The 71,350-nt window shown below is 44.6% G+C and overlaps 2 protein-coding genes across 2 annotated transcripts; both read left to right on the top strand.

The window, feature by feature from the left end:
* Positions 1 to 1,711: 1,711 nt before the first annotated feature.
* CLSPN (claspin) lies at positions 1,712 to 27,819 on the top strand. The gene is made up of 25 exons (XM_004425940.3): positions 1,712 to 1,927; positions 4,303 to 4,408; positions 4,939 to 5,387; positions 6,251 to 6,412; positions 7,103 to 7,180; positions 7,515 to 7,587; positions 8,151 to 8,259; positions 8,447 to 9,027; positions 13,517 to 13,708; positions 15,916 to 16,178; positions 17,122 to 17,297; positions 17,396 to 17,460; positions 18,362 to 18,561; positions 18,891 to 19,045; positions 19,639 to 19,865; positions 20,443 to 20,554; positions 21,623 to 21,698; positions 21,927 to 22,030; positions 23,866 to 24,030; positions 24,138 to 24,259; positions 24,507 to 24,634; positions 24,960 to 25,065; positions 25,625 to 25,707; positions 25,970 to 26,131; positions 26,435 to 27,819. Exons 1-25 carry the CDS (start codon positions 1,712 to 1,714, stop codon positions 26,543 to 26,545), a joined length of 4,221 nt encoding a protein of 1,406 aa, XP_004425997.2. The 3' UTR covers positions 26,546 to 27,819.
* A 12,219-nt stretch (positions 27,820 to 40,038) lies between these two features.
* On the top strand, positions 40,039 to 44,174 carry C22H1orf216 (chromosome 22 C1orf216 homolog). Its single transcript, XM_087446296.1, has 2 exons — positions 40,039 to 40,185; positions 42,322 to 44,174. The coding sequence occupies exon 2, from the start codon at positions 42,327 to 42,329 to the stop codon at positions 43,014 to 43,016; it is 690 nt and encodes a 229-aa protein (XP_087302422.1). The 5' UTR covers positions 40,039 to 40,185; positions 42,322 to 42,326; the 3' UTR covers positions 43,017 to 44,174.
* Positions 44,175 to 71,350: the final 27,176 nt, after the last annotated feature.

Genomic DNA, 71,350 nt, shown 5'->3' on the forward strand with positions numbered 1-71,350 from the left:
CATCATCTGGGCACTTGTTAGCAAAAAATTCTTGGGCCTCACAACAGACATACTGAATCAGAAACTCTGGGAGTGGGGTCCAACAATCTGTTTATACCAGCCCTTCGGATCATTCTGATGCATGCTCAAGTTTGTGAATGACTATTATAGATAGTGAGGATATGGTGTTAAAGAGAACAAAGTGCTTGTTCTCTTGGAGCAACTATATACAAATAGATAAAAATAAAATTTCAGGCAGAGGTAAGTGTTATCGGGGAAACCAGAACAGGAGACGGAGGGAGAATGTAGAGGGTGCTCAGGCAAGATGTCCCTGGAGTATGAGCTCTGGAGTCAGATTGAGCAGGGTATGAATATTGGCACCACCAGTTACTAGCCCTTTAAAGGTTTAGTTTCCTCATCTGCTAAAATGGAGATAATAATATTACTTACCTTACACAGTTACTGTGAAGATTAAATAAGATAATGTTTGCAAAATTCTTGCAACTGTTTCTGTCACAGGGTAAGCCCCCAATAAGTGTTAGCTCTCCAAATATGAGGGAGGAGTGCTATAGATAGATATTTGGGAATCAACAATGTAGAAATTAATAGTAAAGTGGGTGAAAAGGTGGATAGACTGAGATGTGAGAGAAGAGGATGGATGATGGGACCCTGTTGATGGGAGCAGAAGTGGGTTGGGAAGTGGTGAGGAGGTGAAGAAATGAAGATGAGGAAAGAGAACTTTTATTTGAACCCAGCTAAAGCTGGAAACTTGGAAGAAGAGGCCAGTGGAGAGGGTGACTAACCATCCTGGTTTGCCTAGGACAGAGGATATTCCCAGGATGCTAAAACTGGGAAAGTCCTGGGAAAATTGGGGTGAGTTGGGCACCCCACCGGTGGATAGACTCATGGGGGTAGGGTGGGGTTAGTAACTACTGTGATCTTTCTTTTTTGGTGCCCTCTGATCCCTTCCTTACAGTAATCTTGTAAAGTATCTTCCGGTAGCTTGACTCAACTGGAAGGGCAAGGGAGCTCTGGCAATGCAGTGGGGAGAAGTCAGCCTTGGCTGGACAGAGCAGGATAAGGAAAGACAGAGAATAGACCTGGAGGGGCAAAAAGATAGTAACCAGCACAGGGACAAGGGATAGAATTGTCTGGGATTAGTCTGACTCCAGACCTTTTATTCTCTTACCTGCCTTGTCCAGAGAGGGTAGGAGTGGGATGGGTGGGTGTTTTCTGCATCCTCAAATTAACCTTAAATAAAGTTATAAAGGTTATCCAAGGACATTCTTTGGTATCTGAGCAGCCCACACAACTTTTCTTTTTTGATGTTCAGTGGTGTGAGTGCCTTGTACAAGAAGGGGCAGGAAGGATCTAGCTACTCCAGGGATGGAGGTCGTGAAGAAAAGCCCCACAGGGGCACTCAAGTATGGGACAAGGATGCCCTTGGGTGCCCAGGTATCTTCTTCCAGCTCACTTCCCGCCTGAAGGGCTGACTCCTCAAATTGCGCCTGATGGGAGCTGTCGCGCTATGGCAAAGGGCAAAGGTCAAAGTCCACAACTGCATGGTACAGTCTTGCAAGGCCAGAGGGCCCGACTGCCCGGCAGCCAGGATACCTCTAGCCTCCCCTAAACTCAGTTGACAAGAGGACCCTCCACCCGCCAACCCAACCCTGATTACAGTACTGTATACTTGTAGGGCTGGCCGAAGGCGCTTCGTGATTGGTAGGACGGGATGGGGGCGTGGCCTCATGTAGAAAACCTCCTCCGGATTGGTGCAAATCGTCGAGGGCGGGGCTTGCACTCCGGCTGGGCGCGAAAGCTCGAACGGCGCTGCGGGGCTGGAGACGGCGGGAGCAGCTGCGCCCCGGCTCAGGGAACCGGAGAACTGCTTTGTCCGGAGCGGAGCGCTGGGGATGCCAGAGTCATGACGGGCGAAGTGGTTTCTGAGGTGAGTTCATGCACATGCCTCCATCCGCGGCTGCGGGGGTCCGGCGCCGAGGGGTGGGGTGGGAGCGGGGTCGAGACGGGCGAAGCCAGCGGCGGCGTCTGGGATGACTACAGCTCCCGGCGTGCTCTGCGGCGGCTCGGCCTCGCGGCCCCCCGGGATCAACCCACTGTCCCCGGGGGCTCGCGACTCCGCCGTCCAGTCCTGGAGCTGGGGTTCTTGCCTCAGCCCTCTCGGTCTTGTTGCTCCTGTCTTTGTGGCGCGCCCAGCCCCTGCAGCCGCCCACCCGCCCTCCCCTTTGGCGCGTTTCCTGCCGAGGGAGCTCTTCCTCCTACAGCGCCCCAAAAGAGGAAATTCCAGGCTGAACCGGGCCGCTGGGATGCGGGGCGGGATTCTGTGTCAATGGACGGCGGGGGTCTCAGGGAATTCGACATTGGCTCTGGAAGGGGCCTTGGAGGTCATTACACGGGGCCCCGAGAGGGGACGTACAGTCTCAGGGCCTCCTGGCTGGTAGCTGACTGGTCGGTGGCAGAATTGGGCGGAGAAACGACGTCTGTTTCCAGACCTGTGTTTCACCCTGAGGCCGGGGCTAGGGTGAGACACTCGCCTTGGGAGCAAAATTTAAGGCTTCGTCAAAAAAAGTAATCAAGATAATATTTTAACGCAATATTTTTTAAATAAAAATTAATGCAAAAGATTCCATGATTTGATTTTGAACAAAATATCAAACTTTTAAATAAAGACAAGATCCGACCTTGCGCTTGCACTACTCTGCCTAACTCACCTCACCCTAATCCCGGCCCTGGTTCCAATAAAACTTTACTTACACAAGCAGGCGGCTGACCTCATAAGCCATAGTTTGCCAATTTGATTTTTTCTTTTAAATATTGCACTAAGATATTATCTTGATTACTGATGGGTTTTTGAGACTCTCTCTCCTCACCCTTTTCCTGGCCCTGATTGTTGCTAGTACCACTGCAAATTGTCTGGATTGGAGTGAGTAAGAGCATCACCATGTACCTTACTGAATACAGTTTCTGTATGGACAGTCTTACTGCTTTGAATTGTTGGGAGGATCATCAGCACATACATGATGATCCTCAGTGATTCCTCGGTGCACATTATCTATGGTTATTATTTTAATAATTGTACCAAACATTCAAATCAGTTTTTTTTTTTTTGCTGAGGAAGATTCGCCCTGAGCTAACGTCTGTTGCAAATCTTCCCCTATTTTGTATGTGGGCCGCTGCCACAGCATGGCCACCGACCAGCAGTGTAGGTTTGCACCTGGGAACTGAACCCCAGGCCACCGAGTGGAGCGTGCTGAACTTAACCACTAGGGCACTGGGCTTGCCCTCAAATCAATTTAATAGTTGTTTGAGAAACCATTAGGATGATGCCTTGTGCCCTGTTACATTACAGATGTTAGTATTTTCCCCCTTATTAATGAGTTGATTCAGAGCCCTAAGAACACGGAAGAGGTAGGAGACCTGGCGTCTAGGATCAGCTTGGTCACTAACTGGTCAAGTCACCTAACACATCCTACTTCTTAGATTTTTTTACTTGTGACTTTTAAAGTGGTTTTATTTGTAAAATTTCAAACATATACAAACGTAGAAAGGCTGGTATAATGAACCCATCACCTAACCTCAACAATTATCAAATCATGCCAGTCTTGTTTCATTTATACCCCTACCCACTTTCCCCCTCACCGGATTATTTGGAAGCAAATTCCAAACATTATTTCATCCACAAATATTTCATTATGCATCTCTAAAAAATAAGGGCTTTCCAGAAAAGATAACCACAATATTATTACCACACCTAAAAGTTTTAGAATTATTGCTTAATATTAAATATCTAGTCAGTGTTCAGATTTCTTTGACTCATACATATACTTTCAATTTGTTTGAGTCGGGATCCAAAAAAAGTCTGCATATTGCAAGTGTTAATATGTGTGTGTATGTATATATCTTAGCTCTCTTTATAGGTCCCCCCCCACCTCTTTTTTCTTGCAATTTGCTGTTAAAGAAACCACATAGTTTGTCGTATAGAGTTTTCCACATCTGGATTGCGTCTCTGTGATGTTACTTGGATACACTGAGAAACAGTTTACACAGAAAAAGCATAATAAATGCTTAATTATTTTCATTTATTTACCATTACTCAAAATAAAGGGTTGGTTCTATAGCATCCTTCAAAGGTGGACAATGAATTTTTGTTTCTTTTTTGTCCAGTAATTCTTAATATCATCCCTTCATTGAACCATTGTATGGTTTTTTTCCTTATTTCAGCCTGATGATCCCATAATGATTTGTGTATTATTATGTACTTAGTTTTCTTTCACCTGCTGTTTAATGTATATTCTCATTTTCTAGGTTCACCTAGAAATCAATGATCCAAAACTCATTTCACAAGAAGCAGATAGTCCTTCAGACAGTGGACAGGGCAGCTGTGAAACAATTGGGCCCTTGAGTGAAAGAGGTTTGTAATAGTCAGTACTTTTATTTTTAGGAATAGAATGTGGGGGCTTGGGTTGTAAGTAGATCAAATTAATTTCATTATTCTCTTGATTTATTACGTTATTAATGCCTAACCTTATTGTTTGTTTTATTTATTATAAAAGCAAAATAATGGTGCTTGTACCCTTTTGAAAATAACCCATTTCTATTATATTATTGAATGTATGAAATGTCTAGAAGCTACCACATTGCCTGGTTGAATACATTCGTCTTATAATAAAAGGATTTTTAACACCTGCCAGAAGGATTAGAACAACTTTACACATTGTAAATATATATAATTACATGTCTCAGTAAGAGACATTTTTCCAGGGAAAATGTTTTTCAAAATGTATTTTTAGATTTGCTTTGCTACAATCAGTTCTTGGTGATAGTTACATAATTTCACAAGGTGATATATCACTTGGATAATTGGATGTTTTTGAGGAGTAGTGGGACTAGGAGGAAGGCCAAATGACAGCAGACCTCTAAAAAAATTTGTGTTTCCTCCAGATTCAGATGAAGAGATGTTCGTGAGTAAGAACTTAAAAAGCAGGAAGGTGCTACAAGATAGTGATTCTGAAAGAGAGGACACAAATGCCTCTCTGGAGAAGAATACCTATGACAGTGTCGTGGAGGAAAATAAAGAGAACTTATATGCTGGGAAAAATGGAAAAGTCAGAAGAATTTACAAAACTCTGGCAGACAGTGATGAAAGTGACATTGAGGAGTCTTTGTATCAGGAAAACGTTGAGGCCCAAGTGACACCTTGCTTAGAGCTGGGTCTCCAATCTGAAAATTCTGTGGACTTGACAGTTGACAGAAAGATTTCCAAAAAACCCAAACGTGATAAAGAAGGAACTGAAGGAAAAGGAAAAGGAAAGTCAAAGAGAAGACTTGAGAAAGAAGAGAGAAAGATGGAAAAAATTAGGCGGCTAAAAAAGAAGGAAACAAAAAATGAGGTACATTTAAAAGAATAATTTGCTGCTTCGAAGGCAGTTGAACATTTTAGAAAAAGTTGCTTTTAGTTCTTGAGGTTGTTTCTGCACTCAGAATATAGCTTTGAGTTGATTGTGAGTAATGAGGTATGTGATTTAAAACTTGTTGGTCTCATTCTCCATTTCGGATACATGGAGGACACTTCCAAATAAACGGGTTTCTGATTTCTTTGTGAGCACGTGGAGTAATTCTTTGCTGCTTCTGATCTGATTAAAATTCACTTTCAAAGAAGGATTTTTCATGCGTCCATCCGTCAGAAGTCTTGTTTGCTAACTAGAAAAACCATCCTCAAGTTTTATAAGCTAGTTGCTTAATAAGTGTTTAACTTATTTGTTAATATGGACAGTGGCATAAAAATCACAGTGGGGGGCCGGCCCCATGGCTTAGCGGTTAAGTGTGCGCACTCAGCTACTGGCGACCCAGGTTTAGATCCCAGGAGCGCACCGACGCACCGCTTCTCCGGCCATGCTGAGGCTGCGTCCCACATACAGCAGCTAGAAGGGTGTGCAACTATGACATACAACTATCTACTGGGGCTTTGGGGAAAAAAAAAGGAGGAAGATTGGCAATAGATGTTAGCTCAGAGCCGGTCTTCCTCAGCAAAAAAAAGGGGAGGATTAGCACGGATGTTAGCTCAGGGTTGATCTTCCTCACAAAAAAAAAAATCACAGTGTGGATTTCAAAGGATGTCTGTGGGTTAGGAACCAGTGAGAATGTTCTAGAATGCCATGGGTTTTCTCCTGGCCTGATCCAAATTGCTGTATGATGTTGTGAAATATTGGATTTTGAAATGACTGGATTTTGCTTTTCTTTGTGCATTGTCCAGGAAGATGATGTGAAACAGCCATTTAATGATAGTGGCTGTCTTCTTATGGATAAAGATCTTTTTGAAACTGGGTTGGAGGAGGAAAATAGCTCTCCATTGGAAGATGAAGAGTCATTGGAATCAATAAGGGCAGCTGTGAAAAACAAAGTAAAAAAGCACAAGGCAAGTCAAAGATGGGTGTAATAAGAACTAACCCGCTGCTTCTAACCTTTGCTTTATTTTCTGATTTACTGTTGGAACCTTAATTTTTTTTAACTGAAGAAAAACACGTGTCAATTAATTTAAGTTTTTCAGCTGTTAATTTTAGAGTCATGGAGTACAAGTGATAGACATGCTAACTTGTTTAGCAACTAAGTATTTTGATTGCCCTCATAGGAATGTTGGGGAAAAAAGTAAGATACTTTATGTTGTGTGAGAAGCAGGTAAATAATGGGGCAGAGATATAAACTTTGTAATCCTGTTCTTCTAAGAAATGAACCCATAGAGGTTCAGGAAGGGTATGGGAGAGAATCATCAGTCAAAACATCGCTGTCCTAAGTGTTTGGAAGCATAATTATTCTTCCTAAGATTATCTTTAGCTCCCTGGGAGTCACTGTCCCTCCTTAGGGAAAGATGTAATGCAGAGATATAAGAAATGAGGGCCCAAACTCCATTTGAGACATCTAATTTGTTTTGTAGGCATTATAGATAGGATGCTGTGTGTTTAAAATTTTCTATTTGATAATTATTGATTTATTATTAATGTATCATGATGTGATGTTGGAGTACAAAAGCAATCTTTGAGTAAGCAACATTCTCTTATTTCAGTTTGATTTTTGTCCATATTATTCAACTTGTAATCTTCTCTTTTAGAAAAAGGAACTGTCTTTGGCGAGTGTGGGCTATGCATGTGAAGAAGAAAGTGAGTTATCAAAAGGCACCGTGAGGAAGGTGAGGCAGAGCCCTGTATAGTTGTCATGTTGATCTCTTTCTCCAGAAGATTGTGAATTTCTCAGGGATAAATATTTTTTCAGGTCTGTCATATTTTGGGGGTACTCAAGATGTTGCTTTGTACATAGTAGGGACAAAGATATGGATTGGATTGAATAAATTCTATGTGACTTGCAAATAAATGAGCTCCTTGAGTTTATATTGTATTGAGCTTATTAGTGCTTACTATTCGCTCTCCATCCTCTTTTCTTGGAGAGAGCAAACTTTTGAGGGATGAATATCTGTCTTTCTGGATAACAGCATTAATGTAATCTCATTCTTTGTTCTCTTTAAGGAAAGGAAGGCAGCCAAGTTAAGTAAGGAAGCGTTAAAAAAACTGCATAGTGAGACTCAGCGCCTTATTCGAGGTAATGCAAACCAGTACAGTAAACTTTGAGGCAAATCACAGTATTTCTTTGTAAGCTTAACTTGGATATTGGAGATTTTCATTTTTTTTAACACTCCTAATATGAATGGGATTATAATATCAAGTTAGAATTGATCTTGGTGAATGGCCATTGTTCTAAAGCTCCTGGAACATTAGTATAAACTGAAAAAATTTCCAGAACTGTAGTGGTGGTAAGGAGGGAGTTTTTTAATGGTTTTTTATGGACCAGCTGCATCAGGATCCCTTTGGGAACTTTTAAAATATGTAAATTCTTAGGCCCCACAGAAATTCTGATTCACTAGGCTTGAGATGGTGTCCAAGAACCCATATTTTTAGAAAACTTCCTGCAGCAGTTTGATTTCACAACTAGGTTTAAAAGCCATTCCTCTTCTGGGAGTTCTTTTGTACTTAGGTCCTGTCTTTATTAAAGCCAGGATTGTTTTCTATTTCTGGTGATGGCTTTGGTTGTACTGTTAACTGAATATGAAGTGACATTTCAGAATATACAGTATATGTATTTGCTTGTTTTTTTCCATTTTATAGAGTCTGCACTTAATCTTCCATATCACATGCCTGAGAATAAAACCATCCATGATTTCTTCAAACGTAAACCCCGGCCCACTTGCCAGGGAAATGCCATGGCGCTACTGAAGTAAGAGCCCTCTTTCCTTTTGATTATAATTTTCATAAACATTCAGTTTTGTAGCAAACATATGGTGTAAAAAGTTCAGATTCCTCACTCCCTTAAAACTGATTTAACTGATTCATTATGTGCTAAGGAATGAGAATGTTTCACATTTAGGATAATTTTCAACTTCAGCTCATTTTTCCTTTTCTAGGTCATCTAAGTATCAGTCAAGTCATCACAAAGAAATCACAGACACTGCAAATGCAACTGAAATGAATAATGACCACCATGGCCAAGATGCTGAGCAGACCACGGGTGCAGGACAAGAAATGGAAATTAAAGCACTCCCTGTAGTTTCAAAGGAACCCCAGATGACTACTGGATCAGATGAGTCTTGCAGTAAGGATTTGATGGGAAGTGAAGAGCTAGACATTCAGGAGAAACAGAATCAGAGTGATGCTAGATCTTCACCTGGGGACAGCTCAGTGGCACAACAGGAATCCAGCTTCCTCGGGAACAAGGACAATGAGGAGTATCAGACTGGAGGTCTTGCGGCACCTGAACCTCACGCCCTGGAGGGAGAAGAAGACCTGAAAAAAACAGAAGAAGCAGATGAGAAGGTGGAAGAGCCCAGCCAGCAAACTAAAGCAGCAGCAGTTGTACCACCTGAAAAAGTGAGGAGGTTCACTCTGGATAGACTTAAGCAACTAGGAGTAGATGTTTCCATTAAACCTCGGCTGGGTGCCGATGAAGATTCCTTTGTCATACTTGAAGAACCTGAAACTAACAGAGGTAATCCTTTGAACTGTGGGGAGGCCTCTCCAGAGTGATTTATTCTGGCAGCTGTCAATTATATACCACTGTGGAGGACAGGGAACACAGGAGAAACTGATAACCACACATGATCTTGTTCTACAGATGTACCAGATACGGGTAGACTCCCATTTAGATAAATTTGGCAGAGTATAGAAATGTTCTAGGGGCTGGCCCCGTGGCTTAGTGGTTAAGTGCGCGCGCTCTGCTACTGGTGGCCCGGGTTTGGATCCCGGGCACACACCGACGCACCGCTTGTCAGGCCATGCTGAGGCCGCGTCCCACATACAGCAACTAGAAGGATGTGCATCTATGACATACAACTATCTACTGGGGCTTTGGGGAGAAAAAGGGAAAACAAAAAAAGGAGGAGGATTGGCAATAGATGTTAGCTCAGGGCCGGGCCGGTCTTCCTCAGCAAAAAGAGCAGGATTGGCATGGATGTTAGCTCAGGGCTGAGCTTCCTCACAAAACAAAAAAAGAAATGTTCTAAACCTGATTTAAAATGGAAACCTGTTCATAGGTTAATATACAAAAGAGATACATTGCTATTGTGTTATGGTATGACATTCATAAAAGCATTATTCAGTTTTTCACAAAGGGAGACATTTCAGTTCAGTACATTGTCTGCAAAACTGAATTTCTTTTTCTTTTCACTCAACAAATTTTAAACTATCCACTACATGCAAGATGCTGTAGGGCGTACCAAGAGAAATCTGATATTTATCCTACACTTAAGCTACTTACACTGTAGTAGGGGAGATGAGAAGTATGCAAATAACAGTATTGCAAGAGAGAAGGTGGTAAGTGGCATCTTCTATAATGAGCATGTGTCACTGATAATTGGAAAAAATTAAATAACGTGAAGACAAGGGAAACATAGTCTTTGCTGAAAGAAACGTTTAGAATTAAGTGCTATGGGACAACAGAGGAAGGATAAATTTCTTCCAATAGGTGATTAAAGGAAGGCTTGAAGAGTAGGTGGATGTAATTGCCTGTTCATTGTTTTTCCCTTTGTACTTTGAGTAGGGATCTTCTGGCTTGTTCCCTACACTATCCCCAGTGCTTCCACAGTGGATGACACATTGTAGGCATTCATATTTATTGAACGAATGAGTGAATGATTCTTCAAGACAGAACTCAAATATTACCACTTTAGCTAAATTTCCTGACTTGTAGGTAGAACTGGGTGTTCCCTCCGCTGCATTGAGGCAGTGTGGCATGATAATTAAAAGCTTAGACTCTGTGGCAAGACCAGGGTTTGAATCTAGACTATGCTACTTACTGTGTAACTTTAAGTGTGTGATTTTGCCTCTCCAAAAGATGGCTTTAAAAAAACCATCTTTTTAAAAAAATTAAGTAACAGCACTATCTGGTTCACAGGGCTATAGTAAAGATTTGTTGAAGTAATGCGTACAAATGGATAGCATAACAAAGCACTCGAATACTGGCTACTGCTACTTCTATTATTAGTGAAATTATTTACATCAAGACTCTCCTTCACTAAACAGCTTATTGCTGGCAGGTGCTATGTCAGCCACAGTATCTGGTATGTAAGATATGCTCAGTGAGTCTTTGTTGATTGAATGGGTGGACTTTGTGGAAGTGGAGAGAAGCACATTCTTGGAAGGGACAAGAAGAGCTCTGTATGGTGCATATTGGGAGGATGAGAAAGTCAGTTTGACCAGACCAGGAGGTCGGGTGGGAGTTTGTGTAACAGAACTAGCATACCTCCATTGGCAAGGAAGCATGGGAACGAGCTGTTGCCCAGAACAGGGAGGGAAAGTTTTGTTGTATGAGACTAGAAGTTATCTTAACAGTCCCAGACTAAGAGATAGGGAAGAAATATTTTTTGAGTACTTACTATACTAGACACTGTAAAATTTTGTTATATGGGACTAGAAGTTATCTAAACAGTCCTAGACTGAGAAACAGGAAAGGGAAGAAACTTTTTGAGTACCTACTATATTAGACATTGACAGAGTCTTTATTATTTATGTTTCTTAATTTTCGTAGTCCCAGGTATTCTTATGCAAATGAAGAGACTGAGGCTTGGAGAGTTTGGGTAATTTTTCCAACATTATACTTGGCTTACACAGGGGCGCAGCACCGTGCCTGGCACATAGTAGGCGGTCATTTTTAACTCAGAATATGTTTTCCTTTAGAAATAATACTTGACATTAAAGTTGAGTTTCCAGACCAGCCTATTCCATAATGTACATGAAGTTGGGATCAACATTCCTTCATTCATGCAATAAAATTTATTTAGCATGGTGTTCAGTGCTGTGTATACAAGTAAGACGTAGTCCCTGCTCTCAAGGAAATTAAAGTCTAGTAGGAGTGAGAGGCAGGCAAACAGACCATTATACTACTGGATGGTAAGTGCTGTGCATACTTTGAGCCTAGAGGAAAGGTACCTCGCTTGGAGTACCTCACAGGGAGTCAGGGAAGCCTCTGAAAGGAGCTGATATCTGAACTGAGTCCTGAAGCTGAGTAGGAGATACCAAGGCAGAGTTGTGAGGGAGGGCTTTCTTGGTGGAGGGGACAGACCTGCAAAAGGCAAGACAAGAGAAAGCACAGGGAGTTCTGGCTGGCGAAAGTGAAGATTGCAAGGGGATTGGTGACCGGAGGCCAGATTGTGTGGGGGTTTTAAGCCATGCTAGGAGCTTGAACTTTAGCCTTTTGTTAGTAGAGGACCATTGAAAGGTTTTTAGCAAGGGAAATGACCTAATCAGATATTCATTTTAGGGAGTTCAATTGGGTGGCTGGTGTGGTGGACACATTGGATTAGGTTAAGAGTAAAAGCAGTATCCTTAACCTCGTGTAAAATAAGGTTTCCATTAGAAAATGCATGTAGATCTAAGCTTTGGGGTGCCAGGAATATATTACTCCTGCTTCCTGCAATAGTATAGGAAATAATCTCTGCCCTTAATTCCTCTACTTTCTGGACTAAGAGCATTGGAGCAATGGGAACGAGAACAGTTGTAGATCCAAGCTATTGGTGGAAACTTGAGCTGGAGCAGAGACTTTTCACTTAGGAGATGAAAGGTGCTGAAAAAAGACTGACGGAGGGAGAGGAGCTTGAACAGGGATTCTAGGGTGGGGAGGGTGATGGTTGAGTCACATAGTAAAGGGCAAGAAAAGTGGGTGCTCTGGTGGGTTGGGGGATGAGTAGCTTTGCGGGGCCTGGCTTTCTCCAGAAGAACAAAGGCACCTCCTGCCTCACTATTATTTTAGGTCCCAAGTTATCTTCCTCCCCATTCATTTCTTTAATTCTCTTGGTGCCAATAATGACCTACCTATTTCTGTTCCCTTCCCACTGCCACCACTCATTGCTTCCAACCTTCCTGAACCACTGTAAAAAGGATGCAGATTTACAGCTTCTCTCCCTACTCTTTTGTTTGTAATGTAAACATACCATCCTTTGGAGGTGGATTTTTGCTGCTAATAATGTTAGGGACTCAGAATACAAAGGTTTCCTTCCAGTTCTTTTTCTACTAAGACCCTCTAGGGAAGGTAGATGGTAACCACAAAACTACTAAAGTATGATTCGAATGCATTTTAGTAAAAGAACCAAACTTCGAGTATCCTGGACATTTTATCATGGAAGAGAACGTGTATGAGATTATCCAGCATCCCTCAACCTGAAAGGGTTTTTCTCCTTTTCCTTTCTTTTCTCTTTATAACTGTCATCTCTCTCACAACAGATCCCACTATGGTATGAGGAGTTAAAGTGAGTAGGGATGGTGCCAGGGAGCAGCTGGCTGAGGGAGAAAGGAGAAGGAAATTCTAGACAATAGCAGCGGGGAAGAGGGGCATGTCTTATTGCCATTGGACCACTGAACTTACTGCTCCCAGTGTATATAGTCTCATTGGTATATAAGTTGGGTGTGTGGTACAGGGGCCGCCTGTAAGTGGGATTTCCTTTCTGATTGTACTAGTATTACAGTTTTACCAAAAACCTTTTTCCAGTCCTGCTGCTGAATTACATCACTGACTGGATTGATTGTTTTCTTTGTCCATTTTTTTAATTGTTCTTGCCCATGTTTAGTAAGATTGCTAATAAATAATGAAATGTTCAAAATAGGGAATTAAAAAAGAGATTGAAACCCACGAAAAATTAAGCCCTTGAATAATTGAGAATTATGGTATTTTTTTCTACCAGTTTAATACTTTTTTTTTTTAAGAATTGCACATATTTAGATACTTCACTTATAAACTTCTACCTTCAAAGTCTGATTTTTGAAATATATTGAGGAAGAACAGTTGCAGCAGTCCATTAACCAAGAACTTTGGGTTAAGTTCTAAGACACAGGCGTTAGTAGCAAAGGGGTTTTTGATGTCTCTGTGTGTGTTTTTCCCTCAACTTTGTTGAGCTAAAAAACTTAGTTTATAATTCTTAACTGGAATCTTAAAGGAAAGAGTTTGAGCATGGCAAACTGACATACTGGTTGGCGTTTGGGTTTAGAACTGGAAGCCTTGAAGCAGCGTTTCTGGAAGCATGCTAATCCAGCAGCCAAACCCAGGGCCGGTCAGAAGGTGAATGTGAACATCGTAGTGAAAGAGGTGGGCACTGATGGGAAGGAGGAGCTGAAGGCAGATGTGGTGCCTGTGACTTTGGCAGCTGAGAAGCTGGATGGAGCGAGCCACACAAAACCAGGTATTTGAGTCCAGTGTTTTCTGCTTTATGCTTTGTACCCCTGGCAGGTCTTTATGGCTACTGAAGACCCTATAGTGAAAAGTTATAGAATCTTTTTCCTTGGAGACTTTGAAGACCGGACAGTAGTACCTCTAGCATGATTCACGTGTAGCATTGCCTGGATGTGTGGGGTGGTTAAGATGACTTTATTTCTTAAAATAGCCTTTGTCAAAACTAATAATATCCACTGTAGAAAATACATGGAAAAAAGCAAACAAAGAGCTTCTACAATCCTCTATCAGAGACAACTTCTATAACCATATTGTGTATCTATCCTTTTAAACTCTCCTCTTCGCATGTATGTCTGTGTATGTTTAAAAAAAACAATAATGCGTTCATAACCATGCATTCTGCTTTGTAATCTGCTTTTTTGTTTTAACAATGTGTTGGAGACAGGTCTATTGTTCCCACTCTCACTTTGAAAATACAAGTAATATATCACATAGAAAAAAAAAAACCCACTGAGAAAAAGGTATAAAAAGAAAAATTAATCTTCCCAAAAGTAACTGTTAACAATTTCTTGTGTGTCCTTCTAGGGAAATTCAAATGCATATACCAGTGCGTGTGTGTGTGTGTGTGTATGACATTGAACACTTACTCTCTGCCAGGTACTGCTCTAGGTGCTTTACAGTAAATAACATTATTATCCTTATTTTATATATAAGGAAACTGATATACAGAGCATTTAAGCAACTTGCTCAAGTTTTCACAGCAAGCCTAATCCAAACTACCTAACTCCAGAGCTCAGATATATATTTTATTGCCTTTGAGGTTTTTTAACAGCTGCATAATATTTCATTGTATGAATATAGTGTGATTTGTTTAGGCGTACTCCTATTAATGGACATCTTGTTCATTCCAGTTTTTGGATTTCATACAGTGTTGCATCCTAGGATCATATATATGTTGGTATATCTGGATGTGAAATTCCTTACCATGGAATCCTTCAGTCAAAATTTTGGTATATATCATCCCATTGTCCTTCAAAATAATTGCCCCGGGGCCGGCCTCGTGGCTTAGCGGTTGGGTGCGCGCACTCCACTACTGGTGGCCCAGGTTCGGATCCCGGGCGCGCACCTACGCACTGCTTCTCCGGCCATGCTGAGGCCGTGTCCCACATACAGCAACTAGAAGGATGTGCAACTATGACATACAACTATCTACTGGGGCTTTGGGGGGGAAAAAAAAGGAGGATTGGCAATAGATGTTAGCTCAGAGCCTGTCTTCCTCAGCAAAAAGAGGAGGATTAGCATGGATATTAGCTCAGGGCTGGTCTTCCTCACACACACACAAAAATAAATAATTGCCCCAATTTACACTGAGTTTCGGTGTATAAGAGTTCCTGTTTCTTTCTGTTAATAATGGATAGTATCGGGGCTGGCCTGGTGGCGTAGCGGCTAAGTGCATGCACTCCGCTGCAGCGGACCAGGGTTCGGATCCCCGGCGTGCACCAATGCATCACTTGTCAAGCCATTCTGTGGTGGCATCCCATATAAAGTGGAGGAAGATGGGCATGGATGTTAGCTCAGGGCCAGTCTTCCTCTGCAAAAAAAAAAAAAAAAAAGAGGAGGATTGGCAACAGATGTTAGCTCAGGGCTAATCTGCTTCACCAAAAACAAACAGAAAAAAAAAAAGGATATCAAACCTAATTTTTGCCAAATATGTCAAAAATGGTATCTCATTATTTTAATTTGTATCTCTTTAATCAGAAATAAGGTTAAGCATTATTTTTAATTTGTTTATTAACAATATATGTTCATTTTTCTCTAAACTACCAGTTCATATCCTTTGCCCATTTTACTCTTGAGTTGTTTCTCTTTTTCGTTAATATAGCTAAATTTATCAGTGTTTTCCTTCAAGGCTTCTGAGCCAGAGACTTTTGAAGTCCCACTCATACCCCCTTCTTTGTGCTTTTTAATAATAATTTTATAATCTCTGCATAGTATATAATCCCAGGGTGTAGAACATAATTATGGAAGTTCTCTCTTACTTCAGTTCATAATAATCCCCACTTGTTAAAATAACAAAAGCCTAGAGTACTAAGGTCTCTGATTTTCCGTTTGAGATGTGACTAGAACACTTCTGGAGTTGCCTAAAGTGCACACTTACATTATTGTAGTATGTAGTCAGTCATTATGTCTAAAGCATTTCTTCATATTTCTGTTCAGGTGAAAAGCTTCAGGTGCTGAAAGCTAAATTGCAGGAAGCAATGAAACTCCGAAGATTTGAGGAACGCCAGAAGCGCCAAGCATTATTTAAATTAGATAATGAAGATGGATTTGAAGAAGAGGAAGAGGAGGAAGAAATGACAGATGAGTCTGAGGAAGATGGAGAAGAGGAGGAAGAGGAAGTGTTAGAGGGAGAAGAGGAGGAAGAGAAAGCGTTAGAAGGAGAAGAGGAGGAGGAAGAAGAAGAAGAAGAAAGCAATCAGGTTTCTGGCAATTATGTAATTTTGTTACTTGGTCATGGTAAGGGAAAGAGAAAATTGGATTTAAATAAGATATAAGAAACATGTTCAATTGTATAAGAGATTTCAGTAGCAGAGATGAATATAGCTAGCTCATATGTACCTAAATCTTCGTGCATTCAGTTCTGTCAGCACCATTGAGCACCAGCAGTTCACAGAGCTGTAGCTTTGGCTGTTACTGTTAGTTGACATATTGTAATATAATGCTAACATTAAAATGGCTATGTATTGATAGAGACTTTCACCTTTGTTTTTTGTTTAGTTTTCTCTATTCAGAATAAAAAGCAGTTTTAACCTTGGCCAGGTTGAGGTCTGGAAATTCTCAGGCAGGCTAAGACTTTCTGAGTTAATTTCATTCTTCGTTGAGAAGAACATTTGTAGAAGGGCTTCTTGCCCTTGTTCCATAGTATTGTTTTCCATCTAGGGAAGATAGATGATGATAGGATTTTTGGTATTAGAAAAAAGAAAAGCTTTCTTGCTTGAACCCTGGAGTCACTGGGAAGAGTTGGTTGATATTTAACCCTGGGTAAAGGAAGAAGAAAGCAATGGCTGGATTGGGCAGCATATCACAGTCTGTGGTTGGTTTGAGGTCAGTAGTTATCCTGCCATCTCAGGCTAACATTTAACCTCTCATTGCCTCAATAAAATGATAAACCAGTCTTCTTTCATAATCTTGTAGCAATTTGGGGAGGGTAAAAGGTAAAATAAAATAAGTATTAAAGAGCTCTAGGAGTGTCAGGGAAAATTATGTTAATGATAATGGTTAGACTGAGCTTCCTTCAGGTTTACCTTTTCAGGTTTAGGATGTGACCTGTAACCAAGCATGCATATTTCAGGCTAACAGTGTGTTTGCTTTTAAAATTTTTGACTTGTATTATTTTGTTTTCGGGTGGTGTGATTGATAAAGATTGCAGAATTCCTTCTCAGTAGTGAAGAAATAGAAACCAAAGATGAGAAAGAAATGGATAAAGAAAACAATGATGGCAGTAGTGAAATTGGCAAGTCAGTTGGCCTCTCTGTTCCCAAGCCTCTCTCATCCGATTCTATCTTACTTCTATTTAAGGACAGCTCTTCCAAGATGGGGTAAGTAATTCTCTGTAAGGAAAAATAAGATTCCCTTGGATGTGCCGCTCTAGTAAGCAGAAACAGATACTCAAACAATTTACCTTGTTATTTTGTAGTTACTTTCCTAGTGAAGAAAAATCAGAAACAGATGAAAACTCTGGCAAAAGGCCTAGCAAACTGGGTAAGTAGTGACTCTTATGCAGAACTTGACTTATCTTTAATCCTCCAGCTTTGATACTTAAGGACTACAATTCCATAACGTTCCATTTTTTGAACCATAGTGGACTTTTCCCAGTCTTACATGTGGCAATGAAAGGGATTTATTAATAAGAATTTTTTTTTTGGTCCAGCAGTTTTGAAAACTTACATGCAGTTTCTTTATAGTTGACCATGGGCATATAATAGGTCCGTAGTGAGTGTGTGTTGATTAAGTGAACTGTGAAATATTTCTATCATGTGTAGATCAAAGGAAGATGTATAAGTGATTGGATAATGAAGAGAGTGATTATGGCCATTAGTCAGGGTGAGAGAAAGATGGGAACTTTCAGGTGTCATTTATTTTATTTTATTATTATTATTTTTGTACGTGAGGAAGATCAGCCCTGAGCTAACATCCATGCTAATCCTCCTCTTTTTGCTGAGGAAGACCGGCTCTGAGCTAACATCTATTGCCAATCCTCCTCCTTTTTTTTTAACCCCCCAAAGCCCCAGTAGATAGTTGTATGTCATAGTTGCACATCCTTCTAGTTGCTGTATGTGGGACGCGGCCTCAGCATGGCCGGAGAAGCGGTGCGTAGGTGCGCGCCCGGGATCCAAACCCGGGCCGCCAGTAGCGGAGCGCGCTCACTTAACCACTAAGCCCCGGGGCTGGCCCTGGTGTCATTTAGTTTAGAGTGATAAACGCTGATCGTACAATGCTGTCTTAGTACCGTAATTTACCTTTGACTTAATGTTTTGGAACATATAACTTGAGAAGTTTATCTATGAATTATACCTGACAGTTTCATTCTCAGCTCTTTTTCCTAAACAGATCCACCTTATTTCCGGAATCACTCACTTAAAAGTTGTTTCCCTTTCTTTAGATGAAGATGATTCATGTTCATTGCTAACAAAGGAGAGCAGCCACAATAGCAGCTTTGAGCTAATTGGCTCCACAATTCCATCCTATCAGCCTTGCAACAGACAAACAGGCCGTGGGACCAGTTTTTTCCCTACAGCAGGAGGATTCAGATCTCCTTCCCCTGGGCTATTTCGAGCCAGTTTGGTCAGCTCTGCTTCTAAGGTAAGATGATAATGGTTTTCTAATCTCCTCCCCCTATTACTTCCCACGTTACTAAATAAAGTGTGTCCAGGCCAACCAACTCCCACCACATTATGTATGTTCAGTTTAAAAGTTCCACCCCCTTTGTGTATTAAAAACAAGCCTCAACCAATGTTCTTACTTTCTTGGAGATATTTTTTTTATGCTTCTCTTGGCTATGCATTGTCCTCCTCAGCTGCAATTGCCTGAGAGTAGATTACACATTGCAAATAGCAACTTCTGTTGTTGTCATGACAGTGAATGACATTTGTAAAATGTTTTGTTTTTGTTTGGTTTTGTTTTGGTGCCAGAGTTCAGGAAAGCTGTCTGAGCCTTCACTTCCCATAGAGGATTCCCAGGATCTGTATAACGCCTCCCCAGAGCCTAAGACACTTTTCCTAGGAGCAGGAGACTTCCAGTTCTGTTTAGAAGATGATACCCAGAGCCAACTGTTGGATGCAGATGGGTAGGTAGTTTTATGTTTCTGTGGGTGGGATGGTGTTGGGTACTGCTTAATTTTGTTTAAAAATAAAGTGAGCTTCTGTTACTCCATCTGTGCCTTCTCTTCTGAGAAAGAGAAGGTATGCAGACCATTAGTATTACATTTTACAAGTTTGAACAAAGTCTCTGCAGAAAATAACATGTAAATAGCCCTTGCTGGCATTCTGATCCTTCGATCTCTGCCTTATTTGAAATGCATAGCTCTTGTAAGGGCATCAAATTTCCCTGTATCCATCCTACTATGTTACGATTGTTGGTTGGAATTGAGAATTGACAGACCTGTGTGTGGCACATTACATGGACATAACACCAAGCCCTACTCTAGCACCATCGGAAGCCAAAAATCATCCTTGACCCTTTATCTTTTGAATAGCATTTATTCTTTCATAAGACTTCCCCCTCCCTCTTCACATTATCACAAGGCTAAAGTTTGAATCTTTTGTCTTCTGGTTTGGGATTCAGCTTCTAGCTATGGTATTGGAAATGAGTTCAGGGTTTTTCACCCACTACTTTGTTTTTTTCCTAGAGAGCTTCTTACACTCTTCATTGTGTTTGTAGGTTCTTAAATGTTAGAAACCACAGGAATCAGTACCAAGCTTTGAAGCCTCGATTGCCATTGGCCAGTATGGATGAGAATGCCATGGATGCTAACATGGATGAGCTATTGGATTTGTGCACTGGAAAGTTCACTTCTCAGGGTGAAAAACCTCTGCCCAGGGAGAACGACAAGAAGGAGAACATGGAGGAACTTCTGAATCTTTGTTCAGGAAAATTCACTTCTCAGGGTAAATAGCCACCAGAGAGCATCAGGCTCATCACAGCCAAATATCCTAAGTCAGTGTCCTTGAAAAGAAGCCCCTTACACTTGGGTGAAAAGTTCACAGAAAAGAGGGCTGTGGATTCTTGCATGCAGGCTGAATTCACTGCTAGCTCTCTCTGACATTTAGAGCTCTTACTTTCTTAGGGTGGTAAAGTGTCAACTTAAGACTGCTTTAGCTTTGGCCATATGATTTGTGATTTATGTTAATATGTGTGCAAAGCTTAGAACAGTGTCTGGTTTATAGTAAATTTCATATAAATGCTAACATACTATTTCCACCTACACGCTCCTTTCTCCCCGCCGCCCCCCTGCTAGAATGTCAGCTTTGTGGGAGCCAGGATCTTTGTTTTGTTCACTACTATATCCCTGGTGCCTAGCACATAGTAAGCACTAAATACGGATTTGTTGAATGAATGGATAGTGAGCTCTTTTTGGCAAGCTTACCTTAAAACTATATTGAGCTGGCATGTCTTTCGATGGCTGGGAAAAGAGGATAAAGCTGTCATTCCTTGGTGACAAATCTTTTTCTTCTTGTGATATAGATGCCTCCACTGTGGCTCCATCAGAGTTAAATAAGCAGGAGAAGGAGAGCAGCATGGGTGATCCAATGGAAGAAGCACTTGCTCTCTGCTCAGGCTCTTTCCCAACAGACAGGTGAGTCTCAGTGATTGGTGGGGACCTGGGAAGGCCCGGTCTTCTGATAAAATCTTGGAGTCAGGTTCTGTGGGCTTCGCAATAACTGGTCACCTTAGGGGCTTCATATCCTGTCTGAGAGTCTTGCAGTGGGTTTGAGTCTCAGATTTGCATAGTAAGGAAATTATAATGCTTTCATTTAGTTGGTGGAGAACAGGGTAACAAAAGGCAAGAATAAGCAGATGAAAGTGCTCAACATCACTAATAATTAGGGAAATACAAATCAAAACTACAATAAGATACTACCTCACCCATTAGGATGGCTACTGTCAAAAAAACAGAAAATAACAAGTGTTAGCAAAGATATGGAGAAATTGGAACCCTTGTGCACTGCTGGTGGGAATGTAAAACAGTGAAGCTGCTATGGAAAACAGAATGGCAGTTCCTCAAAAAATTAAAATGTGATCCAGCAATTCTACTTTTGAATATATACCCAAAAGAAGTGAAAACAGGGATAGTCATACACCCATGTTCATAGCAGCATTATTCATAATAGTCAAAAGATGGGAGCATCCCAAGTGGATGAACAAAATGCGTTGTGTTTAAATGTGTTTCCTTCCCTTAAAAGGGAAGGAAATTCCAATACATGCTACAAAATAGACGGACTGTGAGGACATCATGCTAAGTGAAGTAAGCCAATCACAAAAATACAAATACTGTATCATTCCACTTATGTGAGGTACTTAAAGGAGACAAATTCATAGAGACAGAAAGTAGAAGGGTGGTTTCCAGGGGCTGGGGGGAAGGAAGGATGGGGATTGTTTAATGGGTCTAGAGTTTCAGTTGTGCAAGATGCAAAGAGTTCTGGAAGTTGGTTGCACAACAATGTGAATGTACTTAACACTTAAAAATGGTTAAGATGGTAAACTTTATGTTGTGTATTTTATCAACATTTAAAAATTTTTTTGTTTAAGGCAAGATATCTTGTTTGCTGTTTCTTGAAGAGATTGTTGGTGCTACTAAAATATTTTCAATTCTTAAATTGACCAACTGCTTATAGTTTGCTTCATTTGTTGATTTGCATCTTAGGGAAGAAGAAGGTGAAGAGGAAGAATTTGGAGACTTTCGGCTTGTCCCAAATGATAACGACTTTAATAGTGATGAGGTGAGTTTTAAGGGAACAAAATCATTATAACTAAACTCCATGTATGGATGCTGTATGTTTCGTTTTGTTTTTTTTCCTAGTCTGAGTTCTTGAGAATTCTAAGTTTGGCATCTTATCAGAGCAGTTTCCTAGAATAAGATGTTTGGGCAGACGTTTATAAATCCTGTTTTAGTTGAGGACACATTTTATTCTGTTTAACTTTGGGAGTGATACTATATGATTTTGCAGGATGAACAACACAGTGACTCTGATAATGAAGATCTGGCACTGGAAGACCATGAAGATGATGAAGAAGAGCTCCTGAGGCAATCTGAGAAGTTGAAAAGGCAAATGTAGGTGTTATGTCCATTCTTCAATTGCTAGAAAGTTTTAACGGTTGAGCTTGCCACCTTTTACCTAAATTTGCTGGTTCTACTTTTGCTTTTGTGGTTAACAAAGATTAAATAAAATCCTTTCACATGCCATCTCTTGAGTATTCAAAGATGATCATGTCCTCCTTAAGTGATTTCTGTACTAAACATCTCTAGTTCCTTCAACTGTTTCTCACATGACATTGCTCCTCATGTACTGGATATTCTCTTTATCCTCATGTGTGGTCTGACTACTGCTCTATGTAGTGGTACAGCCACATCCCTTCTTCTGGATGCATACTACTTATGAAGTAACCAAAGATCACAAGAGCTGAATCACTCTAGATCCTGAGGATCTGGTAGACAACTAAAATTCCCTGGGTCTTTTTTCCTGTAAATTACTCTCATTCCAGGTTTTCCTCATCCAAGTCTTGGGCAAATGACCCCCCTTTATTTTTTTAATATTTTATTATTGTTCTGATTATAAAAGTAAACCTTTTATTTTAGAATATGTAAAAGAATACAGAAAGATATAAATAAAAAGTCATCCACATCCACCATGCAGAATATTTGTGAAAGTGTTGATGGTGGTTATTGCCTCATAATCTTTTTTTTTGCATATATTTTTATATAGTTGAGATCTCTACAAATTTTTTTGTATGTACAATTTTGCATCTTGCTTTTCTTCCCAGTTAGCATATCCATGAATGTTTTCCCATGATGTTAAAAGTTTTATAAAGACAAATTTAATAGGTATTCAATATTATATTGAATGTGAATGACTTTTGGAATTCACATATAGGACATCATATTGATGCCTATTAGATTTATATTGTTGGTTTTAGCCCATCATTCTATTCTGTTAAGATCAGTTTTGGGTTCTAATTTGTCACCTGTCAAATTAACTATCTCATACAACTTTGGGTCATCTATAGATTTTTCTAAGGCAATGGTTCTTAAACCTCATTTAACTGCAGAATCCTTTGTTCAAATGAAATCTTATAAAAAATGACAGGTAAAAGTTGAACTGCTCAAAGAGGGTAGGTGGGAAGATTGGGAAACTGATTGGCTAGTAGCCCCTGAAGGAATTCCCCAGGAACCCTAGGATTCAGAGGAACTCAACTTAAAAAACAATAACATAATTCTGATCAAAATCAGCCTTCAGAAAGCCATCAAGCTTCTGCCACTCATGACCACAGATAATAGGACTTTGAACCCAGGGTGACAGCAGATTTATTCTCAGTGGGAACTGAAATAGAAAAACTAACTAGTTGTTTTGATTACCAGGAACTTTGAGGCTGGGTCGTGCCTCTAACTTGGGGGTCAAGATTTGGTGGGCTAAGAAGATCCCAATCTGTTACCTCTCTATACCATACTATCTAGTCTATCTCCTAAAGCTGGTGAGCTTAAATACAAAACAAAATAGTTTGAACCTTCCAGCAGGTGTGTCCCAAATGTATAGGGGAGATTGAGAGTTCTGGCTTTAGAGTTACCAACCTAGTAGAATCCAAATTCTGCTACCTCCTAGCTGTGTGACCTTGGGTAAGTTAACTCTGAGTCTCAGTTCCTTCAAGTGTAAATTGAAAGGAATAATAGTACCCCCTCCTGAGATAATGAGATAATGCCCATAAAGTACAGTTATTGGCACACATTATATATTAAATGATAGACTTTTAAGTATTATCAAAATATATCACTATTAATTTAAGCTTATTATTGTTATTAGAGATGGCTCTATGTTCTGCTTTTTTTATTGCTTCCAAATTCTGTGTGTATATTCATTGTTGAATTTTCTAATCTTCAAAATTGTTTTCTAGGAGATTGAAGAAATACCTGGAGGATGAGGCAGAGGTATCAGGGAGTGACGTGGGAAGTGAAGACGAGTATGATGGAGAAGAGATTGATGAATATGAAGAGGACATAATTGATGAAGTACTTCCTTCTGATGAGGAACTACAGAATCAAGTCAAGAAAATACACATGTCAGTATCCCAACAAGCCCCTCTGAGTAATGGGGTGCATCTTAAGGCAGGCCCTATAACCAGCCAGAGTGGTCCTAGTCTTGAACACCATATTTCTCCTGTTGTAGGAAAACAATGTTGGATGATGATAAGCGACAGCTACGTTTATACCAAGAAAGGTACCTTGCTGATGGGGATCTGCACAGCGATGGTCCTGGACGAATGAGGAAATTCCGATGGAAAAACATAGGTATCTTGGTTGTTGCCTTTAGAAACAAATGGTACAAGGTACATGTTTGTCCAGTTTAAGACAGCAATTGGAAATCAAACTATAGCAGGCTATTGTGGAGGGTCTGGCTGTAGCTGTTATTTTCTATTAGTGGATAGGAAAAGTTTGTGTCAGTATTCAGTAAATGATAAGGGTTCATTTGTGTCTGTCCAGGCACCCTCTCCTGTGGGGATTGCAGAATGCTGATAGCCTTAACTCTTTGCTTTAGATGATGCTTCCCAGATGGACTTGTTCCACAGAGACTCTGATGATGATCAGATGGAAGAACAGCTTGATGAGACGGAAGCCAGATGGAGGAAGGAGCGAATTGAACGAGAGCAGTGGCTTCGGGACCAGGTAGGACATCTGCAAGAAATTCGCCTATTCTGACCCTGATTTATGAGGAGGAGAGGACCCAGTCACCTAACTTGTCATGATAGTTTCAACATCTTGGGCAACATACTGCTGTCCCTTTTAATCCTTGGATTTTCTTTTGTGCTTTGAGAAGGTTACTGTGGGCAATTCTCTTCCTGTTTGTCCAAAATCAATTTTTTTGTCTAAAGCAATAAAAGGTTGCAAAAAGGAAAGCAAATAATATCCCAGGTACTCTAGCTTCCAGGCTATGCTAACTATTTGGGGGAGCTGTAGACTTCTGTTACTACTATCTGAGTTTTATTTTCAGGCACAGCAGGGGAAAATTGCAGCTGAAGAGGAAGAAGAAATTGGGGAAGACAGTCAGTTTATGATGCTGGCCAAGAAAGTTACAGCCAAAGCACTGCAGAAGAATGGTGAGCTCTTGGTCCTTCTCAGGGTCCAGCTCCCTGGATTGTTAGTGCGGGAGCCCCGGAGGCGACTCCAACATTTTGGGGCTGTCGCAGCCTAGTCATGGGCCTGTGTCTAATATTGTCTTAAAGAGGCCTCTCAGAGGCGTGGAGACAGTGTTCTTGGATCTGAGACTATTAGGCAATGGACATTGTAGTTGCGAATATATGGTTTTACCTTATGTTCTAAGGCAGCTCAGAGAGTGAATCCTGGCTTCTTTATTTAGTTGCCAGGATTATATATCTAAGTGTTAGAGCTGGAATTTGAACCCAGAGCTTAAACACTACTCCACACTCTGACTACTCTTTTTTTTTCATATTAATACTGTTAATGACTAGTCGATAAGTTCAACTTAGTTATCTATTCTCATAGCCACTTACTATAGTTTCAAGTCACCATTATAAAATAATCAGAGTCCCTATGGCTTTAGTTTATGGGTTTAGTTAAAGGCTTCTTAGCTTGTTTAGATTTAAAAGTAGTTCTACTCAGCTTTGCCCAGAACAAGCTTTTGTCTTTTCTTTTCAGTCAGTCGCACTGTGGTTATTCAAGAATCAAAGTCTTTATTCAGAAATCCTTTTGAAGCCATCAGACCAGGAAGTGCCAACCAGGTTGGTTGGGGATCTTGTCACCTGCCATCATGATCTGCAATGTTATAAAGGCCCAGGTCAAACTGAGGGAAGGCTCTGTCATTAGGGAAGGGTGGTGGCTGCAGGAAATGGAAGTAGATATCAAAGGAGCCTACTATTTCTTTTCTACTTGAGTAGGGTAGGACTATGTCCCCTCAATACCTGGGGGAGGCGCGGAGGAACTGACTTCTCCTTCTTTCCTTGGCACTTGGAATTTGATGCCAGATGACTCTTCTTTCCTCAGCTGAAGACAGGCTCACTGTTAAACCAGCCCAAAGCTGTGCTTCAGAAACTGGCTGCCCTCTCTGACCTCAACCCCAGTGCTCCCCGAAATTCGAGAAACTTTGTCTTCCATACACTTTCTCCTGTCAAGGCTGAGGCAGCAAAGGAATCGTCTGGACCTCAGGTAGGGAATTTGAGAACTGATTTGGTGACTCGCCAAAGCAGAATTTATTTATTTTTGAATTAAAAAAATATATATTTTTGGCTTAAAGGCTTATACTGCAGTTTTAATCTTGTAATTCCCAACAAAGGGATTGCTACCCCCAGTAGATAATCAGCTTGAAACTTGCCTAGAAAGTTCCTATTTCTTTCCTTCTTTTTTTTTTTTTAATTGTCCATGATTTAACTGTGAGTTGCTTAAGAGCTAACTGAAAGTAAGTACTTGTATGAGGGTCTTGAGCTGGCTCTGTCTCTCTCTGCTCTCTAGGTAAGGAGAAGGCGTCCATCTTTAATGACTTCCCCTTCACCTAAGCGTCCCAAAGCAGATGATAGCTCTTCAGGACTGAAGCAAAGCATCTTCAGATACTTGGAGAGCTAACACCATCAAGGGTGCCAGCACCTATGTTGAGACTGCGTTGAGAAGTATCTGGCACTGAAGGTTGGAATTGATGCTCATGTGGATGATCCTCCCTTCCTTCATAATCAGTGCATTAAGATTGTGGACAGAGATTCCAGTTCTTGCACTGCATGGCTCTGGCCATCTCTTTCCTTTCCTAGTATTATTTCCTGGGTTGGCCACTAACTTAATTCTGCAATGTTTACAACATCGACTCATGGGATACTTGGGTATCCTCCATTAAATATTTGACATTTTATCCCAGCAGCTTCCTGGGTATCTGATACCTCTTTGTGAAAGGGGTGGTTGGAGGAGATGGGGAGAAGGAAAAAGTGTGGCGTTACAGAAAGCAGTGAATGTCAGTACCAGCATGACTCTTTCACCCCTCAAGATCTGTACCACAGTGACCAGGACTCAGTGAAAGAGAGACTTCTTAGACAGAGGACCTAGGAACCAACAGATGGGCTGTTATATTAGTCTTGCCCCTTCCATTTTTCTCTATGCCTCTTCCCAAGGCAGCCTCAAATTTCCAATCAACTCTTGCTTCCTTTATAATGAGGACTCAAACTGGTACCCAAGTCAGAAAGACCTTGGCCCTAATTTTATGGAGTATGAGGATGAAGATAAAGGGTTACACCCCATGTCTGTCCACAGTAGGTATTCCATGGGGCAGAGAGCTCTCTCCTGGGACTAAATTTTTGACTTGAAACACTGTTGCTCAAGCAGCTCCCTTCTCATCCTGACAAGAAGAACTATAACCATTATTTATTGCATTCAGCTGGGTTGAGTACATTTCCCTGACCAGTCAGAGGACAATTGAATACTTCATTACTTACTTTGAGAGAAAATCACCATGGAGTTTAATCCAAGTATTGTTGAAGAGAATTGCCATCGCTTCCGATTTTCCCTGAGCTAACATGAGGCTCTCAGAATTTTAGACAGATTTTTGTTCCCCTCAGAACTGAACATCACTGCTGCTTTGGAAAAACATTCCATGTGATACTGTGGTTTCACTTTCAGGAACTGGACTTGGAAAATTGGATGAATTGGGCCAGTTTTTTACTGGCAGATGGGTAACACCAATTTAATAGATGGAATTAGGATATAGGTTTTCTACAGTTGTTTCTAATACACGAGATGCTGACTTTGACAGAATTTATGTTTGTATATTTGTAATCTTGTAATGGGGAAAATGTATCTAAAGATGTTTTAATATGTATATAGTTTTTCAATAAATCTCAGTGCCTTGAAGACAGGATTTGCTGTCCTGATTGAATGCTCCTTCTTAGGTCAGTGCCTGTCTAATGTTGAGCATCCTGTTTTCAGGGTCTCTCCCTCTCAGGGAAGCCCTCTGGGCCTAGAGTGAGAGACTGCTGCAGTTGTCCCCTCATTGGCATCTCAACTCCAGTGAATTGATCAAATTCACTTACCAAGTGGTTTGGGTTCAGTGTGGGCAAGGAGAGTTTACATAAGTGGTACCTGTTGTTACAACCCTTTGATTGGCAGCCATGGGTCCAAGGTAAGAGTTATTGCCCCTCCCTTTGAGTTCTTTAAATAGTGCCCAAGACCAGGCAGCCCTTGCTGGGCAAAAGAGAACTAGGGAGGAGGGCTAGATATTTCCCCTCTTGCTTTCCCATATCCTTTTTTGGGGAGAGATGGAGAAGAGAGTTGTGATTGACTGCTGAGGATAAGACATCAATGCCTGAGAAATGTGGGGGAGCAAATGGTTTCTGTCCCAGAGTCCAGAAAGAAAGCACTCTTTGGAGAAAAAAAAGTTGAGTCTTAAGCTCTGGGTCACTTTTCCCCGTGCCAGTGTAGCTGTCAAAAGGCAAGCTAAGCCTTGACCTTGGTAACAGGATTGAAGTGGAGAGTTATGGCCTGACCCACGTGCCCTATGCCCAAAGTGTTGAGCCATTAGCTGCAGCTACGTTCTAATGAAACTGAAGCCCCAGGGCCTACTGCTATGGCTCCTGCTCCACTAGCTTGGAAATTACATACTTGGAGGGAGGCAAGCCCATGAGTCTGGGAGATAAAGTATGCTATCTCGGTCCTTTCACCTCCTCCTGTTCCACACACTGGGATAGGGACACATGGTGTTTACTTCATTTGGACAGGTCTCTGCTCTCATTAATTCAGTCCACAGTTGCACAAGCCATAGTAGGGTCTCTTCCGTAAAGCATCAGGTTACATTTGCCAAAGCACCATAGAGACAAGGTGCTCAGCTCCCTGTGCAACTTCTCAACTGCTTCTCTGCAAACTTTACTCCACTTTGAGAATTTCTAATGGCTCAGACTGGGCGTTTTGGGTTTTTTTTTTTTTTAAATCCTTTTTTTTTTTTTTTTAATTTTATTTATTTATTCTTTTCCCCCCAAAGCCCCAGTAGACAGTTGTATGCCATAGCTGCACATCCTTCTAGTTGCTGTATGTGGGACGCAGCCTCAGCATGGCCGGAGAAGCGGTGCATCAGTGCACGCCCGGGATCCGAACCCGGGCCGCCAGCAGCGGAGTGCGCACACTTAACCTCTAAGCCACGGGGCTGGCCCACGTTTTGGGTTTTTATCTCCTGGAGTTATATCTAATAATTCTGGGACTTCCTGTCCTGGGGCTTGTGCAACTAAGGATAGAGGGGAGTATTTCTGGGAGGAATATTGTCATGACACTATCTGATTGTGTCATCCTTGAGACAGTATAATATCTTCTACCTTTGAATCCTAGTCACTGCCTGGCACGTGGCCTAGAAGGTAGTGTTGCCCAGTAAAGGCTGAATGAATCATACCACACCATTGAGAGCCTCCATTTATATCTATTAAATGAGGATAGTAATTCATGCCTGTCTCTGAGTTGCCATGAGGTTTAAGTTGAAAATGTAGGTGCGGGCCAGCCCCGTGGCTTAGCGGTTAAGTGCGCGTGCTCCGCTGCTGGCGGCCCAGGTTCGGATCCTGGGATCGCACCGACGCACCGCTTCTCCGGCCATGCTGAGGCCGCGTCCCACATACAGTAACTAGAAGGATGTGCAGCTATGACAGACAACTATCTACTGGGGCTTTGAGGGAAAAATAAATAAATAAAATCTTTAAAAAAAAAAAAAAAGAAAGAAAAATGTAGGTGAATGCATTATGTCAAGCGCTGCTCTGCAAGCATAAGAAATTATCAATATCACAACTGCATCATGTTTTGTGGATCACTCCTCAAAGGCCCGTTGTCTCATAAGCATCTCAAACTTAACGTCTTCAAAAATGTCATCTTCCTTCCCTGAAAACCTGCTCTTCCTCCTGTGTTTCCCATTTCAGAAAAAAGTTACCTCTACATACCCAGTCACTCAGGCTGGAAACCTGAAGGGCATTCTTGACACCTCCTTCCTTACTCCATAATCAAACAATCTCTAAATCCTGTCATTTCTACTTCCAGATTACATATTGAATCAGCTCACCTCTTCCAGCTCTAGCCAATGCCCTATTCCAAGATTCCGTAATTTCCTGCCGGGGTACTGCAGTACTCCTGATCTCCCTGCTCTCATTTCTGCTTCCCTGCCATCCAATCTGTGCACAGCAGCCAGAGAGTGACCTTTGTAGAAACATAAATTGGAGGATGCCACTCCCTCACTTAAAACTTTTCAATGTCTTTCATTGCACTCAGAATTAAGTTCAAACTCCTCATGGCCTGCATGGCTCTCCATGATATAGGTCTGCCTTCCAACCTCCTATCCACTCTTTTCCATTCACATTACACTCAGCTTCAAGGCTTTCCCAAGTGTCCTCTTTCCTGGAATGCCCTTCCCTCCACCCTCCTGTGTCTGGCTAATGTATAATTCTCCAGATGTTGGCTTAAATCTAACTTCCGCAGAGATGCCTTCCATTACTATTCCTTTCTTAATTAGGTTACCTCTTAGTTTTCTATTCTTTACTTTTGGATCTTTTGTCACAGTTTGCCACCTTAATGTTTGTTTAGGTCTGCCTTCCCTATTAGACTAAATTCTGTGAAAGCAGAGACAGTATCTATTTTTTTAAAAAATATATGCTTTGGGTAGTGCCATGCCTGGCATATAGAATTTTTCAATAAATATTTATTGAACAATGAGTGATCCAAAGCCTGGAAGAGCTAATGGTAAAAAGCTTGGAGCTGAATTACTTACGAAGAAGCTTTCTGGTGTGGGATAGGATAGAGGTGGTTGCTATGTGTCCTTGCTCTGCAACTTGCAAGTGGCATGACCTTGGATAAGTCATTCTGTGAACTTTTTTCCTCAACTGGAAAATGAGGCTAAGGTGAAAAGGCTTGGTGTAACAGGGTTATGGTTATGATCAAAGGCACAAATTAATGTGAAATGATTGAGCATGTTTAAGAGGCTGTGCTAAAGCTGGCTGGCTGTTCTAAGGCTGGCTGGCCCACTGCTGAGGAACGGGTGGGGCTGATGCCTCATTACGGTCTGGCTGAGTGGGAGGAGCGAGACCAAGCCTCACTAGAGCTCTGCAGCCACCAGCCCAGGGGCCTATCCCAGGACCGGTGGTGGCCAGCTCTGTGCTGGGACTTGTGAGAGTCGTCGGGATAGAGGTCTGCTTGTGTGCCTGGACTCTTGCAGGGAGCTGGAGAAATAGGCACAGCTTTGTATGTGGCTGGTGTCACCTCAGATTTTACCTGTTGAGACTCAGGTGCCAGATCTCTCTGTCTCTAGTAGTTGTATTGTCCTGGTCTGTACTATCCACGTCCTTCCCATCCCCTCTTTTTGTCCTCTCTTCTCTCACCTTAAAGGTTTTTCATTTTCAGTTTATTGATCTAGTTCTTCCCTGTGGTGGGATACATAATGGGAAAACGGGCTTTGAAGTAAGGGTGATTGGAGGAAGCTATGGGGCTGGACACCTGGGTTCTTTCCCTTTGTTTTAGAAGGAACCAGAGCCTGGTATTCTTGATGGCTGGTGGGCTAGAGGTAGGGTGAAGAGGCAGCTCCCAGCTCCAGGCTGGAGAGTCACTGGGCCTAGTCTAAGGGCTGGAAAGCGCCAGGGCAGGGTTGGGAGTGAGTCGTGTTGGTTTTTCAGCCCCCATCTCTCTTTTTCTTAGGCTGAGGGAGGGAAAAAGGCCGACTGCCCACCCCTCTCTTTGTTTGTCTTGTCTAATTTAACTTATGTTATTTATCAAAAAGACAGGTTATTTGGAAAACCAGATGGACCCAGGCAAAAATCATCTGGGTTTTCCAAACGTGAAAAATTAGGTTCTGGGGGCCCAGGAGGAAAGGCATGTGTGTGTGTGTGTGTGTGTGTGTGTGTGTGTGTGTGTGTGTGTGGTTGGGAGCGGGTAAGGAGTATTGAGAGTCCTTGAAGTCTCTATAGTCAGACCCAGAAGTTGCTCTGTGACATCCAAGCTCCCCCTACTCCCTCTTTATCCTTCAGGTCCTTTATGATTAGAATCTAAATGAGAAAACTAAGATCTTTATACTGGTGGCTGAGAGTGCTGAAAGGTTTAGTTGACCAAGGATGAGAACATGTCAGGGCTACAGAAGAACAGCAGCTGACACTTTCTCCATCTCTCCTGCCCTCGCCCCCTCCCGCAGAGCCGGTGGGTTAGAGAGAGGTACAGGGTATAGAGAGGTTTCTGGAGCAGAAACCTTCACCTCTTGTCCCTTCAATGTTAATATCCCCAAACAATAGCAGCAGATGTGGAAGTTAGACATTAGGGGAAGAACTAACCCTTTCTGATGATCCAACAGCCAAAGAACACTGGGGAGTAAGGGGAGTCTATCCATTAAATACCCAGGGAAGTTTTTAAAGCTTGTGGTTTTGTTACCTTCGGGCAGCATTATTAGGAAGGAACTGAAGCAGGAGGCTTTGGAGGCACGACTCTTGGCTGCAACAGAGGAAATGTCTGTCCCAGAGAGAGAGCCATCTCTCTGCATACACACATGCACACACACAGAACAGAGCCAAGATCCTGTCTGGCCTGCAGAGTCTTGGACAGCAGCAGTAGCACTTGTTCCATTGTGAGTGTCATTTTTTAAAGTGTCATTGGACTGTGAAAGCCACTTAACAACTTGATCTCAGATGAATAATCTGATTTAATATGAGCTCCACAGTTGTGAGGATTAAATAAAAAAACATTTGTAAAGTGTCTGCCTCCAGGCCTAGCACATAGTAAACCTCAATGGGTGCTTGTTGAATGAATGAACCCATGAATCTGAGCATTAAGCCTCCCCTGACTGTTTCCAAAGGTAGGTGTGTAACAGTTGCAATAACTGAGACTTGTGGACTGTCCCACTGAGCCTGGAGCCTGAGGCATGATCTAACCCTGCCATTCATTTAACACATGTTTAATGTGTATCTCTGGTGTATGGGGTGCACCCTGTGATGCACCACCCCATCCCCCCTCGATGAAGGCCTTGTTGGCCCAGCTGCTGGGAGCACTGTCTATAGACAGCCTTCAGTGAGGGGATTGCCTCAGCTGCAGAGAACGCCTTGCCCAAGATTGTGCCCCTTTCCAGCACAGCCCACATCCAATGACAACAGGACTATAAAGGTCTGGCCATCTCAGTTCATTTGGGGACAATTCTGAAGGGCCATTCCAGCTTTAGAGCTCCCTGGGAGGTTGACTGAGGCTCTCATGGGCTTGTATGGCAGTTTAGCTTCTTTCCTCTCCCTTCCACAGATGTTGATCCCAAGGGCAATTCCTTTTTTTTTTTTTTTTTTTTGTGAGGAAGATCAGCCCTGAGCTAACATCCATGCCACTCCTCCTCTTTTTGCTGAGGAAGACTTGCCCTGAGCTAACATCCGTGCCGATCTTCCTCCACTTTATGCGAGAGGCCGCTACAGCATGGCCTGACAGGCGGTGCGGCGGTGCGCGCCCGGGATCAAAACCCGGGCTGCCAGCAGCAGAGCGCACACTTAACGGCTACGCCACGGGGCCAGCCCCCCCCTCCAAGGGCAATTCTTAATAAACATCCTGCATGCTAAACTGTCTGAGTCTGCTTTCTGGGGAATCCAGCCTGCGAGTGTGCTAGCCCTGGTGGCCAAGGCTTTAGGACAGGAAAGGGCAGACTCCTTTGCAGTTTCCAACATTTGTTTCCAGCATTGGAGGTGTTGGTGCTGTCTTTTCATGCCCACCAGAGGGCAGCAGCAGCATAGCAACCTGCTCTCCCGAGATTCAGCAGAGTGGGCTTGGGGCCTTTCCCTCCACCCCCTCTGACTTCCCACCACCAGTATTCAGTATTAGGCAGAATCATCTCCCTTAGTGTGTCCACCCTCCTATATAAAGAAAACTTTCTGAAACTGTCTAGGCCTTAGTTTTGTCACTCTCAATAGCGCCCCCCTCCTTTCCCAGCACCAAAGGCCAATTCATCTTCCTACTGCAACCCTTTCTCCCTCCTCAGCTGGGCAACCTCCCCGCCCAGGATCTCCCACCTTTCCACACGTACCACCCACAATAGATTTGTTTTCTGTGTGACAAGGTAATTATGAGCTTGGGGCCAGGAGGCCCAGGGACCAGTCTGAGGATGGTCACTTCAATCTGGTTCTCCCTGTTCTGCTACCATTATTGATTTTCAGTTTTATTTATTATGATGATTTTTGTGTGTGATCTGGCCCTAGTGACATGAAGTACGGAGGCAAGAGGGCAAGAGCAAATTTATTCTTGTCAGAATTTAGCTTCTTGAAACCACTACGCACCCAACATTTTTTTTTTAACCTACTGGTTTTAGTATCTTTACTTGTCTTCATTCTGGCCCCTGATCCCCAAAGTTCTCCCAAAGATTGTTCCAGAAATTGGAGGCAGATGTGGCTAGAGGATGAGGGTTGGAGAGAGGAGTGGGGACAGCAAATATGGCACCTTTTGTTAGCAGCCATTAACCCCTCAGCATTCTCATTACTGGTCGGTTATTTCTAGGCTTAGCTCCCCAACTCTTCCTTTAGGGCAGTCCAGAGACAGCCCAAGCTATGTGCCTTTTTTTTCTGCATCAGTTTCTCTGGCTGTGAAATGGGTGTGAGGGAAACCTGACCAGGAGGCTTGCAGAGTGAGATTGAGATTGGGTGGAGCCAATTCAAAGAGCATGCCCACCTGACCTTCAGGCTACTAAAGGCCTCCCATAAAGTACTTCCTTATGGGGAAGAGGAAGGGCAGGCTTTAGGCAATAAATTACAAGTGGAAAGGGGCACTCTGAACCACCTTGACTGCCTGATTGCTGTGGGAATCAGCTGAGGCCAAGGGCGATTTGTGGGGCCATGTCCCCCAGCCTGTTTTCTCTGTGTGTGCCAGAAGAATGAATAAATCATTGTTCAGGGGCGGGATGCAGCTGCCAGGCTCCTCCCCTCGGCACATGCCCCAACTCCAGCTCCTCCATTGAGGGCTGCTGGAGCAGAGCGGTTTATACACCCAGCTCCCCAAATCCTATTGAGGCCTCCCCGTTTGCACGAGCCACCGGCTCCAAGCCCATTCAGCCTGGCCCTTTGTGCTGGGGGTTAAGTGGTTACATGTGGGGGGCACCCAGAAAGGACCTGTCAGGCCCTGAAAGGCTGTGCTGATACTGTGCCCTCCTACTGATGAATGGTGTGGGTGGAGGAGAGGTGGGCGGCCAGAGGGTGGGGTTGGGGAGAGGGCATGGGGATTAGGGAGCCCACAGAGGCAGCTGCTAGGAAGGGGGAGGAACAGGCACCCCTTTCTCATTCCTCCTTCAGATCATCTTCTCTAGCTCATTCCCTCTCTTGTGGGCTCTGGGGCCTTGGATTTAGCTTCTCTGGGCTCCTGGTGGAAGAGAGGTTTGGGAGAGCCTATTTACCACTTGAGTGCTTTGGGAAGAAAGAATCTATACTACCTTTCATTCTTCCAGCAGCTCCAAAACACCCCTCAGCTTCTCCTTTTTCCCTACAGGGTCAGGAGGGAGGGTGGGCTGTGGAGGGGGGAATTCGTCTCCCAGGTTCACGTGGTGCAATGGATTTGAAACTGTGTCCCACCTGAGCTTTAAACCTTCCTGGGAGCCCCCTCACAAGCCGTTTAGGGTGAAGGGTCCAGGGGAGGAGAGAAGATCTCAAACTGGATGTGTTACAAAGATTTTGTTCAAAAAAAATTATTCCAAAGCTTAAAAAAATAAACCTTTAAAATTTCAGATTTGATGCACCTCCCCCTCATTTTACAGCTGAGAAAACAGCCATACTGGGGGTGGGGAATGGACGTGGCTTACCTAAGGGGATCTCACAGCAATTTCTTGATAGACTAGAGCGGCACTTTACCTTTAAGAGGCAGTGGAGAAGTGGATGAACAAAACAACTAGGTCGCCAGCTTCCTGGGCCTTCCTTTCCTGAGATGAGCTAATTCTGGGGAATGATTTTCCTTCTAATCTGCCTTAAGGGCTCTCTGGTTCATCAAAGGTCCTCCAGGGCCGTGCCTGGTCTTGGGAGCCCAAGGAACAATGTTCACAGTTATAATGTTATTTACCAATGTTAAGTCATATTATTTTTATTTAACCTAAAAAAGTTAAAATGATTTGATTTGCCTAAGTTCCCAAAGCAATGTGGGGAAGTTGATAGATGACATGAGCTCAGGAAAAGAGAAGAAAGCAGGACGTAATGTAGCTTGTACTCCAGAACTGATGCCTGTGCTTTGGAACCTTTGGCGGCTCCCTCAGTTATTTCCCAGCTGCCCACAGGATGATGCCCAAGCTCCTTGGAACGGGGGTCAAGGCCTTTCATAAACTGGGCCAACTTTATCCTCCAGCCTCATATCCTACCTCCACTGCCCTCCCAGCTCCAGCCACACTGGCCTCCTCTGTGTTGTCTGAACACACTCTGAACACACACACCGCATATGGTCTACTCTGCCTTCTCTTGCTTTCTCTTGGTGAGCTTCTATTCATCCTTCAAAGCCTGGCTCAAATATCACCTCTGTGAGGCCTTTCCTTACCCTCATTTGTGCTCAATACTTTTGCCTTCTAGCCCTGTTGCAGGGCCCATCACATTGTATAGCCCATGCTTGTCTATTTCCCTTTCTAAACAGGGAGCTCCCCAGGGTCACCACCAGTTCTGATTCTGCTCTGTATCCCCAGCACAGTACCTGGCACTGAGTAAGCACTCTGTTACTGTGTGCTGAATGTGAATGAACGGATGGGCAGGCGCAAGGTCCTTGAGATGGAAACGCCTTGATCTACCATCCCTTTCTTCCTGGGAGTACTGACATTGAGAAATTACCCACCTATAAAGGAACTCTTATACCTGTCCTATTTCCTGGAGTAGAAATTCCTCTCATCTTCCCTTGTCTCCTTGCTTGACACCCCAGGCCTCTAGGGCCTGGATCTGGCTACACACTGCTAGCCTCTCTTGGACATCTGTCTGCTTGCCAAGACATCTCCTCACTGCCCACTGCTGGATCTTCATGACGGGCTGGCCTGCTGCAGAGCCCTTGTTTGGGCTGATACTAGCCATCTCTGGTGATTTCTGTGTCCCTGCCAATTAAGTTCCTGCAATCTATGTAGCTGAGTGGACACAGCCACAGACACCCCTTCACCTGGGGTGACTGATTCCCTGGCATCCTGACTGAGGAAGCTTCTGGTGAATGAACAACAGACATCTATACATCTGCTTTTCCGTGGTCATGCAGACGTGGATGCCTCTGCCTTCCTAGGGTTTTTGTTCTCTATGCTCCTAGTTCTCTGAAAATTATGGAGTGGCGGGGACCACTGTCTGAGCACTTACTGCATTAATTATACAGTGCTAGAGAATCCCACACATTACCCTTGACTAAGAAAAGAGGCTAGGGGCTAGCCCGGTGGCTAGCGGTTAAGTTCGTGCACTCTGCTTCGGCAGCCCAGGGTTCGCAGGTTTAGGATGCCAGACGAGGACCGATGCACTGCTTGTCAGGCCATGCTGTGGCGGTCTCCCATATAAAGTAGAGGAAGATGGGCACGGATGTTAGTCCAGGGCCAATCATCCTCAGCAAAAAGAGGAGGATTGGCGTCGGATGTTAGCTCAGGGCTAATCTTCCTCACAAAAAAAAAAAAAAGAAGAAGAAGAGAGAGAGACCACAGTCCAATGCCCTTGGAATTCACTTTACTTATCAGGTATTATGTTATTTAGAAACAACTAACTTTATAGAACAATGGAATGACCAGTTGATGACTCAGCTATGCCAGGTTGTGTGCTGCCCTGCAGGATACAATATAGGCTTTAAATCAACAATCAACATATGACTGTTTTTTGTAGACAGAATATATATGGAGAGGTAGAGGTGGGTGTAGCCCATTATGGGATTGTGGGCTAATGATTTTCTCAAAGACTTCGCTTCCTGTCTCTGACATTCTAGGTTCTGCAGGTCAGGAGGTTTTAGCATCTAGGGAGGAATGTTTCTAACCAGGGAACACAAAGATGATTCCATTGCATTTCAGGCTCCTCATACTACTGGAGGAATAGAAGAAAGGAGGTCACAGTGTAGGCTGAACTGATAATGGCTATATCAAGAGGAAATAGAGTGGCTACTACTTAATGAGGGCTGAGAGGTGCATGAGTGGGACCCAGGGGACCCCTGCGTCACCACCGTGTGCTCTTGTATTAATCAGGATTCTTTTGAATGCTGGTGAAAAAAATTCCACTCGTTAGGCTTGGCAGAATAAGGGCCTTATTGGAAGCTGTACAAAGGCCTCAGGAAATAGACTGGAACATCACCAGGACTTCTGTCTTTTGTCTCTGCGTCTTGTGTCAGCATCATTTTCTTCTACTACAAACTGATTTCCACTTGGCAGGGAATGTGATTGCTACAGCCCTAGGCTCACATCTTCCCTGATTTGTCTTCCCTCAATTTTATTTCAGAAAGTCCCAGAGAAGGACTCTGACTCACCTGGAGTGGAGTCCCTATCCCTGGACTCATCAGGCACTCCTTTAGAGCTGGGAGAGACAGCCAGAAGGAGAGGCAGGAGGAGCTGTTCTGGGCCCACCAAACAACTAGATGCCATTATGGCTGTAAGACATGGGAAGACCTGCATAACTCTAGACCACCAAATCCCAGAGCCTTCAGGAGTGAGGATTTGGGTCACCTCATAAGAGAGAAAACTATGGCTAAAGGCAAGAGGGGACTTGCAGTGGATAAGGGAAGACTAGTTAAGCCTCAGGACCTGGTGAAGAAATGGGGTTGAAGTCTCTGCCTGTGTATTCTTAGCTGGGGGAGTGGCCAGAGTTTGAGTTACTTCTTCTTTTCTTTTCTTTTCTTTTTTTTTTTTGGTGAGGAAGATTGGCCCTGAGCTAACATCTGTGCCCATCTTCCTCTACTTTATATGTGGGATGCCTGCCACAGCATGGCTTGATAAGAGGTGCATATGTCTGCACGGGTGATCTGAACCTGCGAATGCCAGGCCGCTGAAGCGGAGCTATCGAACTTAACCACTACGCCACCCCGCCTGGCCCAATTTCGTTTTGTTTTTAATGGGAGGAGGCCACGAGGAAGGTGTAGCCAATCGCTTGGTTTGCTCAATAAAGTGGGGTGTATGGAAGGGACTTCTTGGAATCTTATGTGCCCTGAAGGCTAAATTTGTCCCAGTCTTCTTCCTGGGGCTGCCTCTAGGCAAGAAGTTAATCTAAGAAGCTTTAACTTCCCTAACCCCAGGCAGTACTTTTTGCTTTTATCATTAACGTTAGCAATTACTCTGTTCTTTTTGATTGCAAACTGAGTTCCCAACCCCTACACATTTCCCCCAAGAAGGAAGGGAGTGAGGGGGATCAGGCTTCAGTAAGTAGAAACTGCACAGCTCACAGAAGAGCTCACTGCACAGGCGGCATGGAGGGGTTCTCTGCCCAGCCAGGAGGAAGCCACCCGGGCCTGGGTGCAGGACATTAGCTCCAGCTCTGTCCCAGAGGGAATTTTCTTTCTTCTCTTAAAACATAGCTTTCATTAAGTGACTTTAATGAAATAAGCACAAAATGAATATATAATTTCAAATTGTGATAGATACTATGAAGAAAAGGTACGAAGTGCCCTGGGATAATATAAAAGGGGGATCTAATCTGGTCTAGGAGGTCAGGGAAGGTTTATCTGAGAAGCGATCTGAGACAGGTGTAAGTCGAGAAGGGGAAGAGAATTTTAGGCAGAAGGAACAGTGTGTGCAAAAGCCTCATGGCAGAAAGGAGCCTGAGGCCCAGTTGCAGAGATGGAGGGCAAAAGGATGAAGCTGGAGACGCAGACAGGGCTGGATGCTCAGAGCCCTGTGGCTGCTGCCTTGAGGATTTACCCTGCAGTGGGGAAGCCATTGAAGGGCTTTAAGCAGGAGCGTGGTAACATGATCAGATTTTCATTCTGAAAATGCCACTGTATCTGCGGTGAGGCAAACCGATGCGAGGGGCGCAGGGAATGCAATTAGGAGATAAAAACGGACCTCGGTCAAGGCTGCGGAAGGTGGAGGAGGCGGTTCCGGTGCTGCGGCCCAGGCGCGCGGCTCCGCGGAAAACCGAACCGGCCCACGTGGGCCCCGCCGCCCCGCCCCGCCGCGCCGACGCCGCCCGACTCCGCAGTCCCGGCCTGGGGCTGGGCGCGCCGCCCCGGAACCCCGCACCCCGCGCCCGGGCCCGCGCGTGCGCCCAGGCCGAGGGACCCCCAGACGCGAGGGACGAGTTCCCGCCGCGGGGCCCGCGGAACCAGAGCCAGCGGCGCAGGGCGGGCGCCTCCAGGCCGTGAGTCGGGGCCGGAGCGGGAGGGCTTGGGGTCCAGCCGCTGGTGGGGGGCGGGGGGCGCGGGGAGTCGCAGCCTCTGCCCAGCTGCCTCCCTGGGGAAGATTAGGGAAGGATGGTCTCTATCCTCTGTCTCCGGGGGGGTAGTTACCCTCTCCCGCGAGGCGAGGCGGGAAGGGAGGCTGCCTCCGCCATCCTTACAGAGCCACCTTTCCCCCTACCCCGGCAAACTGCGGATTAGCTTGGAGAGAAGCCTGAGCCTGGGGTGTCTGGGTTCCCACTTTACATCTCTGAGAACCCCGTGATCCTTAGTACCACCGCCACCGCATCCCAGTTTCCTTCGTGGCCCCGCCCAAGTTTAGGAAAAAGAAAACATTTGGGCAGGGAAGATCTCCAGGCACCTTGCTTAGCGGGATGGGAGTGCGTAGGTTACACAGGGACTGTCCCCACACCATTCCCCCAGGACTTCTGCCCACCAGTGGATGTGGGGAGGCCCCTGCCACCTCCACTTAGACTATCCCTCACTCTCACAGATCCCCAGTTTTTCTAATCCTAGTAATATGTGGTCAGTAGAAACCTCTTGTCGATTCAAGCCTTGATTTTGGTAGAAGCTGGTTATTGGGGAGGAAAGAAGAGGGGGTATGCCTTCCCTCCAGGGCCTCAGGATGAAGCTAGCTGGGGTCAGGGACGCGGATAGCAGACATGGAGGGAAGGGGGCAAGGTCAAAAGAGAGGCTTGTCATGGCGGGGTTGGGGGGGGTGGGAGAGAACTGAACCCAGCTCTTCCAGCCCTGGGCGGCCAGCAATAGCCTCCTGCTGCTGTTGGCTCTCTTTTCCTGAGCATGGATATCCCACTGCAGTCCCTCTCCCCCATTCAGTCACTCAGCAAATATGTACTGACGCCTGCTTAGTGCCAGGCTCCGTGCTGGCTCTGGGAAACATGATGGAGGATATTTAGAGGAGTTCCATGTCTAGTCAGTGAGCTAGATTTATAAGCAGTTATAAGACAGTTAAAAAAAAACAACAGTTGAATGGACATTTACCGATGGTCAACTATGTGCCAAGGACGAGAAACAAACCTGGATAAGACAGTGCATACCCGGGGCAGTGGGGACCCTGAGGAAGGCACAGTTCACTGTTTGTGTGTATTGGGACAGTGGGGAGAATATCAGGATGGCTTCAGGGAGGTGGGGGTGTTAGAGCTGAGTTTTGAGGTACAAAAAGGAATTTGCTGGGTGGAGAAAGGAGGAGCTTAGAGGGGAGGGGAAAGGAAGGGTATTGAGGCCAAGGGAATTGTGTGCAGAGAATAACGGTGTGTTTTGAGATCTCTGAGCAGTTTTGTGTGGTGGGAGGGGCAGAGTGGCAAGAGGTAAGTCTGGAGGGGTGAGTGGGGGCTAGAGGAGGCACAGCCTTGGAGGTTGTGGAGAGGTTTATCCGGAGTTTAGGGAGGACACTTGGAGCCATGAGAAATCAAATTTACATTTTTAACTGGAGGCAGAGAGATCAGTGAAAAGGCTGTGGCAGTCAGTACTCCAGGTAAGAAATGGCCTGAACCAAGTGAAAGTGAGTAGACATGTGTGTACATACACACACAGAGGTATTTAAGAGGAAGAATCGTCAGAATTTGGTGGCCAATGAGATGGGGGAAGGAAGCAGAGTGAGGAGTCCAGGATGCTCCCAGGTCTCTGACTGGAGTGACTGAATGGAGAGTGGGGCCATTTTGCTGAGGACACTGAAGAGGGAGAGCTGGTTTGGACATGTCGAATTTGAGGAACCTATGGTTGGTTTCAGAATTGGATAGCAGTTGGGTCTGGGCCGCAGACAGATCTGAGAGTCACCAGCACGTGATGGTTCTTGAAGCTGCAGCAGAGGATGGGGTCAGCTGGGGAGAAGTGCATAGGATGAGAAGAAAGCCTGCTTCAGAGGGCTGAGGGAAAACCCGATGCAGGAGACTTAGAATCAGCAGTCAGAGAGGGAGGATGAAAACCACGAAGGGAGGTGTTACCAGAGTTGAGGGAGAGGAACTGAGAAGGAGCAGCCAGGCTCTTGCTTGCTGCCTGGTCCCTGCAGCTAGGTTGCCATGACTTCAGGTCCCCTACCCTGTCCTGCTCTGACTCATTCTTCTGCTTCCCCTGTACAGACAAAATGTTTGCCATCCAGCCAGGGCCAGCTGAGGGGGGCCAGTTCCTGGGGGGCCCACCTCCTGGAGTATGTCAGCCAGAGCTCCAACCAGACAGCAACTCCAACTTCATGGCGAGTGCCAAGGATGCCAATGAGAATTGGCATGGGATGGCAGGCCAAGGGGAGTCTATCCTGATGAAGAGCTCCTCTGAGTTGCCCTCTGACAACCAGGCCTTCCAGGCCCCTGGACTTTCTGAGGGGGAGGTCCGCAGCCCACCAGAGGGGGCAGAGATCCCCGGAGCTGAGCCTGAGAAGATGGGTGATACCAGCACAGTCTGCTCCCCTTTGGAGGACAACGGCTATGCCAGCAGCTCCCTGAGCATCGACAGCCCTAGCAGCAGCCCTGAGCCTGCTTGTGGGACCCCTCGAGGCCCTGGCCCTTCAGATCCCCTTCTGCCCTCGGTGGCCCAGGCCATGCAGCAGCTGCAGGCTCAAGAGCGCTATAAAGAGCTGGAGAAGGAGAAGCACCATGTGCACTTGGTGATGTACCGTCGCCTGGCCCTGCTCCAGTGGATCCGGGGCCTGCAGCATCAGTTGGTTGACCAGCAGACCCGTCTGCAGGAGAGCTTTGACACCATCCTAGACAACCGAAAGGAGCTTATCCGCTGTCTCCAACAGAGGGTAGCACCCTCCAGGCCCCAGGACCAGCGCTAAGGGTGTACCTCCAGAGGGGTGCAAAGATATATGTATATATTTGCAGGCATGTGTGTGGTTGTGTACAAGTAAGTACATGATTATTTGCTGGTATGAGTGCAGGTAAGCATAAGTGAGTATGTGTGTGCTAACATGTAGGCAGGTATGTGCAAGCATGTGTGAATCAGCACCTGTGTATCAGCTTGTATGTGCTGTGTGTGCACACAAACTAACTTATATGCAGACCTATGTATGAGTGTGGAAGAGGGAACATACGTGTATATATAACATGTATGTAAGAGTGAGTCAATTTGTATAGGCGTGCATGGACAGGTACCCAACAGTGTTTGGATATGTGCATGAGTGAGGATGTATAAGCAAAGATGTGTGTGCATATGAGTGAGTTTGAGTGTGTAGGCTCGTGGTGGGTGTATGTGAGTGAACCCTTGTGTGTACAGGCCTATGTGGAGGGATGCATGTGTGCAGTGCAGACATGGGAAGTGTGTGTTAGGAGCATGTGTATTTGCAGGCAGACTCACAAGCAGATGTGTGTACATAGATATTCAGTTGCCTGTGTGGGGCATCTGTCCACAACCTGTGTTACCCATGGCCTACCCTAGCCTTTTTTCTCCATAGAAGAAAGAGGGCTCCTTGGACAGAGAGGGCTAGCCTGCTGTCATTTATCTGAGGGTTGTAGCTGATCCATTCTCCTGGGATTTCCCCGTCTCCTTTCCCCTCACTCCTCCCAGACTTCACTCTGCTAAGGCTGTTGTCCCTGATGGTGGATTTGCTGTAGGAAGTTTGCTGGCTGCTCTGGCCTGCCATAGCTCTTTGGCTGCAGTTTTGCCAGGGCAGTTGGTAGAGAATTAGTATTAGGGAGGGAAGCTGGGGGTGGTGATTGAGACCATGGTAGGGGTAGGGGCAGGATCAGAGAAGATGGGGGACTATCTCTCTTGAACTCTGCCTTTGGGCACATGGGAGATGGGGATGGAGGAGATGACAATTATAGAACCCTGTGAAGAATGGGAAAAGGAATTCTAAAATATCAGTTCCCGAACAAACCACACCTCTCCACTGCAGAGGAGCTGTTGCAAACCATGTTGAATTAAGCTTCTGATGAAAAAGAAGGTGTGCTAATATAATATTCTATGTCAATTGTATCTCAATAAAAAAATTTTAAAAAAGGAATGTGTGCTTATAAGTTTGTAAGGAATGGACAAGTTATTCCAAGGCTGTTGGGAAAAATCTCACTTCCCTCCCTGTGCCTCTATTTGCTGTGCCTCCTCTCTGGCTTTAGCAACACTGGATGTCAAATTAGTTTGGTCCATTTCCCTGAAATCAGACTGTCTGGGCCAGGAGAAGCCACAGTTCGGCTTTCCAGGGTGGGCAGGGGGCAGTCTCAGCCCAGCCTCTGGAAGCTGTTAGGATGCTGGGTCATACCCCCTTCTGTCACCACGTGGCCCTTTAAATGAGGGTTGACAGGCTCCAGCAGAGGCTCTGTAACGTAGAGAGGAGGTGAGTTCTGGGGAGAACCAAGGACTAAGGTAGCCAAGCTCTCTGCTTTGCTTCTGGGAGCCAAGAGGATCAAGATCCTGAGGGGTGAGCAGTGACATGGAGGTCACAATGCTGCCTCTGGCCCTCAGTCACCCTATCTGCAAAGTGTGGGGGCTCTGACTATCTCTAAGAGTTCCATTCCTGATGGGTGGGTGGAGTGGGTGGGTGAGAGGTATAGAGAGTGAGGCTGAAGCAGTGGCCCTGGGGACTTTGTGTCTAGCTTTTGCATGTTGAGTATGAACCTGGCCTCTGGACCAACCCAGGACAAATATACTGGCGCAGAGAAATGCATTTCCTGAGTTTATGTTTCTATTCTACCTGTTGTCTAGTGGCCTCTTTTCCATACCATCTGAGCTCCCCTTTTGAGTAGGTTCTGGGTTGGGACCTAGGGGGGATGGGGTGGGGGAAGACCCTGCGGAGGAGGAATTCAGCCTGCTTTGGCTGGCAGTTGGATGGCGGAGGTGGTAGGGGGATGAGAGTTGAGGTCTTTCCTCAAGGGCCTCTCAGTCTGACTGGGGAGACTTGGCCTCTGCCCAAGATCCCCATATGGGACTGCCCTTGACCTTGCACCTTTGGGCCTGAAAGGGGGGGGCAGTGATTGTTAGGGACACATACTCCCTCCCACCCCCATCCAATACACACAAACACTTACTCAACCATGCCCTAGAGCTACCACTCCCCTGAGGGGTGCCCTGAGTGCAAGATTGAGTTAGGGTCCTTAGATTGTTCTGACACAGATGTAGTTATAATACATGTACATGACTTCAGATATTTGTCAATGACAATCTAGATTAGATCCTCTATTTTACATTAGTTTGTATGATGATTTATTAATTAGTTCCTCAAAAATTCATTACTTTTATAAAAAAAAGTATATTAGTTACCTATTGCTGCATAACAAATTACCCTAAAACTTAGTGACTTAAAACAACACCCGTTTGTTATCTCATCATTTCTGTAGGTCAGGAATCTCTCACAAGGCTGCAATCAGGGCGTCACTCCGGGGTCCGTGGTCTCATTTGTTGGGAGCATTCAGTTCCTCGAGGGCTGTTGGCTGGGGGTCACCTTCAGTTCCTTGCCATGTGGGCCCTTCCAACATGGCAGCTCCCTTCATCAAAGCATGCAAGCAAGAAAGTTAATAGAATACTAGCAAGACAGAAGTCACGATTTTCTGCAACCTAATCACAGGAGTGACATCCCCTCAGTGTTGCCATATTCTATTGGTTAGAAGCAAGTTACTCAAAGGGAGGATATTATACAAGGCATGAAGTACCAGGAGGCAGGGATGATCGGAGGCCAGCTTAGAGGCTGCTAACCACAGAAGGTATATTTTGATTGATTAAATAAAGGCATATTTTGATTTTCTTTTTTTTTTTGGTGAGGAAGATTGGCTCTGAGCTAAAGTCTGTTGCCAATCTTCCTCTTTTTGCTGAGGAAGCTTTGCCCTGAGCTAACATCTGTGCCCATGCTCCTCTATTTTGTATGTGGGATGCCGCCACAGCGTGGCTTGATGAGCAGTGCATAGGTCTGCGCCCGGGATCCGAACCCGGGAACCCCGGGCTGCCAAAGCAGAGTGCACAAACCCAACCACTATGCCACTGGGCCACCTGTTGATTATTTTTTAATTACACAAATAAAAATTACATTCTACTTATAATTGAAACATTTCAGAGAAATCTAATGTCCCCTTTTACCCTTCCCAACAAAGTATATATATTTTAAACCATGCAAAGTATGCTTCTCACTGAAACAGTCATCAACCCAGGACATTAATAAATCTTGCCATCTCTACATTTGACATTGAAATAGAAACAATATTGAAGCAGTTTTAACAAATTCCACTTATTAAGAGTGTTGTTCTAGCAAAGGGCTATAGCTAAATTTGAATAACTTTAACCACGGGAGATTTCTAACAAGGAGACAACATTCAAGCCCTCACAGCATGAGAGGGTGAATTTTCAAAAGGGGCCCCTTCCTGAAGGTGTGAAAGCTCTTCTAGCACAACCAGTGGTTAAGAGCACAGATTCGGAAGCCAGAGCCCTGGATTTGGTCGTTGGCACCATTCCTTTCCATCTCTGTGACCTTGGGCAAGTCAATTAACTTCTCTGTCCCTCAGTTTCCTCGTCTTAGAATGGAGACAATAGTAGTAACTACCTAATAGGGTTGTTGCAAGGATTAAATGAATACATAATATGCAAAATACCTTAGAACTGTACCTGGCACATAGTAAACTTCACTAATGAAAGTTATGATTATTATTATAAATAGTGCTTTTGTGATGCACATTTAACTTTTTCAGAGAAAAACAATCAAATTTGGCCTTAAGGAATTTTTTTTTTTTTTAAAGATTTTATTTATTTTATTTTTTCCCCCCAAAGCCCCAGTAGATAGTTGTATGTCATAGCTGCACATCCTTCTAGTTGCTGCATGTGGGACTCGGCCTCAGGATGGAGGGAGAAGTGGTGCCTTGATGCGCACCCAGGATCCGAACCCGGGCCACCAGCATTGCAGAGCGCGCACTTAACCACCAAGCCACAGTGCCGGCCCCATGCCTTAAGGAATTTGAATCTAAAATTTGAAAGGCATCTTTAAAAAAAGCCTTTTTAAAAATAAAGCTGCCTAATATTCCTCTCCATAAAAGAGCTTTCTGAGCTGAGAAAGAGATGAAATCAGACCAAGTTATAGTGTGATAAATCGTATGTTTACAGGACCCCTGCCAGTCAGTCACTGAGGGTCTAGGGACAGGCCCAGCCCCTGGTGTGGCAGTGAGTTAGGGAAGGAGCAGGGCAAAAGCAGGGTTAGAGCCACAGCCAAGCCAGCAGAGTTTGGGGTAGGGAAACTGAGGCAGGACCGCAGTGGATGAGCCAACCCAGCCAAGAATTGCTGTTTCGCATCAGGTACGCTGGCCCTCAGGCCTGATCGTGGGAAGTGCTGAGGCTAGTGCAGCACCTCCTGAGGGAGGTAGACCTGGTCCAGAGACTGTCTAGACTGCCTCCATTTCCCCGCCTGTGGCACTTGTACGGACTGAATGAAGAAATGGACCTGAAGATGCTTTGTATGTATTAAAACGATTGAGCGCCTCCGCACAAGGCCCTGCGGAGCCTGCCCCTGCCCTTGAGCAGATCTTGCCTGCAAAGGTAGATGAGACTTGCATCCAAAAGACTAAGGCACAAGCCACTCTGAGCCTAGGAGAGGGGAAGGTGGCGCGGGAGAAAGGGGGGTTCATCGCACTAAGGTCAGTGCGGGTGGTGGGGCGAGGTCCTCCGAGGGCCTGCTCGGCCCCCCCCCCCCAACTGGGGATGAAAGAAGACTCGGTCCGTGGGATGGGAGCAATCCGAGGGCGTGGGGAGGCCGTGACTTTGCCCCAAGAGGGGGCGCGAGGTGGAGCTCCCGTGCTCCGCGCTGGGGAAGGGGAGGGCTGGAGGCCGGCGTTCAGCTGGTGTTCAGCGGTCCCTGGGCGGGGCTCGTCCCTCGAAAGGCGCAGACAAAGGGGCGGCCTCCCCGGACCCCTGCGCCACCTCGAGTCGCACGGGCCGCGGGCTCCGCACAAAGCGCGGGGCGGGCGGGACCGAGCCCGCCCCACGCGCCGGCGCGCACCGGACTGTTGATCCGCACGATTGCGAGCGACGTTTCCTGCGCCTAATCCCAACAAGCATGAAAACGACTCGGGCCGGCCCGCCAGCAGGCCCTTTGTCCCGGCCCCTCGCGGGACAGCTGCAGCTGAATCCCTCCCCTCTTTTGTGTCTCCTCCCCCGCGCCCTCCCCTGCCCTGCCCACCTCAGCTGCCTGGAAGGCCGCGAGCCTCCCAGGGTTTTCGCCTCGGGCACTTGGGCGCACAAAGGGGAACAGTGCCCCTAATCTGGATGAGGCGGAGGATTAACCCCAGGGTCTGCAGGGAGGGGTGGGCCGCGGAGGGAAGAGCAAGAGAGGGCTGCGGGCCTGTAAGTGAGAACATAGATGTGGGACTGGACCTGTGGGTGTGCACGGAGGAGTTACTGCGAATTAGCGGGCTGGAGGAAACACGGGTTGTTCCGCGTGCTTCTTGGACTCCTCTAGCCACCCCTCAACGTTCAGTATTCGCATAGCTCTCAGGGCAGGAAACTCCCTAGACCTTGATGCTCCTCTGGGCTGTCCTGGGACCTCTTCTCTCCACACACTTCCTGGGATCTCCTCCCCTCTGTGCCTTCAGTCCCCCCCCATCTCTGGACTCCCAAACCTCTGTCTCCAGCAGGGCCTCTGCCTCCCGTCCCCAGCATATCCAACTGCCCACTGGACAGCTCCGCCCAGATGACCCACAGCTCTTCAACTTCCCATGTCTGAAACTGAGCTCGTCGTCTCCCTACCCACAAACCTGCTCATTCCACTCAGTCATCTGCAGCATGAGCCTCGGCCCTCCTAGTCACTCCTAACGCCCATCAATCACCAAGTCCTGTCCCTTCCACCTCCCAAGTACTTCTCTAGCCCAAGCCTTCCTCTCCACTCCAACATCCCCCTCCTCGGTTCAGGCCACCGTCATCTCTCACCTGGACAACTGGAAGGGCCCCTGGTCTGGTTCTGTCCCTTCAGTTCACTACACTGCTCTAGAGTGAGCTTCTCAAACGGTCCTCTAACTTAAGACCGTTCCAAGGCTCTCCAGGGGCTCAGCTTGCTTAGCTTGGCTTGCAAGGCCTTCTCTGACTGGTTCCTGCATCCCCCTGGCCTGATCTTTCCCCGGGGTCTGGCATTCCACAAGTTACTGTCTAGTCCACAACGACCTTCCTCAAGAGCCTTTATGGAGATTTTTTTCCCTCTCAAGAAAAGGAATGAAACAGCTGGCTAGACTTGTTCCTCACAGAACCATCCTTCAGAGCCCCAAGGTCCAGGGAACTTCAGGACAGTGGATGATTCAGGAAAGCCAGACCCTCCGGAGATGGTGTGTGCTGGCCCAGCCTTACCCACAGTATGTCTGCCACATGCAGGATAGCTGGGTTCCTCCCAAGCGGATGAAGTCCTGCCCTCCCTTGGGCTCCCTCAGGCCACTGTGGCTACAGAGGCCACTCCAGGTGCCTGAATCCCCAGGGATGCTGGACACCCTCATCTCTGTCCCAGATCCCTCAGGACAGATCACATCCCCAGAGAACCCAGAACGCCACAGTCTGCAAGCATGTCTGTGTCACTCTGTTTGTCACCATTGTCACCAGACACCTCCTCCCAGGCACTGCCAGGAACCTGCCTCCAAGGTGCTCTTCGTGTCCTCATCTCAGTCGCAGACAGGAAATTCCTGCATTCAACAGATATTTATTACTGTCTACCATGTGCCAGACCTTCTGCTAGGCATTGGGGACCCAGATGAATCAGACACAGTCCCAGCCTGCAGAGACTTCACAGTCTATCCGATAAGTGCTAACAGAAGTCTGTACATGGTGCTATGGAAGCTCTTTCCAGAGCATGTTCCAATAGGTGGGAAGTAAAAGATTTCCGTGATCAAAGGGGCTTGGAGAACACTGGGTTAGATGATGCTAACTGGACTTCTTTACCGCAGGACTTCTCAGGGCCTTTACTGTGCCAGTGTGCATTGTGAATTCCTAAGAGGAGGACAGTGTGTGAAGAGGGCTTCTCAAACTTGTTTGAACATGGAATGCTTTTTCCGTAGATCATCTTATAGATTCAGTGTTCCAGGGATCACATTTGGGAACCATATTGCCATGGGAATCTAGAGAATGGAGAGACAATTCTGTGTTTGGGGTGGGAAGAGGAATGAGAAAGGTGAGGGACAATTAGGAAAGAGTTCACAGAGGAGCTGATGTCTACCTGGAGGACGAGCAAGAGTAGGTAAGGAAAAGAGCAACCTAGGAAAAGTGAAGGGGACTTGTGCTGGGGAGGCAGTTACAGGCCTCTGAGGGTTCAGAAGCAGGGTACTGTCCCAGAGATGGAGGAGTCTTTTGGAGCCAGCAACTGCAGTGTGGAGAGGGGCTTTATTTGTACAAGTGTTTTGAATGCTGGCTCTCATGAACTTGGCCTGAGACATCACATCACTTCCTGGGATGCTGGGCAGTATAATAAGGTCAGTAAAATACCCTGCCTGTCTGTGATCCGGACATACCTGTCTTCAGGTACACCCAGGACATTCACAGTTTGGATGTGTATGGGGTAGTAATGGATGCAGACCTGGAACCCCAGAAGCCAGTCCTGTGAAGAGAGAGGTTCTATACCAAGGTCATTGGGCTTCATTATGGGAGCCAATGAGACTGCCTCAAAAGACCCTCCCTGCTTTGAACTGAATTTGGTTCTGCAGAAACCCAACAATACAGGCTCAGTCCAGAACATGCAGGTGTATACAGATGTATATGTGCGTCTAGACCCCTGGGAAGAAGTCCAAAGCTTCTTTTCTCTGGTGGGTCTGGTGAGTTTTAATGCCATGCTCTCTCCCATTTTTTATTTCTACTGCATCCACATGTTATTCCCATCCCCACAGCCAGCTCATTCTCCTTCCATTCTCAACACCATCTTTCCCAACTCACTTCTCTAGTGCAGCCCAAACCATCTTCCTAACAGCAGCAGCAACAATAATAAGAGAGAAGAAAGAGGAGAAGAAGGAGGAAGAGGCAGAGAGGGAGCAGAAGGAGAAGAGCATGCCCATAGAGCACTTACTTTGTGCCAGGGCAGGCACTGTTCTTGGTACTTTACATGTGTTAACTCATCTAATCCTCACAATAACCCTAGGAGAAAAATACTATTATCACTCCCATTTTGTAGATGAAGAAGTGGAGGCCCAGGGGTGTTGAGAAACTTGCCTAAATTCACATAGTTGGTAGGAGGCAGAGCCAGGACTCAAACCTAGGCAGTCTGGCTGCAGAATCAGTGCTCTCACCACCTCAAACTCCACACTGCCCCACATCCATCCCCTACCTACCTTTATAACCATCTTCATTTCCTCTTATCTGTATCCCATCCTGATCTCCTTGACATTACCATCCTGTCCTGAGCTTATTGTTCCCATCCCACTTACTCCAGGCCCACTTTCATTCCCATTCATCACCCCCACCCCCACTCAACATTTGAATCTTCCCCATGCCCGTTCTCTTCCTCTTCCTTGTACCCCTTAGAAAACTGGCCTTAGAGTCTGTTTTCAAGCTCACTAGCCTGTGACAAAGAGATTAATTCACTTAATCTTTTGGAGCCTTAGTTTCCTCATCTGTTAGAAGAGGGTAAGAAAGCAGGTACCATCTACTTTACAGGATTGTTGCGAGTATTAAATAATACTCTTGAAATTGCTTTGTGAATTGCAAAATATTTTACAGCCCAATGTGTTGTTTTTCCCTTAATTTGCCTTATTATTTTTGACCCCTTCTAGAAGCAACTGTTTTTATTTCAGTAATTGACCATTTGTTTTCTAAACAGTGAAATTTTTGTGCTGTTTAGATATTAATTTTAATGGAGGCTACTGAAATGATAATCTTTATTGTTTGTGGTTATTAATAATTTAAGAAAAAGAAAAGTTAAGTTTGCTTGTATTAACAAGGTTGGGAATACTTTCCATGGGAGGTCCTGCTTTTAGTATTCCTAAAAATGGAATGGTTGGGAGTGAGTGTGCTCTAGGACAGGATGGGAAGGAGATGAGATGAGAATGGAGAATGGGGAGTGAGGATGGAGAAGTGGATGGAAATACCGTAGTGATAAAGAGCAGCCAAGGGACATGGTGAGAAAGAATGACCAACATGAATCAGGCCTTCCTGTGCCATTTGACCCTCACAATAACTCCATGAAGCAGTTTCTCTATTGTCATATTTTGCAGGTGAATAAACCAAAGTTTCTTTAGGTGGGTTCCATTTCTGGCAGGACAGACAGACTACTCTCTGTTCTCACATTCTCCCTCCAACCCTGACCAGGAAGAAACAAGGTTACAGACTTCTTGCCTGAGAAACGGGCTCATTTGTATCCAGAAAGGGTTCTCTAAGCTAGGGAGCATCCCCACTGACCTGAGGCTAAGAGCAGAGAAACTGAGCAAGAAAGAGGTGGGAATTTGCCCTTGGAATCGAAGGGGGAGGGAGACATGACAGCAAGTGTCTGCTTCATGCTACAGCTTTACAGTTAATGCTCTAGAGGACTGTCTCCTCCTTCTTAGGAAAATGGAGGGAAGGGAAGGGGCTGCCTATTCTTTTTTTTTTTTTATTTTCCCCCCAAAGCCCCAGTAGATAGTTGTATGTCATAGTTGCACATCCTTCTAGTTGCTGTATGTGGGACGCGGCCTCACCATGGCCAGAGAAGCGGTGCGTCAGCGCATGCCCTGGATCCGAACCCCGGCTGCCAGCAGCGGAGCGCACGCTCTTAACCGCTAAGCCACAGGGCCGGCCCAAGGGACTGCCTATTCTGCCTCCTGTGCCTGGAGTGCCTGAAATCCTCATACAGCCTCCCAGGACTCACAAACCCCCTTCCCCTGAATTCATTCCTGCCCCTACACTCACCCAGATAGGAGCAGACTCTTCTAAGTTGATTTCCTGCCAACCCCCCAATTTGCCTCAGGTGCAATCACCACCTTGATCTCCATAATGAAACTCCTTTTATATGAGATTCACATACTCCCCCAATTCTTAATGAGATCTTCTAATTTGTGTGTGTATGCGTGCCTGCGTGCTCATGTACATGAGTATTTTGGGGATGGGGAGTTAGAATGGCTGTGCACTCATCTAACAGATGAGGAAACTGAGTCAGGAGAGAAGAAGAGAGGTTTTCTGGCTCATCTGGAAATGGCAAATTACCTTATGGAATCTTCTAGTACCTGGCCTCTTCAAAATATTTAACATTTTTCAAATCACTTCCAGTTCTGTTATTTGGCTATAGAGTAGGTACAATCAACCCCATTTTTCAGCGGAGAAGCTTTAGTCAAGGTCAAGCAGCAAAGTTAACTGATCTTGTGACTTATTGGGTCCCTCATTCAGTGAGGCAGGAATGGTTAGGGTCGCCATGGCCTTATAAACTTCGCCCAGAGAAGGATAACTACCGTTAGGAATCCCTTACTAAATTAGCAGCGTACTGCTTTGCTCGCCGTTATAATAACATCCTCTCATGTGTGATCAGAGTTTTATAGTTTATAGAACACTTTCCCTCTCTTTTCCATTGCTTTCTTATGACTACACTGAGAGGTAGGCATGGGTATGCCTTTTTATGGAAGAGGAAATAGAGATTCAGAGAAGTTAAGTGACTTGCACAGTCTGACGGCTTGTGACGGAGCAAGGACTCAGCTAACTACTCAACCGCCCAAGTCTTGCCCGAACCTCGGTTGTATCCCACGGCAACAGTGCCGCAGGACCTAAAGGAAAGGCTTGCGCATGCGTGCTCGGAGAGTTGCTGGTTTAATCGGAGTGCCTTTGGCGTTTGGATGATTCTTTGAGTGGAACTATCCTAAGCAATGCAGTGTCCCCATTTAGCATCCCTGTCCCCTAGACAGGAAACACCAGAAGGACTGCCTACGCAATTATTGAGACAATCAAAACATCTCTCTCATAATTTTAAAAGCCACCTATAGCAGTAGTATCCTCCACCCCCACCCTCTCCTCTGCTGTCACTTAGAACCACAGGGCTAGTGTCTCAGCTTTGGACACTGGTCCCCTTTCTATTGTCCATCCCCTTTCATCCTTGTTTCCTCCCAGGGCAGTCCTTAGACTTTAGCCGCAACCTGCCTCTGAAGCTAAGGAGGCTGCTCCTTTAAGGAGGTTGGTTCCCAGGATTGGGAGGGGTGTGGGAGGTAGTAGAAGAAGAGGAGGGAAAAGACCCCATCCCCGCCCCCTGCAGGCCTCACCAAATCTCCACACTCTGCATTATTACCCGCCTAATGCAGCGTGCTTTTAAATAAAATATGCAAAGATTTCCCTCTCAAATTATCTCCCCAGGCGAGCTAGCTCAGCTCCAGCCTGTTAATGGAAAAAATGCAAATAGAGCCTCCCACCTCTCTCCCCCAGCCCCTAGGCTCTGGACAGCTAATGTGATTTCCTTCTTTTTGGGAATTTCTGTTTCCATTGTAACCATTTTTTTAGGGATGCTGGGTGCTTTTCCCAAGTGCTGTCGAAAGGGAGAGTCTTAGAAGGCAGGGAACAGCTCAGGTAGAAGTTTGAGGAAATCACTCTGTTATGGAGCCTGTCCCTTTCTGAGCCTCATTTTCTTCATCTGAGGTCTCAATTAGTCCTCCCCAGGGCTGCTGTAGGCTGAACCATGGGCGAGGCATGGGACCTGGGGAAGGGTCGGTGCACCTCTTCAGTTTAAACTTGCTATACTTGGTGGATACAGAGATGGAGAAAACACACATGGCTTCTGCCCTCATGAAGCTCACAGTCTAGCAGGAAAAAAACCCAGATCATTTAAAATTTTAAAAGCAATTATAGGACACCTTAATCAAGCAATCAAAATCAATATCGTCATAGTGACACAAGTGGACATCCACCTCCTGATACGAAGCCCTGAAGATACCCATCACCAAGGCAGCATTCCTGCCAAAGATGCAGAACCTGAGGAATGCAGAGGCAGGAGGGAAACCATCAGAGAAACCTAAATTCACGGTTAGGCTAGGAAAGAGCTGGCAGGGGCTCTTTAGAAATATCATGTCATGACAGAAGAATTAACTGTTCCAGATTAAAAGGACTAAAGAAACAAAACTAAATGCACTAAACGCAATGCATGATTCTGTATCAAAAAAAAATTCTGCGAAGGACAGCCTTGGGACGTGTGACAAACTTTGAATATCGATTGTATTATACATATTTTGTTGTATCTCTCTTAAATTGCCTGAATATGATGATATTATGGTTACATAGAACATATATTTCCTTGTTTTGGGGGAATATGTTTAGGGGTAAAAGATCATGCTATTTGCAACTTAGATGGTTTAGAGAACAAATGTGGCAAATGTTAACAATTGATGATTAGGTGAGAAGTTTGGAGTTGTTCATTGAATTATTCTTGCAACTTTTCTGTAGGTTTGAAGTTTTTCAAAATAAAAAGTTTGAAAAAGAAAAAAACTGTAATTTGCTTTTTTAAAAGCATGAAAATGATATTGCAACTATGATTTTAAAGTCCTTATCTTTTAGAGAGTTGCTAACAAAACATTCTCAGACGAAATAAAATAATCTGTATTATTTGCTTAAAATTAATACTGGAGAAGTAAAGTAGTTGGGGTAAAGTAAACCCGATTGGCCGTAAGTTGATAATTCAAGTCATGTGACAACAATATCCTCTTCTTTGTTCTTATATTTGAATTTTCTATAATAAAACAGTGTTGTTGTTTTAAGAAAAGCAATTACAAGAAATGTGATGAGTGTCAGGAGAGAAGTACAGGTCTAGCAGAGGAACACAATCCAGTCGAGGGGTTTGGAGCAGGCTTTCTAGAAAAGAGGACTGTTTAAGCAAAGACTTAGAGTGAGTGGGGCCAAGTCAGCAGAGGTGAGTTAGGAAAGACCTCTCCAGGCCAATAGTCCAACAGGTACAAGAGTGAGAGAGAGCATGGTGGGGTTTGTAGGACCTGAAAGTAAGGCAGAGAGGAGAGGCCAGGTGGAGAGCAGAGAGAGATGGATGTTGAGAGGACCTTGCATGCCAAGGGTTTGGGTGTTTTTATCCTGAGGGCATTAGCGAGCTTTAAGCAGAGAAGTGACAGGATCAGATTTGCATTTGAGAAAGACCACTCTGGTGCTTTGTGGGCTAATAGGGAGGTACAAGACTAGGGACAGTTGGAAGCGCCTGTCCTGTGTGTTGGATCTGAATTACTTTCCTCTCCCCAGCCTCCCTGACCCTCCCTTCCCAACTAAAGGATGGAACTTGGGTGCCAGATTTCAAACATGAGATCAAGCCATCCCCAAAGACATGATGGCTGTTGTTCCATCTCCAATTCTCTTTGCCTCCATCATCATAGGGAAGAAGTATGGCTGGGAGGTAAGAGTTCAGACTCTGGACCCAGGCTGCCTGGATTCAAATTCTGCCTCTATCCCTTACTAGCTGATGACCTTGGACAAATTTCCTCACCTCAACTTCCTCATGTATAAAATAGGGATGATAATAATATTGCTTACCTCACAGGGAAGCTGTGAGGATTAAATGCATTGATGTGTTCAAGTGGTTAGAACAGTGCCTGGCCCATAGTAAGGACTCAGTAAGTCTGCTCAATACCAAGTATTGTCTTGGAAGGATGCGGATGGATAGAAAGGGCAGAGAAGACAGGTTCTTTGTCCTAAAAAATCTCAGCCTTACTGGACAGATGGAACACAGATCAAAAAGAGGAGTATAGAGCACTGTATTATTGCATTATTCACAATATTAAATACAGCTGTGAACAACCAAGCCTCCGTCAATAGGGGAATGACTAAGTAAATTGTTACATCCAGTAATGTTTAGGAAAAGGTTGGGAAGATTCCCGTTTTATCATATTAGATGAAAAAGCCATGAGCCAGCCCTGATGGTCTAGTAGTTAAAGTTCCACGTTCTCCACTTTGGTGGCCCGGGTTCACTTCCTGGTCATGGAACCACCACCCACCTATTGGTTGCCATGCTGTGGCGGCGGCTCACAAAGAAGAACTAGGACTTACTGCTAGGATATACAACCATGCACTGGGGCTTTGGGGAGAAGGAAAAAAAAAAAGCCAGAAGCAAAATTGCAAATTCATATGACTTCAACCGTATTTTAGAAAGAATAGAGAGAAAAAGACATTCAAAGGAAACGCACTGAAATATTTACAGTGATTACCTCTAGATGGTGCTATTTGGGTGTGGTTTAATTTTTAAAAATCTGTTTCCAAAATATCTAATAATATGCATGAATTACTTTTATAATGGGAACACTTCAACGTTGTTTTGTTTTTTCAAAAAAACCATTGTTTTTGGTTACAAATGAATAATGGTGAACATCATTAGCCATCACTAAAATGCAAATCAAACCACAATGAGATACCGCTTCACACCCACAAGGATGGCTATAACCAAAACAACAGATAATAACAAGTGATGATGAAGATGTGGAGAGACTGGAACTCTCACGACCTGTTGGTGGGGATGTAAGATGATGCAGCTGCTTGGAAAACAATCTGGCAGCTCCTCAAAAGATTAAATGTAGAGTTACCATAATTCCACAGCCCAGCAATTTCACTCCTAGGACGTATGTACTCAAGAGAATTGAAAACATATTGTCGCACAAAAACACGGACATGAATGTTCATAGCAGCATTATTTGTAATAGCCAAAAGTGGAAACAACCCAAATGTCCATCAGCTGATGAATGGGTAAACAAATGTGATATAATCCTACAATGGAACATTACCTAGCAATAAAAAGAAACAAAGTCCTGATGCATTTTTATTTATTATATTATAATTATATTACATTATATATCATATATCATATCATATCATATGTTATAAAAGTAATAAGGCCACCAACTACAAGTTTGAAAATAAGGTTGTGGAATTATAAATGGCTGGTGATGACTCTAATTATTGTGTAAGGGGGGCTTTGAATAGCAATCTAAGGGAAGGGTGTGGATCTTCAAGTTGCATTTCCATAGCACTTTACATGCTAAGAAATGATTTTGTCAATATCAAAGACTGGGGGGGAGAGTATGATAAGGGGAGAGGAGCTAAAGATACCAGGGATGACCTCTCTCTAAAACAATGACTCTTAGCACACTGCTGTATTTTCTTTCAGATTGTTTTCTCTGATCATATTTTTCACGCGGTCACAATCGTTAATGCATAAGCATGATGAATTTGGATTTTTTGACTTAACATTGTAGTAATTATTTTTCATGCTCTTACGTAGACTTTTTGACCATTATTTTAAATGATTTTATAATGTTACATAGAATAAACCACAACTTACTTAACTCATCCCCTATTGTTAGATACTTAAGTTGCTTCCAATTTCTTTTACTATAATGAATAATGCTATAATTCACATTTTTGTTCATATTTTCCCTCATATTTCAAACTATTTGTTTGGAGTGGACTCACAGTTAGAATTCCTGGATCAAACGGTCTTCATTCTCTTGAGAAATATTGTGAAGTCATTTTCAAAGACATCTTTGTAAATTTAATAGATACAAAATCAATAATTATTAGATATAATTGTATATATAACAATAACAAAGTATACTGCATACTGTTATATACAATATTACAATTAATAATATATTATTAAAATTGTTATTTTAATTTTCCTCCTTCCTTTTTTCCTTCCTTTCTTCCAGATTTCTAGTGAGGTTGGGTATCTTTCTCTCTTTTTTTAATGATATGCGAATAAATCTTTCACGTAGCACCTGTTCTGTGCTAAGTGGCTCTTTCTGCTGACTCTGTTGGAAGGTAATTGAAGTGTGGTGCCATAATATGGTTGAGGGCCTGAGCCAAGTCAGTGGTGGGGAGGGAGGAGATGGGGATGAATTCAAGAGACTTTAGGCAAAGTCTAATACTCTCTACGGGATGAGGTATGGTTGGATGTAAAGGAGGGGGAGGACAACTGACTCAGAGTTGACAAGCCTAGGAGTTTGGTCATAACATGAAAGAACCCAGAAAAGGAGCAGGTTCAGTTCAGTCTGGGACATATCAAGTCTGAGACACCCAAGGAAGTCCAAGTGTGGCTGGTGTAGTGGATACTGTGGTACATCACCCAGATCCCTCTTTCAGGGCCAAAACACTGATTCCCCCCATTTCTGGAAGCTTTGGTGGCTGAGGGCTCTCAGGTGAGTCCCTCTCTATATTTGCCCTCTGCTGAAGAGAGCCATCTGGCTCAAGGTCACACTGGCTTCCCAGGCAGCCAACATCAATGTCTGATCAAAGTGGGGATATAAAGGCACCCTTGCTCAAGGCAAGACAAATCTGAAGGCCATCCAGATTCCAGAGGTCACTATGGGATTGGTTGTGGCGTTTGTTTTGACCATTCAGTTCCTTCATCTACCGGATTCCATTTCCTTCCCTCCCCCACAGATGTTGATCCCAAGAGCACTCCCCAACAAACTTCCTGCCCACAGATCTCCATCTCTGTTTTCAGGGAACCAACTTTAGATAGTTGAAAACACATATCCTGGCTTGGGAGGAAAGTTTGTTTGAGAGCTAGAGATTTGAGGACCGTTTGTCATAGCAAGTATTGTGGACATGGGGCAGTGGGCGAGGTGATGGGAGATGAGAGGCCAAAGAGCAGAGATTGCATCTTAGGGAATGAAGGCCTACATTGAGGGGGTGGATAAAAAAACAGAAAGAGAAGGGAGCACAGGCATGACAACGTAGGATTGAGACTGGTGTTTTCAGGAGGGGCAGCCAGTCAGGGTCTCACAGGTTGACAGAGTCCAGGCCACTTTTGTTTGTTTGAAGGTCCAGGGTACATTAAAAAATGTCTAATACCAAAACAGTGTATTTTAAATGTGGTATAATTTAAATGCTTCCATGAATAAACTAATTATTTTCATAGTGATACAAAAATACAACAAATCTCTGTACAATCTCATTGGAAATAAAAGTACAAAATTTAGGCTCTTCATGCACATGAAGCCTGGGCCAAAAGTTCCTCCTAGCCACTGACTGTCCCACCTTCCCCTGTACTAGGCCCTGCAGTCAGCAGAGGCTGACCTGGACAGAATTTGGCAAACAAAAACAGAAAATAACAAATGTTGGCCAAGATATGTAGAATTGGAACCTTTGTGCATTGCTGGTGGGAATGTAAAATGGTGCAGCCACGGTGGAAAACGGTACAGCAGTTCTGCAAAAAATTAAACATAAATTACCATATGATCCAGAAATTTTACCTCCTGGTAAATGCCCAAAAGAATTGAAAGCAGGGACTCAAACACATTCATAGCAGCATCATTCACAGTAGCCAAGAGGTGGAAGCAACCCAAGTGTCCATTGACGAAGAAGTAGATAAGCAAAATGTGGTATATACATACAATGGAATATTATTCAGCCTTAAAAAGGAAAGCAATTTTGACATATGCTTCATCGTGGATAAACCTTGAGGACATTATGCTAAATGAAATAAGCCAGTCACAAAAGGACAAATATTATATGATTCCACTTACATAAGGTACCTAGAATAGTCAAAGTCATAGAGACGGAAAATAGAATTGTGGTTTCCAGGGGCTGGGGGTTGGAGGGTTCTGGGGAGTTATTGTTTAACGGGTAGGGAGTTTCAGTTTTGTAAGATGAAAAGAGAATTCTAGAGATAGCTAGTGGTGATGGTTACACAACAATGTGAACGTGCTTAATGCTGCAGAAGTATGCACTTAAAAATGGTTAAGATGGTGAATTTTTTTACATTTATTTTACTGCACTCACAAAAACAAACAAACACAAAAAGAGATTGCCTCAAGCTCCACTCTCTGTGAGAGCACATCCATCACTGACTGCTGCCTGGACCAACTAGACCTACGTGACTTCACGCAATCCACACTCAGCAGCATCATATGGACAGCGAGTAGCATACAAGCTGCACCAGCCATCGGAGCTTAGGAACTAAACCAGCTCTGTAGGTGATCTGGGGCTTTATAAGTTATAATTGCAAAATGAATTGCTTATGGTTGGTAACTAATAAAATAATTAGCTTATACCCATGGAAAAAAAATAATCTCTACAAGTAGCAAGCGTGGACAGCTTGAATCAGGTGTTGCAAAATAACTCAAATTCTGATTTTGGAAGGATACATCTCTTTGACTTGGGTAATCTGTGCCTTTTGGAAAAAGGAAAAGAACCTGAATTCATGTCAGTGGACTTGACCACCAGTAGTGACTGGAAGGAAGCGCAAAGGTGGATATATTATCACCATGGTCTATGTAAATGCTACCCTAAATGTAGACCCTGTACAGTCTACAACATGCACAACTGTACTGAGCTCCCTGAGTAGCAGGCAGTGAATTAGAGGAACATATAAATACCTCCTAGAATCCTCAGAAATACATGGGAGAGGGGATGGACTGCTTTGTCACCCAGGATAGAGACTGGGATTTATGCTGTTTGAACATAGCCTCAAAGGCACAGGTAATTATGTTGGGGAGTCTCTGGTTAATGTGTGGGCAGGTGTGTATTTACTGGACACAAAGACCACCCCTCCTCAAGCAGCTGAGAGCAGAAGGAAGGGCTTTCTCCCTGGTGCCAGGAGCTGTGTCTGGTGCCCCTGGCTGTTAGAATGGTGTTTGTACAGCTCCCATAGATGTATCCACTCTCCCGGAACAGATGTGAATTGTGGGCTATGAAGGCTGGAGTTGGGTCCCGAGATGCTGACCTTTGAGACAGCCCAGCCCCTCCCTGGCCCAGTGGCTCAGCTTGGCCCTGCTTTCACTGTCCAGGGTCAGGGAAGGAGTACCCAGCTCAGGAGTTAAGGGTTCTGGGCTTAGTGAGTCTCCTCGGTTCCTGTGACCCTCATGTGTTGGAGTGAGGGGCGCGGAGGAGCCTTCCCAGGCTGCAGTTGGACCTCTTCTGAGCTGGGGCTCTAGAGGCTGAGGGTTCTGACCATGTGCCTGCTCCAGTGCTGGGCACCCAGTCAGCCTCCCAAACTTGTTCTTAGTTCTCCAACCCTTGCCCACCCCACCCGCAGCTCACCACAAATGTGGCTGGCTGGGTCTCCCCTAGGCAGGTGTGGAGACAGCGGCAAAGCCCAGGGGAGAAAGCAACCCCATTCCTTCCCCAGGACCCTCTTTACAACCTCTTTCCTAGGGGGTCCTTTGTGGAAATGGAGTGAGTGCCAGAACAGAGTAAGCCTCTGGCTCTTTATTAAAGACGTGTAAGTGTGTGTAAGGATAGAGAAGTGTGATGAAAAATGAACGTGTCCCTTTTCCAATTTCCCCAGAGCTCCCCCCTCCCGCCCTGCTCATCTGTGCAGGTGGAACCCCAGGCTTGTCATTAAGTCTCTGTCTCTGACACCTCTGTAGCTTCCATGCCTGGGGCCCCTCTCCAGCCCCTCCCAGTCCCGTCTCCCGTCTCTCTCCCCTCCCCTCCCCCTCTCAGCTTAACTGCGTATGGGCCGCCCAGTGTCCCTGCCAAGCTGCTCCCTCCCACCCCAGTGCCCCACCCCCGGGCCTTCCCTCAGAACCAGACCTTCACAAAATAACCCCTCAGTCCCTCTCCAACCTTGGCCCTGAGCTCCTAGATAATAGGAGGAGGAGACCGAGGAAAGAATAAGAGGAGGGATGCAGAGAACGTAACTGAGTCTACAATGATCAAGTTTAGGGAGGAGAGAGTCAGTCTGTCAGTCCAGCTATTTTATCCTCATCTGTTCACCTAGCCCAGCTGCCTGTCTCTCTCTCTTTCTCTGTTTTCCTTTGATATATTACTTATCATTCGTTCATTCTTCATTTACTGATCAAGTCCCAGTCAAACAGAACTATAAAACACTTTACATATAAGAAAAATTTTCCAAGCTCCAATTTTGGAAATTTTTATTTTCACCCAATACTTGTACTCTTGCTTCCACTCTCTGCCCAAGGATGGTTTGTTCCTATCCCCCTTCTCTCTCTCTCTCTCTCTCTCTGAACCCTTACTCCACTCAGCCCCACTTGTGCTGGCTCTGTCTTCTCACTAGCACTCAAATTCCCTCACACTTGGCCTCCTGCAGTACCTGCCTGACTAATACCACCCCAGGCTGGCCCACTGAGTGTTGTGGGAAGGACTCTCGTGGCCTTTCTCCTCTTAAGGGGCACTCAGTGATGCTCTATCTCCTGTTCCTACATCATCGCACATGCACAGACCTTCCCCCAGCCCCTACCTGTTCTGCTCCTCCTCGTCTCCTCCCTCAACCAGGGCCAAGCTACTGACTCCACAGAGCCATGGATGTGAACCCCCTCAATTTGCCCCCCTCCACTCCAACTCAAATGATCTCTGTGCTCTCCTCATCCTTCTTTCCCCTTGGATTCTGATTTCTCCTTCCAGGAAACTTTTTGTTTTTCTTTTTTGAGATATAATGGACATATAACATTATATTAGTTTCAGGTGTACAGATAATGTTTTGATATCTGTATACATTGCAAAATGATCACCACAATAAGTCCAGTTAACATCCGTCACAATACATAGTTACAAAATGTTTTCTTGTGATGAGAGCTTTTTTTTTTTGAGGAAGATCAGTCCTGAGCTAACATCCGTGCTAATCCTCCTCTTTTTGCTGAGGAAGACCGGCTCTGAGCTAACATCTATTGCCAATCCTCCTCCTTTTTTTTCCCCCAACGCCCCAGTAGATAGTTGTATGTCATAGTTGCACATCCTTCTAGTTGCTGTATGTGGGATGCGGCCTCAGCATGGCCGGAGAAGGGGTGCCTTGGTGCGCGCCTGGGATCTGAACCCAGGCCACCAGTAGCGGAGCGCGCGCACCCAACCGCTAAGCCACCGGGCCGGCCCTGATGAGAACTTTTAAGATTTACTCTCTTAGCAACTTTCAAATATGCAAAACAGTATTGTTAACTATAGTCACTATGCTGTACATTATATCCTCTTGACTAATTTATTTTATAACTGGAAGTTTATACCTTTTGTTCCCCTTCATCCATTTCATACATACCCCACCCTCTGGCAACCACCAATCTGTTCCCCGTATCTATGAGCTTGGTTTTTGCTGTGCTTTTTAGATTCCACATATTAGTGAATCATATGGTATTTGTCTTTCTCTGTCTGACTTATTTCACTTAGCATAATGCCCTCAAGGTCCATCCCTGTTCCCACAAATGGAAAGATTCCTTTTTTTTTTTTTTTTTGTGAGGAAGATCAGACTTGAGCTAATGTCCATCGCCAATCCTCCCCTTTTTGCTGAGGAAGATTGGCCCTGGGCTAACATCTGTGCCCATCTTCATCCACTTTATATAGGATGCCACCACAACATGGCTTGACAAGTGGTGGGTTGGCACACGCCCGGGATCCGAACCTGCGAACCCCGGGCCGCCGAAGCAGAGCACGTGCACTTAACCACTACGCCACCAGCCAGCCCCAAGATTCCATTCTTTTTAATGGCTGGGTAGTAGTACGTCATGTCTATATGTACATATGTTGTTTGTACATGTATGTATATATGTTTAGGTTGTTTCTATATCTTGGCTGTTATAAATAATGCTGCAATGAACATGGGGATGCATATATCTTTTCAAATTAGTGTTTTCATTTTCTTCAGATACGTATCCATAAGTGGAATTGTTGGATTGTATGGTAGTTCTATTTCCAATTTTTTAGGAAACTCCATACTGTCTTCCATAGTGGCTGCACCAATTTACATTCCCATCAACAGCGCACAAGGGTTCCCTTTTCTCCACATCCCCGCCAACACTTGTTATTTCTTGTCTTTTTGATAATAGCCATTCTGACAGGTGTGACATGATATCTCATTGTGGACAACTTTGGGTTTGACCCCTGCCTTCTCTAGCCTTTGTGGGGCATCTTTTCCTTCCTGCATCTTCTGTCTCTTCTGCCTCCACTATTTTCTTCCCTCAGCCTTCCCTCCTACCCCTTGTTCCACTACCACCAGCTCAATCCCCTGTCTGCAGTGTTCCACTTCAGGAAGAGGGGTCCTATCTCCCTCTCTCTGTTGCTTCTCTTTCACTCTTTAGTTCACTACAGTTAGGCCTCTGTCCCCGACTACTCCATGAAATAGCTCTCCCCAGGGTAACCACTGACCTCCATCTCTTCAAATTTAATGATATCTATTCAGCTCTTATTTCACTCGTCCACAATGCAATATTTGATATGATATACTTGATTCCCTTTCTTGAAACTTTTTTCTTTATTGTCTTCTGGGCCATCATTGTCTCTATGTTCTTATCATACCTTTGTAATAATTTCTTCCCAGCATTTTTCTTTAAGATGTCAGACTGAGTTGGCATTTTGATCCAAACATATAGAAATGTGGGATAGAAGGTGTTAGGTTTTTTCCTTCCAATTAAAAATAATGTGTAGCTGAGCTACACAATAAGGGTAAAATTCCAAATGTGAAAATAACACTATGAATTCCCTCAGTGGTGAGTGGGAGCTCAAGCTATGTAGGACATGAAGGTGCTGAGATCTAAGCCTTGGGGCTGCGCTTTTAACACTAGATGCTGGGCCCGAGTCAAGACTACAGGCTAGAACTGGGCTCCCTGCATAAAGCTGGAGGCAGGAAAGAAGTGTCCTGTCTGTTAACTTCAACTTACAAAACTCTCTACCTGCCCATTGCCCTGGGGGATATGGACAGAAGTGGAAATGGGCCACTCAGTCCAGACTAGGAGAGGTATTCATGTCAACCCTGAGAAATCTGAACCTCTGGCCTGAGCAATATGTGAGTAGAGGGCTACAGTTCTGCACTACCTTCCTCATATAGAAACCCCAACTTCAAAATAGCCCAAGCCCAAGATAAAAATTGATCCAGAGCCAGTGAACCACATTGGCCAGGGGCAATCCATGATCTACTGCACAACTCAGGGCATTTATAGAATCCTATGAAAGAAAATTCCCCAGAAGATATGTTCACAAATTAAAATTACAAAACAAGTGAAAAAATCACATACATAAGAGAGAATCTGCAAAACATAGATAATAGAGTCATCTAATAGGGTTTAAAATGTTCAAAGAGAGGGGCCGGCCCGGTGACACAGCGGTTAGTGCTCGCACTCCATTGCAGCGGCCCGGGGCTTGCAGGTTCGGATCCCGGGCACACACCGATGCACTGCTTGGCAATACATGCTGTGGCGGCATCCCATATAAAGTAGAGGAAGATGGACATGGATGTTAGCCCAGGGCCAGTCTTCCTCAGCAAAAAAAGAGGAGGATTGGCAGATGTTAGCTGAGGGCCGATCTTCCTCACAAAAAATAAATAAATAGATAAATAAATAAAATAAACATAAAAAAGTGTTCAAAGAGAGAAAGAAAATAATAAAATACATAAGGCATTATAAAAATAAGACATAAAAATAACAGGTAAATTTGAAATAAAATATTGTAGTCTTTGAAAAAAATAATTCAATGGATGAGTTAAACAGTTGACTAGATATAACTGAAGAGAGAATCATTGAATTCTAATATATATATATATATAAGTGAAAATAACCCAGGATATAGCACAAGGAGGGGTATAAGTTAAGAGACTGGGAGTAAAAGTTAAGAGACTCAAAGAATAGGATGGTAAGCTTCAAAATATGTCTAAGAGGAATTCCAGAAGGAGAGAACAGAGAGAACGAGGAAAAGACAATATTAGGAGAGATAATGGCTAATAATTCTTTAGAATTAATGAATGACATGAATTTCAGATTGAAAATAAACATGGTGTCCCAAGCAGGATAAATTAATATACAGTCATACCTAGTACATCACGGTGAAACTATAGAATATTAAGGAAAAATAAAAAATCTTAAAAGCCCCCAAAAAGAGAAGATAAGATATATTACATAAAAAGGCATGGCAATCAGACCAACAGCAGAATTCTCAACAGCAAAAACAGATGCTAGAAGGCAATGGAATAGTATCCTCAAAGTGTGAAAGAAGGGGGCTGGCCCAGTAGCGCAGCGGTCAAGTGTGTGTGCTCTGCTTTGGTGGCCCAGGGTTTGTTGGTTTGGATCCCGGGCATGCACAAAAGCCATGTTGTGGCGGCGTCCCATATAAAGTAGAGGAAGATGGGCACAGATGTTAGCCCAGGGCCAATCTCCCTCAGCAAAAAAGAGGAGGATTGGCATCGGATCTTAGCTCAGGGCTGATCTTCCTCACACACACAAAAAATGTGTGAGAGAAAATAGCTGTCTACTTAGAGTTCTATATCCGGCTGACCTATCACAGAAAGGTGAGGGCAAAATAAAGTTATTTCAGTCACATAAAGATGAAGATAGAGGGCTGGCCCCGTGGCTTAGTGGTTAAGTGCCCGCGCTCTGCTGCGGGCGGCCCGGGTTCGGATCCCAGGCGCGCACCAACGCACCGCTTCTCTGGCCATGCTGAGGCTGCGTCCCACATACAGCAACTAGAAGGCTGTGCAACTATGACATACAACTATCTACTGGGACTTTGGGGGGGAAAAAAAGATGAAGATAGATCTTGCTAAAAGAATTATGAAAGGAAGCACTTCAGCAAGAAAGACATTAAATAATCCAGAAAGAAGGTGTAGGATGCAAGGAACAATAATGTTAAAAACGTTTCCAATATCAAAAATTTTTTTTCCAAATATTAAAAATTTTTTTTCCCTCTCCTTTACAGGCTTCTCCTTCTCTATTGATCTCTTAAATATTACTGTTCCCTTGAATTCTGTCCTTTTTTTTTTCTTTTTTGACTCTGCTTGGGCATTCATTTCTACACAAATGCTTTCAGCTATCATCTATGAACTGATATCTCCAAAGACTCTATCTCTGTTCTTTTTTTTTTGTGTGTGTGTGTGTGTGTGAGGGAGATCAGCCCTGAGCTAACATCTGTGCTAATTCTCCTCTTTTTGCTGAGGAAGACCGGCTCTGAGCTAACATCTATTGCCAATCCTCCTCCTTTTTTTTTCCTTCCCCAAAGCCCCAGTAGATAGTTGTATGTCATAGTTGCACATCCTTCTAGGTGCTGTATGTGGGATGCGGCCTCAGGATGGCCAGAGAAGCGGTGCATCGGTGTGCGCCCGGGATCCGAACCCGGGCCACCAGCAGCGGAGCGCACGCACTTAACCGCTAAGCCACCGGGCCGGCCCCTCTATCTCTGTTCTTGACTTTGCATTCATATATGCAACTACTGACGGACACCTCTATTTGAATGTCCCAAAGATTCTTTCAAAGCATCACGCTAAAACTAAATTCCCCACCTTCTCCAAACCTGCTCCTCCTCCAGACTCCCTATCACAATAAATGGTACCAGTACCTACTCAGGGGCTCAAGCTACACGTCTGGACATCATGCTCAACCCAGTCTCCCTGAATCCAATATGTCACTGACTTCTAAAATGTTTCTTAAATCCATTTCTCCTTCCCCAAGTCATTGCCTTGATTCAGACCACCATTATCCCTGGACTTGACTATAAAGGCAAGTAAACTTACTTGTAGGCCTTGACTTAAACAAGGCAAAACAATTGGCACAGTGCCTGGCAGATAGTAACTACTTAATAAATGATAGCTATTTACTTTTTTAAAAAACTAGATGATCATAAACACCTTATGAAGTAAGTTCTACTCTTATTTTTATTTTAGAGTTGAGAAAACTGATATGCATGGAAACTAATGTCACTTACCCAAAGTCACATAGCTGTCTGATTAAAAACCTCAAGCGCTTAACCACTGTGCTACACTGCTTCACTTACCATGTGCTCTTTTAATCATAGACGGAGGCGTCTATTTCCCCCAAAAGATCAGGAGCTGCTCAAGGCCAGGGACTGGATTGGATTTGTTTCTGTGTTATCAATAAATATTTGCTGAATTGAACTTGATTGAGAGCTTTGAGGATGGAGTTGACATTGGGTGGGTGTCCATAAGGATTAATGGTAGAGTTAGTGAAGGATTAGCAGGCAGTTTGTGAGCCAGTTTGGGGGCTTGTGGAAAGAGGGGCTTGATGAGTGGGGCACCTGAAGGACACTGCCTGGGAGTTTGAGCCTCTGGTCCTACAGCTGTTCCTCCCTGATGGTCCTTCTGCTTTATTTGGGGGTGGGCTGGGGGTTGGGCAAGGTAGGGATGCAGGGGGGCTAGACTGGCACCGAAGAGGTCACATCGCGACCATTCACACTCTTCATTGGTACTCTGGATGGAGAAGAGAGCAATTTAGGGCTCATTTCCCAGGGAGAAAAAAGTGCTTGATTCAAAGCCAGGCAACACAATGTCAGTTTCTTAGTATTGACAAATGTACCATGGCAATATAAAATGTTAACAACGGGGAAATTGGGCGAGGGGTATACAGGAACTCTCTGTCCTATCTTTGTAATGTTTCGGTAAATCTAAAGTTATTCCAAAATAAAAAGTTTATTAAAAACAGAAAAGCAAGGTATAGCTGAACCCATGGCTGGAATCCTAGAAGAGCATGGCTCCTGAACAGGGAAAGGAAAACTTCTGTTGTCCTTGGACAAGCTACTGTGCTGCTCTGAACTTCAGTTTGTTCATCTGCACGAGGGAGAAATATCCTTTTGCAGTGTACCTGCTGGGGGTAGGTGATAATGAAATGAGAGGAGGGACAGAAAGGAGGTCAGGATCCCAGCAGAGCAGTGAGCTTCAGGACCAGGCCGTAGGTCCAGCAGGGAAGCAAGCCCAAGCCCTGGGCAGAGGCAATGGTGGGGCTGGGTTCAGTTCATCCCAAAACACTGGATACAGTTCATCCCATTGCACTGGATACTGAGGCAGGCGACTTCAAGACCCCTGCCCCGGGAGATAAGGCAGCTCCATCCACCGCTAGATGGAGCACGGGCAGGCAGAGACTAACACTTCCTCAGAGATGATGTCCCAAAGCCCTGGGCCCTGGATGGCTTATCTCTGGCCCATCCTGTCCTCCTGGATCTCCTGGGAGAGATGGATAGTTAAGAAGAGGTTGAGGGGACCAGAGCCCAGTAAGAGTAACCGCCCAGGTTCTGGCCCCAGAGGACAGGTCCTCCCTCATCCATGGAGGTAGGTAGGCAGGTAGCAGCTCATGGCCAAAGGAACCAAGTGGCAACTTTGGGCTGGGGGCAATGAGTGAAGCTGGGTTCTGGCAGGTAGAGCCTGAGCATTCTTGCATGCCTGGGCTTCCATTACATTAATTACCCACTGACATGGTTTGTGTGCTGCTCTCCTTTTGTGCTATTTTAATTAACAGAGATCTCCTCCAAGTGAACCAGCTGCTGTGTAAGTTGTCAAACTGTCAGCACACAGAGGATGGGTGCCATGGGACATTAAGTGTGGGAAATACTGATGGGCTCCCCATCTCCTTGGAGCATTCGAACCTCCCTCTAAACCCACCCCAGTAGTAATAAAGGGCAGAAGAATGTCAAGATCAAGAGCTTGGCTTTGGGTTCAGACAGACTTAGGTCTGATCTTTGACTCTGTCACAAATTTGCTGTAAGACTTTGGACAAATCACTTAACCTTTCTGAATTTATTTTCCCTATCTGCAAAATGGGAATAGTAATACTTGTCTTGTCACAAGGGTTGTGCTAGATAATGTACATTATATGCTTTGTCTAGTGCCTGCAGTGCCCAATAAACATGACTTGTTATTAAGTCCATTTTCCTGGTCAGTGTAGAGTTCCCTGCCAGGCCCTTTGTAAGTTCATCATGGCCAGAGAGAAAATTTTAACTAAAACATATGTGGGAGAAATCCCATGGTTCTCATTATTGACTTTCTGTTTTTCTATGCATTGTCATTCTATGTTCAGTGAACCCTTGCTTTCTCAGTAGCTTCACTTGCTATCAAATCATTAGGACTCGACAATCCTCTCCCCCCACTTTCCTTCCTTCCCTAGCAGGTTCATGTGTGGACTGAGCATTCTCCTGGAGACTCTTAAAGTTTACATGCAGGTACCTCACTAAATAAATGAAAAATGGATGGATGAGGTGGGGAGGAATTTAAGGAGGAGCCAATGGCTGAGTTGAGCTCTGAAGGACAAGTTATTTAGGTAAAGGGAGGGAGCGAGGGTAGGGGGTGTATTCTAGGCAGAGATAATACCATGTTTAAGTGCCTAAAGGCAAGAGATAGCATGCTGTATTTGAGGAGCTGAAAAGGCAAGTGGAAGGCAAGGGGGTAGATGTGGGAGATGAGGCTCCAGAGGAGGGTGGGGTCTGAACACAGAGGGCTTGTTAAACTCCTTGTCAGAGTTTGGATTTCATCCTATAGGCAACGAGAGCCTGATGAGGGATTTTATGCAGCAAAAGGATATAGTCAGATTTATGTTTTAAAGGATCACTTAGGGTGAAAGGGATAATTCGGTACATGTGTGTGGTGAT

Source organism: Ceratotherium simum, chromosome 22 (genome assembly GCF_057802395.1).
Source record: "Ceratotherium simum simum isolate JZ-2026a chromosome 22, ASM5780239v1, whole genome shotgun sequence".
In the NCBI taxonomy this organism is placed as follows: Eukaryota; Metazoa; Chordata; class Mammalia; order Perissodactyla; family Rhinocerotidae; genus Ceratotherium; species Ceratotherium simum.

Excerpts from the sequence above, each read along its gene's own strand:
- CLSPN (XM_004425940.3), top strand. The coding sequence starts at position 1,712 with ATGGGGGCGTGGCCTCATGTAGAAAACCTCCTCCGGATTGGTGCAAAT. Across the intron at positions 21,699-21,926 it reads ACGACTTTAATAGTGATGAG|GATGAACAACACAGTGACTC; the intron begins GTGAGTTTTAAG and ends ATGATTTTGCAG. Across the intron at positions 25,066-25,624 it reads CAAAGCACTGCAGAAGAATG|TCAGTCGCACTGTGGTTATT; the intron begins GTGAGCTCTTGG and ends TTTTCTTTTCAG.
- C22H1orf216 (XM_087446296.1), top strand. The coding sequence starts at position 42,327 with ATGTTTGCCATCCAGCCAGGGCCAGCTGAGGGGGGCCAGTTCCTGGGG.